This window comes from Morus notabilis, unplaced genomic scaffold, assembly GCF_000414095.1.
Source record: "Morus notabilis unplaced genomic scaffold, ASM41409v2 Scaffold258, whole genome shotgun sequence".
NCBI lineage: Eukaryota > Viridiplantae > Streptophyta > Magnoliopsida > Rosales > Moraceae > Morus > Morus notabilis.
In genome coordinates this window covers 17212-89300 of record NW_010358925.1, presented here as the reverse complement: position 1 = coordinate 89300, position 72089 = coordinate 17212, and the positions used below count along the sequence as shown (strand labels likewise).

General features: G+C 33.7%; 5 protein-coding genes across 5 annotated transcripts in view; 1 reads left to right on the top strand and 4 right to left on the bottom strand.

The window, feature by feature from the left end:
• The window catches only part of LOC21392810 (ruvB-like protein 1), an 11722-nt gene extending 11598 nt beyond the window's left edge, over positions 1 to 124 (bottom strand). Inside the window, exon 1 of the mRNA XM_024162677.1 lies at positions 1 to 124. This exon is cut by the window's left edge and continues 227 nt beyond it. The gene's annotated coding sequence lies outside the window, so the exon portion shown is untranslated.
• A 12971-nt stretch (positions 125 to 13095) lies between these two features.
• LOC21392809 (mitoferrin) lies at positions 13096 to 17092 on the top strand. The gene is made up of 2 exons (XM_010093565.2): positions 13096 to 13977; positions 16350 to 17092. Exons 1-2 carry the CDS (start codon positions 13096 to 13098, stop codon positions 16554 to 16556), a joined length of 1089 nt encoding a protein of 362 aa, XP_010091867.1. The 3' UTR covers positions 16557 to 17092.
• A 1513-nt stretch (positions 17093 to 18605) lies between these two features.
• Positions 18606 to 21696, bottom strand: LOC21392808 (uncharacterized protein At5g01610). The gene is made up of 3 exons (XM_024162688.1): positions 21450 to 21696; positions 20674 to 20728; positions 18606 to 19165 (listed from the first exon to the last, which is right to left on the bottom strand). Exons 1-3 carry the CDS (start codon positions 21534 to 21536, stop codon positions 18795 to 18797), a joined length of 513 nt encoding a protein of 170 aa, XP_024018456.1. The 5' UTR covers positions 21537 to 21696; the 3' UTR covers positions 18606 to 18794.
• A 20276-nt stretch (positions 21697 to 41972) lies between these two features.
• LOC21392807 (protein yippee-like At4g27745) lies at positions 41973 to 47125 on the bottom strand. Its single transcript, XM_010093563.2, has 5 exons — positions 46951 to 47125; positions 46817 to 46861; positions 43488 to 43551; positions 42977 to 43082; positions 41973 to 42509 (listed from the first exon to the last, which is right to left on the bottom strand). Exons 4-5 carry the CDS (start codon positions 43067 to 43069, stop codon positions 42282 to 42284), a joined length of 321 nt encoding a protein of 106 aa, XP_010091865.1. The 5' UTR covers positions 43070 to 43082; positions 43488 to 43551; positions 46817 to 46861; positions 46951 to 47125; the 3' UTR covers positions 41973 to 42281.
• A 3291-nt stretch (positions 47126 to 50416) lies between these two features.
• On the bottom strand, positions 50417 to 51127 carry LOC112090707. Its single transcript, XM_024162673.1, has one exon. The coding sequence runs from the start codon at positions 51125 to 51127 to the stop codon at positions 50417 to 50419; it is 711 nt and encodes a 236-aa protein (XP_024018441.1).
• Positions 51128 to 72089: the final 20962 nt, after the last annotated feature.

Sequence of the window (72089 nt, the reverse complement as noted above, 5' to 3'; positions counted from 1 at the left end):
TTTTTGGGAACCCTTCGATCCGTACCACTTCTTGCAACAATTCTTATACTTGAATCTTGAAAAACCACCAAAAACAAAAAGAAACGCTTGAGGGAGGCGAATATCCGGCCCGAATAGAGGGAGGGAGAGAGAATAGGAGCGGCGGAAGAGAGTAGAAAGAAAGTGGGGCTTAAGTTAGGGGTTAAGGTTACGACCCGTTTCGTTTCCAACACAAGTTGGCGAGAATGTGGCACTTTTTTTTTTCTTTTTTTTTTTCCTCTTGAAAAAATTCAAATTTGTACGGATTTTAAAATGGTTTGTTTTTAATATAAAAGTAAAAATGAGAGGTTTAAAAGATAAAAAAATATAAAATTATATTTAATTATATTTATAAAATTTTTGTTTGGAATACGTGTAATTAATCATTTTAAATTAATATATTAAATAATTAATAATCACTTAACAATTAAAAATTAAAATATTAATAATATAATCATGAATATTATTATTAATGAGTATATTAATAATTAAATTATATATATAATAAATTAGTATACTAAATAATTCAAATATAATAATTAATAGTTGATTAAAAATAATTATTATGTAGGTAACGTACTTATATTTAAAAGTTATAAGTAATGAATTAGTGTATTAATAAAAAATAATTAGTATATAAATAATTTATTAATATTCTATTTACTAATTAAATAATTAACTTTTAGTCACATAATTAAATAATTAATTAATTAATTACAAATTTTTATTTAACACTCTATTATATGATATATTAAATCATCCATGTTTAGTAGTAATTATTTAAATAATTATTTATTATTTATTATCAATTATTAATTAATATTGATTGGTATATTACATAATTAATAATTACAATTTAATATTAATTATTAATTGAGTAATTACTGTTTGTTTTTTATTTATCAACTATTTACTAATTAATAGATTATAATTGATATAATATATGATTGATTTATTAATAATTAGTTATTTATTTAATAACCTATTATTAATTATTCTATTATTAATATATTATCTAATCAATTTTTAGCAATTATCTTTAAACTAAATAATTAACTACTATTTATTATTTTTTATTTTTTTAATAAATTGTAAATTTAATAATAATAAACTAATATTTAATGAATAATTAAGTAATTACTTTTTATTTATTAGTTATTGATCGTATCCATTTATTAATTATTAATTAATATGTTATATAATTAGTAATTAATTATAATTATTTAAAATAACATTGTTAATAAGTACTAGAAAATAAAAACTGAAAAGTGAAAACAATTTTAAATCATTTTTTACTTTCTTCACAAAAATCATTCTCATTATTTTTTGTTTTCTTTTTCGTTTTCAAAATGTTTGCTAAACATACGTGATTTACCAACTATTTTCGTTTTCATGCCTTAAAGACGTGTGGAAACGTTTTTAAAAACAACCAAAAAAATTCCAAACGCAGCCATAATATTTTTCTCTCTCCCTTTCATTGTTTTATTTATTTAAAAAGGTTTTTAGCATAATTGCTTCCTGAACTTGTCGTGATTTAGCAAATTACCCCCAAACTTTTAATTTTGACAATCAACTCCTGAACTTGTAAATTTGCTGTAATATGCCCCATTGTACTAAATTTATTCAAATTTTTTATTAGATTTAAGGGATTAAAAATTAAGAAATTGAAAGATTTGAGTTATATTTGAATTGAGATGTTGAAAATTTTCGTTCAATGTGCTTTTCTAACACTAATTTAACACGACCATCATCAAAACGGGGCGTATTGCAACACGTTTAAATTATTTTACTAAACACAGTAACACGTTTGAATTAATTTTACTATTCTTGTTTCGTGTTATATTTGGATTAATGATCTGATTGTAGTGTTTGCATTGTTTTCATGATTTTTGAATGGCGAGGTATTACATTCATGCTCATAGACGACAATCTTATTTCAGATTAGTTCTTATGTTCTTACATTCTTTATAAGTATCTTCAGTGCTTTAAAATTATTTTGGATCGTCCTTTTCGCAGGTGATGTATGGATGTTAAAAGTTGACAACTGCGGTTTTTATTTTCTCAATTTCAGATTAGTTATTTTTCTCCATATTTTGTGTTCTGCATTTTCTTTACATTCTTTTCATGGATTGCATTGACAATGCACTTAAACTATTTTTATTGTTTTTACTTCACGATATATTTAGAATTAGAGTCTGATTGTTTTATTGCTTTGTTTTACTCATTTTTAAATGGCAAGGTATTATATTTAGGATCCTGAAACACAGTCTTATTTTAGATTATATCGTTTGTTGCGTTTCACAATTAGTGTCTTAGTGTTGTTATATTCTAAGGTGTTTGGATTTGTTTTCATGTGCTTATGTTATTGAAAAGTATATTCAGCACCTTACAATTGTTCTTAATCGTCTTTTTTGCATATTATGTATAGATGTTGAAAGGGGACAGTTATGATTTTGATTTTCTTGATTTCAGATTTGTTATTTTCTCTCCGTCTTTTATTTTTAGCGGTTTCTTTACATTCTTTCTCTTGGATTACATCGACAACACGCTTAAATTATTTTTATTGTTCCTATTGCAGGTTATGTTTGGATTCATTATCTGATTGAAGTGTAATTATTATTATTATTTTTTAAATAGCGAGGTATTACAATTAGGATCACACAAAACAATTTTTTTTCAATTTTTTTTATTTTCTTATATTCTCTTAAAGCATCTGTAGGACCTTGGAATTATTATAGATCGTGCTTTTCGCATGTGATGTTTGGATGTTGAAAGTGGACAACTATAGTTTTAATTTTCTTGATTTTGGATTTGTTGTTTTGTCTCAATCTTTTATTTTTAGCAGATAGTAAGCTCATTCCCTAGGATTTCATTGACAACGCATTTAAATTAGTTTTTGTGTTCTTTTTGCAATTTATATTTGAATTTAGCATATGATCATAGTGTTGCTTTGTCTTTCTAATTTTTGAATGGTGAGAACAATATCTTATTTTAAATTTGTTCTTATTTTCTTACTAACTTCAAAAGTATCCTCAACGCTTGAAGTTATTCTGCATTGTCCTTTCCACAGGTCATGTATGGATGCTGAAAGCAGACAATTATGGTTTTGATTTTCTTGATTTCAGATTTGTTATTTCCTCTCCATCTTTTATTTTCAACGGCATCTTTACCTCCTATCTCTTAGATTTCATCAATAACACATATGAATTATTTTTATTGTTCTTGTTGCAAGTTAATTCTTTATATTTTTTATTAAATTTCGTCATATTTTCTTTGTTTGATTCTTAGAATTTTAGAGTTTTTATTAATATTTTGTGTTTTGTAGGTGTTTAGATTCAAGAGAATGGAGGAAAATCATTGGCAAGGATTTAAACGCATTTTGGAGATTTTTTGGAATTAACATGGACGGTGAAAGAAATAAAATACGAGGAAAGCAATTTTCAAGAATTAAAAGAAAGAAAAGAAAAAGTAAACAAACAAAAACAAAAAACAAAAAACTTATCAACAGGCTAGCTGGTCGGGCCAGTTGTGCCCACTCACACAGGGCAACAAGTGCGGCCACGCGACCGATAGGGTGTCAATAGAAATCGTTTATGATCTTCCAATTTAATTATTTATGATTATTTTTTTGATTTTCTAATCATTATAGTGAGTTGTGACCAATAATTGCGGGAGATTTTTATTCAATTGCATAAAGAACATAATCTATATTGAATATTCTGAGGTTGTGTGTTTATTGGTTAGAGCAATCTATCTTTTTTATTTTAATGCTTTTGAATTTAGAGAGCTTGTTCTAGATTATTTGAGGAAAAATAATTAAATAAAGAGTTTGTTTATTTAACGAAGAATTAAGAAAGATTTGGATAACAGAATTTATTGTTATCTATGGTTGGTTGTTTCTATAAAAAATTAAAAACTTTATCATTCTTCGTAATTTCATTATCTAGAGGTGGAGTTGATCTTTTAATCGGGTTTTATCATTGATTGTTTCTCTTATTTATTTTTTAATAATTGTTCTCTTTAATTCTTCGTTTAATTTTATTTAATTTAGTTTAATCAATCCAACTCCGCTTTTATTTATTTCCTCTTTCACAAAATTAACAACTTCTTAATTAAAACAAATCCTTTCCAGGAATAACCCTTACTAGTCACTAAACTCAATAATGACCATCCAAGCAAGGATTTAAATTTGATTGACCGTAGAAACACATCATATTCACACTTATAAAACCTGTATATATACTCATCGTCATCAATGGAAAAGCATGCCATTATTTCCAGACGTTTGACGTCGAATATATTGATCTTTCTTTCTTTCTTGCTTTCTTTCTTCTTCTTCTTCTTTTTTTTTTTAGTTTTTTCGGTAGTACTTCATGAGTTCATAACTCGAGTCTCATTCATTTTACTGATTTGAGTTTAAAATTCACATTTTGTTATTGTTATTAATTAGAAAAGAAAATATCTTGAGAGAGACGTGTTTGACTAGCAAAGGATTGAATCAACTTTATTAATTGCAGAAACATTACAATTTATAATCTGATGAACAACAACTAACTAAAGTCATGACCCTTAACGTGTGCCATGGTTACAAACGTGCATAACAGAAAAATTAGCAACTTCCTAAAAACTAGGTAGACTACTTTGAATCATTCAAATGTAAAACAAACTTTGACAACGTGGCTGAACCACTTTTGCAACGTGGCAGCACTCTAAAACACATGTCTAATACTCTTCCTTGTTTAGATGATGCACATTCCGAGTGTCATTCTTAAGAACTTGAACTTGCTAGCTGGTAAGAGTTTAGTAAAAACATCAGCTATTTGCTCTTTTGTTTTGCAATAAACAAGAGTTACAGCACCATCCTTCTACACTTCCCTCAAGAAAAACAGCTTGATGTTGAAATGTTTAGTTTTCCCGTTAAAAACTGGATTATGAGAAATAGTTATTGCAGCTTGATTATCAACAAAGATCTTAGTGTCTTCTTTCTGCTCAAGATGAAGATCACTCAATATCTTCCTCAGCCACAAAGCTTGATTTACAGCAGCAGTTGCAGCAACAAACTCTGCTTCAGCAGTAGATTGAGCTACTGTTTCTTATTTTTTCGAACTCCATGAAAAAACTCCTGATCCAAAACTAAAGCAGTACCCTGAGGTACTTTTCATGTCATCAATAGATCCTGCCCAGTCACTATCAGAGAAACCAAACAACTTGAACTCCTTGCTTTTCTTGAACTTGATGCCAAAGTTGATTGTGCCTTTGATGTATCTAACCACCCTCTTAGCAGCCTTCAAGTGTATTTCACTTGCACAATGCATGAACTGAGATAAAATACTCACAGCAATCAAGATGTCAGGTCTTGTTGCTGTAAGATACATCAGACACCTAATTAAACTTCTAACGTGTGCCTCATCCACTTTTTCGGTTCCATCTTCCTTGCTCAACTTTTCCTTTTGATTCATAGGAGTGCTCATTGACTTGCAATCTTCCATATGAAACTTCTTGAGAATTTCCTTTGCATACTTCTTTTGACAAATGAAAACTTCATATTGACTTTGCTTGATCTCCATTCCGAGAAAATAAGTCATCAATCCAAGATCATTCATCTCAAATACTTTCATCATTTCCAGCTTAAATTCATCAAAAGAAGCTGCATTATTTCCAGTCACCAAAAGATCATCAACATAAAGAGAAATAACAAGAATATCAACCTCACAGTGCTTGATGTAAAGAGTGGACTCATATAGGCTTTTTAAAAAGCCTAAACTTAGCAGATGATCATCAATTCTACTGTACCAGGCTTTTGGAGCTTGCTTCAATCCATAGAGAGCCTTCTTGAGGAGATAAACTTTGTCTTCTTCCCCTTTCTTCACAAAGCCTTCGGGTTGCTCAACATAGATTACTTCTTGCAAGAAATCATTTAGAAATGCTGATTTAACATCCAACTGGTACACTTTCCAGCCCTTTTGTGCTACAACAGCAAGTAGTAGCCTAATGGTGTCTAGCCTGGCCACTGGTGCAAATGTGTCTGAGTAGTCCATTCCAAAAATCTGAGCGTAACCTTTAACCACAAGCCTCGCCTTGTGCTTGTTGATGGAGCCATCAGCATTGAGCTTGGTCCTGAACACCCATTTTACACCTATGATTTTCCTATCTTGTGGTCTGTCAACGAGCCTCCATGTCTGATTTTTTCGATCATGTACAACTCATCCTCCATTGCAGCTGTCCACTTCTGATCCGCCTTGGCTTCTTCATAATCTGCAGGTTCACATACAGCAATGTTGCATCTTTGATAAACTTCATAAAGTAGTCTTATGCCTCTGACAGGAATGTCATCCACCATGTCATTCTGCCAGTCTCTCATGCTATGTTTTGTTGTGTCCGAAACAGGAAGCTTGAGTATTGGATTCATCTTCTTTGCATCATCCCAGTTCCACTCTTCATCTTCCATAAAGTGCACATCCCTACTTATAACAATTTTTCCAGTTTGTGGCTGGAAAACTTTATAGGCTTTCGAAACCGAGCTATAACCAATGAAGATGCCTGGAAGTGCTCTTTTATCTAGTTTATCTCTCTTGATCTATGGAACATGAGTGAAGCACAAACATCCAAATATTTTAAGGAAATTCAGAGATGGTTTATAACCATACCATGCCTCAAAGGGTGTTTGATCCCTTACCACTCTTGTGAGAAGCCCGTTTTGTAAAAAAAACAGCAGTGTTTGCTGCTTTGGCCCAGAATGGCTTTGGTAGGTTCTTCTCATGTAGCACACATCGTGTCATCTCCAATATGAACCTGTTATGTCTCTCACGTACTTCATTTTGTTGCGGAGTGTATGGAGCGGTTAGTTGATGTTGGATGCCTTCCTCCTCACAAAATCGGTTGAAGGATTCAGAGTTGTACTCCTTGCCATTGTCTGATCTAAGAGTCTAAATTCTGCTGCCACTCTCATTCTCAACTCTGGTTTTAAAGTTCCAGAAGACTTGAGCCACCTCTGACTTGTGTTTTAAAAAGAAAATCCAACACATACCGATGAAATCATCAATGAATGCAACATAATAGAGACTACCTTTCAAGGAAGGTGTTCTTTGTGGGCCTGCAATGTCCGTGTGAATTAACTGCAACTTCTTTGATGCTTTCCATGCTATCTTGGGAAACGGTTTTCTGCTTTGCTTTCCAAACTGACATGCTTTGTAGTTTGGAATGCAATCATCAAGTTCTGGAAGATCATTTGCCATCATCTTGGTTTTCATCTGCAGCAGCCCCTGATGATGATAGTGCCCGAGCCTCTTGTGCCATATTTCTGTGATACTTTCTTTGACTGGGAAAGCAGTTTGCTCCTCCTCCAATGGATTTAGAACAAAACTTTTCCCTTTCATTTTCTCTTTGAAAATATCTTGGCCAACTGCATCTTTAATCAAGCAACTTTTGTCTTCGAACACAACTTTATAACCTTTTTTAATTAGTTTTCCAACACTTAACAAGTTTTGATCAATTTCAGGGACATACAACACATCAGAAATGAATTTAGTACCTGTGTAGCTCGAGATTACAACTGTTCCCTTTCCTTTCACAGTTATGTACTCACCATTTCCAATTCGAACCTTCGACGTGTTTGTGCTTGATAATTCCCTGAAAAGATCCTTGTCGTGTGTCATGTGGTTAATACAACCACTGTTAATGAGCCAGCTCTCACTTGATTCGATGCTTGAAAAATATGTAGCCACGAATAGTTGGTCCTCCTCCTCTTGATCAGCAATCTGTGCATCTTCACGTTGTTGCTGATTTTTGTTTTTGCAGATAACAGCTTCATGCCCCATCTGGTTGCATTTCGAACATTTTGCCTCAGGTCTCCTCCAACATTTGAATGGAGGATGACCTTTCTTCCCACAGTGATGACAAGGAAGGTATTTACCCTTGAAACTTCCAATTTTGCTGTCGTTGCTACTTGAAGCAGGAGAAAACAAATTTCCTTCTTGTCCCTTCTTCTTTTTCTTCTTGTTTTTGTCAACTCCATGATGTTTTGCAGGTAAGGCACCCTCAACATCACCTTCCTGCCTCATGGCTCTTCTTTGCTCCTGTGCTTGTAGAGCATTCAACAGCTCTGCCTGGGAGATTTTTGACATATCCTTAGTGTTTTCTAAGGATGTAATTGTTGCCTCAAATTTTTCAGGCATCGTTACAAGGATTTTTTCAATAATCCTTGATTCTGGCAGGGACGAGCTGAGTAGTCTGACTCGGCTTGCAATTTTAAGCAACTTGTCAGAATACTCTTTGATGGATTCAGTCTTCTTCATCTTCTGCAACTCAAAGTTACGTACCAAGTTCAGCACTTGCATCCCACGGATCCTTTCATCTCCTTCGTATTCAATCTTGAGATAATCCCATATCTCCTTTGCTGACTTCAGAGACATGATACGAGTGAAAATGGTGGATGCAACTGCAGCAAATAAGCAGGCCTTTGCCTTTGATTTCTTCATCTTCTTCTCCTTCTGCGCTTTGATCTGTGCCATGATGGGATTGTTTGGAAGTGCATGGATTTCATAGTCTTCTTCCACTGCTTCCCAAAGATCCAAAGCATCCAAGTATGTCTCCATACGTACTACCCAAATCTGGTAGTTGTCTCCATCAAACACCGGTGGAGCAATGGATGAGAAACTAGCTTCGGCTTCCATGACTCGTCAAACTCACACAGATCCCTTAAGAAGAGAGCTCTGATACCAATTGTTGTTAATTAGAAAAGAAAATATCTTGAGAGAGATGTGTTTGACTAGCAAAGGACTGAATCAACTTTATTAATTGCATAAACTTTACAATTTATAATCTGATGAACAACAACTAACTAAAGTCATGGCCCTTAACGTGTGCCATGGTTACAAACGTGCATAACAGAAAAATTAGCAACTTCCTAAAAACTAGGTAGACTACTTTGAATCATTCAAATGTAAAACAAACTTTGACAACGTGGCTGAACCACTTCTACAACGTGGCAGCACTCTAAAACGCATGTCTAACAGTTATAGTAAAAAGCTCTCAGAAACAGTCACATCTAACCTTTTTTGTTACACTAAAAAGCTCTCACATAAAGTCACATCTAAATTCGAATTAAAAACTTGAATCAGCAAACTAAACGGACCCTCAGTTTTTCTTTAGAATTTGGTCAATCATGAATTTTATGAACTTTTAATTACTATTTGAATTTATGGCTCGACTTCTTGTCTGGCCTTGGAGATTATGGAAAATCAACGGCCCTGTTTGTTACCATTTTCAATCTCATTTTTCACGTTTTTCGAAGCAAAAAATTGAAAACGCGTTTGGCGAAAGTTTAAAAAAAAAACAAAAACAAAACTGTTTTTGTCGTTTTATGAAATTCTAAAAACGCAAAAAAAACTGTTTTCATTTTCTCATTTTCATTTTTGTTTTGCTTTTCTTTCTTCAGCCTCCCGTTCTCTCTTCTTTCTTCAGATTTTTTCTGCCCTTCTTCGGCCCTTCTTCCCGGCCAAGCTCTTCCGTTCTTCTCGCCCGATTCGTTTTCTCCGGTTTCCTTCTCGCCTGACTTGCACCGTTTGCTTCTCACCGGAGCTCCTCCATTCTATTCTCGCATGAGCTCCTCCAGTGTCTTCTTGCCCGATCTGCCCTATTCTCGTCTCGCCCTTTTCTCACCGAGGTATGCCCCTAGACAAAAACGTTTGATGGTTTTCCGTTTGATTTGGTTGAGCATTTTTTCTGATTTGTTTTTTTTATGGCTTTTTTGATATATTTTTGATTTGATATACTCAACCAAATTGGCTGATATGTTTTCCACTTGATTTGGTTGAGTATTTTTTCTAATTTTTTGATATGTTTTTTTATCTGATTTGGTGATTTTTTTTCGTGTTTTTTTTCCCTGGGAGCCTCCCATTGGGGCTGATTCAGCCCTTTAGGGCCTCACATTGGGGCTGTATCAGCCCCTGGGAGCCTCCCATTAGGGCTGAGTCAGCCCCTGGAGACTGATATTGGGGCTATATCAGGCCCTGGGAGGCCTCCACTGGGGCTGAATCAGCCCCTGGGAGGCTGATATTGGGGCTGATTCAGCCCCTGCGTGTGTGTGTGTGTGTGTCTATATACTTTAAAATTGTGATTTATTTTAATGATGAAAGTGTTATTTTAGATGTGTGATAAGGACGATAATATGAAATGGCCAGCTGCAATTGAATGTGGGATCATCTAGCTAATCAAATGTGGGATTCGTATCAGCAACAATAATTTAAGCTAAGATTGTAATTTCCATATTTTATTAATTATTAGTGTTTTTATTTGGGATTCAATTATTATTTATTTAATATATTAAATACTATTACATGTTTTTAAAAATAAAACCACCAAACGCAGTTTCAATTTTTTTTAAAACTGAAATCAATCTCTGAATAAAACTACCAAACGCATTTTCAAAAATAATTCAAAAATAAAAATGAAAACGTTTTCATTTCCATTTTCGTACAGAAAACAAAAACGTTTTGGAAGAAATTCCAAACGCACCCAACATTTTTTTTTCCTACTCAGGATCTTTTCTATAGAAAAGAATGGGGGGAAGAGAAAAATATAGCATCTTCTTCTCATTGAATAATCTAGGTATTTATAGAGTTACAATTACAATGCAAATATTAAAAAGAAGAAACTAAATAATGGGTAACTTAACTAGATACAATAAGCAAATTAGATAATGGGTAACTTAACTAGATAACAAGGAGAGAAAGGAAATCTAAAAACTGAATATTTACAAAATTTAAATGAATAAATTAATTAGAATTAATATCTTCGTTTATGTTAAAGGTAAAATGTGCGAGTCCCACATCATCTAAATACAAATATAATCACATTCATATAAACATATTGGATCACCCCACTTAATCAGGTTAACCTTTTAAAATGGAAACTCAATATATACCTTATAAAGTGTTCTTCTCCCTCACTTCTCTCCTCAATCTCTAATATGGTATCATAGCTCGTTGCTCAAATAAGCTGGGTCCATCAAAAATACAATATTGGTGACTCTAGCGGAGCACCATCTTGTAGGGGCGTGTTAAGGGTAAAATGCCCGAGTCCCACATTGTCTAAATATAAATATAATCACAATCATATAAGTATATTGGGTTACCCCACTTAAACAGATTAATCTTTTAAGATAGAAGCCCAATACCTTATAAAGTGATATACTTCTCCTCTTCTCTCCTCAAACTATAATATTTTCTTCCCAACAAATAACTGATTTTTTGCCTATGCATCACACACTTTTTTCTCCTCTAGTGTATACAGATGATAAGATTCTGGGACATTTCAGATATTTGATATTGTGATTTCATATGTTTAAGGTCTAGAACTGTTATCTTGTGTTGCAACCAAATTTCTGCTCTTAATTAGTTCTCTCTTGCAACCTCAGTAGTACTGATGTCCCTTGGTGTTTCCAGCATGCAGGTTAAACATTAGTGGTTTCTCTAGCCATTTGCTAGATATTTTCCTTAGACAACAAGCTGAATCTAACCATATAAACTAGAGGAGTCTTTAAATATAATAAATAACTAGTGATTAATAAGAACTTACTAGTCCATAAAGCTGATAAAGAAACCTGATCTCTTTGCACCATCACAAAGTAATAAGCCAACACGAACCATCACTAGCAAGAGTAGCGCAAAGAATCCAAATTCATCCAAAGTAACTGTGCTTGATCGAGTTCAAATTAAGCTTGTCCGGTCCGGAATGATCGAGAGGTTGTGGGGGGACCTTTGGTTGAAGATCAGGACAAGACGAGTTCATTGTCTAGTCTGGTTACTACTTGCTGATGTAAAAGCCATAGGGCTTTTAGGAAGAAAAAGATGCTTTTGTTGGCCGTTAGCCTGTGGATTGTGGACACCACGCGTGCTTGACCATTTTGTTGATATTCTTTGCTCTGATGTATACATATTGAATTGGAAGTATTGGTGAGACAATAGTGATGGAAACCCCCATTGTGGTAAGGTTGCTAAGGATTAAAAAAATTAAGGAATATTCAAAATATAATTCCTTTTTTTAGTCTATATATATAAGAAAAAAAAAAACTCGACCTTTATAGTTATTACTGCTGAGTTTGCTTTTTACGACTCCTCTAAGTCACATAAAACTATGGTTATATTTAATAAATGTGATGTTACGTAACAATATGATCGTGTTGATAGGATTGTAACACGTATATACGAGCTTTGTCGATATTCCTCTAGAAGAAAGTAGACAAACTCTCTCTCTCTCTCTCTCTCTCTCTCTCTCTTTCTCTCTATATATATATATATGTATACACACATTTACTGTACTATAAAAGTTATTAACACCCGAGCATTCCAAAACTAGATAAGTTTTTAACCATCGAGCATTCAAAAACTATAAGCATATTGGTAGTTGCTACGATACGCTTTCAGCTTTTGGTGTGGCAAAGTTTATATACTCCCTCCCAGTAGATGGGAAAGAATAAGTAAATTACATTGCACAGAACATTAATTATCTTCCAATCAGAATCAATCTTTTCCTAAACCAAATATATGTGTGTGTCTAAACTCTTTCTAAGCCAGAAATCTTTACCTTATTCTTTCTCGCCTCTTTTCAGTTTTCTAGCCATAATTGTAGGAAAATCCAAAACAACCTGAGCGAAAACTAATAATGCAAACCGTCAATATCTACAATACTTATAGGCATGTTTAGTTCACTGATTCGAGTTTTTAATTCGAATTGAGATGTGATTTTATGTGAAAACTGTTTACTGTAATAAAAAAATTAAATGTGACTGTTTTTTAGAATACTGTAGTAAAATTTAAATTCTAAACTTGAATCAGTAAAATGAATGAGATTATAAGCATGTTTATTTTAGTGATTCGAGTTTAAAATTTGAGTTTTGTTACAGTTTCTGAAACAGTTACATCTAATTTTTTTACTACAATAAAAAGCTCTCACATAGAGTCACATCTTAACTTAAATTAAAAACTCGAATCAGCGAACTAAAGAAACTCTGTATCTTCCCCGAAAAAACGTCCTCAATTTGCCTAAAAATCATCCAAAACTTTCTTTACTTCTTGCATGGTGACGGCGACAACAACCCAAATCCCATTCAACCCGAAAGCGATCTTCGCACCCCAATTATTCACTCCCTCCTTTAAAAGCACCTTCATCTTCCTTCTTCACTACTACTTTCCACTAATCCACCAACATGGCAACGTTTCGGCTGAACCGAAACGCCCCGATTTCCGCCCCGATATATCGATCTCCCCGGCGACGGCGACCCACGACGGCCTCGAGTTCTGGAAGTTCATGATCGCCGGCTCAGTCGCCGGCATCATCGAGCACACCGCCATGTTCCCCGTCGACACCCTCAAGACCCGCATGCAAACCCTAGTTGGACTTCGGCCCATCGGCGTCCGGCAAGCCCTAAACTCCATTTGGAAGCTGGAAGGCCCGTCTGTCCTCTACAGAGGAATCGGAGCAATGGGCCTCGGCGCCGGTCCGGCCCATGCCGTCTACTTCTCCGTCTACGAGCACTGCAAACGCATCTTCTCAGGCGAGAATCCGAATAACACCTTGGCTCATGCAATTTCCGGGGTTTTCGCGACGGTGGCGAGCGACGCCGTGATAACGCCGATGGACGTGGTGAAACAGAGGCTGCAGCTGAAGAGCAGTCCGTACAGGGGCGTTGGGGACTGCGTTAGGAGGGTTTTGGTGGAGGAAGGTGTTGGGGCGTTCTACGCCTCGTACAGGACGACGGTGGTGATGAACGCGCCATACACGGCAGTTCATTTCGCGGCGTACGAGGCAGCCAAGAGGGCGTTAACGGAGGTCATCTCACCAGAGAGCGTCAGTGATGAGAAGTTGGTGGTTCACGCCACCGCCGGGGCGGTGGCCGGGGCATTGGCGGCCGCCGTGACCACGCCGCTCGATGTGGTCAAGACTCAACTGCAGTGTCAGGTGAGGAGGAAATATGCATTTGGTATCTTCACCTCGATGAGAAATATCTTGGGAAATATCCAATAGATAATTTGAATAATGATGTCAAAATAAAATGAAGGAAATTTTGCATGATAGGTATTTTAAGGCCATTCATTTAGGCCCCGTTCACTTCGCTGATTCGAGTTTAAAATTTGAATTTTTTTACGGTAAAAAGCTCTCATAAACAATCACATCTAACTTTTTTACTACAGTAAAAAGCTCTCATATAAAATCATATCTCAACTCGAATTTTAAAATAATTTGAGTTGAGATGTAACTTTTTTACTACACTAATTTGAGTTTATAATTCGAGTTTTGTTATAGTAAAAAAAATTTTAAAAATAATAACATTTAATTTTTTTTATTATAATAAAAAGTTTTTATATAAATTTACATTTCAACTCAAATCAGCAACTAAACAGATCCTAAATTATGGGTGTTCGTATTCTCCATTTTAAAATCTTGCTACATAGGTTCGTCTGTTAACCGTTTTGTTATTGTTTTTTTTTTTTGTTTTTTTGGATAAAAATCCTTTCTTAAAGGTCAAACTTTCCTTTTTTTTTTTGTACTGAAGTCCTTAATAATTTATTTTGGCATTGCTCTTTTTTTTCTGTAGAATTTATTGTTAATTTTTGGTAAAATTTTGGCATTGCTCTTAAAACATAGAACATTTGTTGATCATTTTAATTAATATTAGTATTTTATTTAAAAGAATTTTTTGTACTTTTTTTTTAATTTGGGAAAGTTATTGCATTTTTTTTGAAATAATAAGATATTTTCACCGATATTCATATTTTTGAAAATATTTTACACTCCAAATTACGTTGTGTTTCAATTTTGAATTTTTTTATGTTTAATGAAATACAATCATATATTACCTATTTTATTTCTAAAAATAAATTTACGTGTTCATATTTTAATTTATTTCAAAATAATACAACAAGCCCTTCAAAATAAAAAAAAATGATAAAATGCACACTAAATTCTTTCATTTCGTAGCAAATAATAAAAAGAAAACAAAATGTCATAATGTAAAATACAAAGTTGGAGATTTAAGTGTCAAGAAATTTGATACGAAAAAGAAAAAAAAAAAAAAAGAGTTTAGCGGAAAAGTTGAAGGAAGTTAATACGAACATGTTTTTTTATGTTATGGTAGCCATCCCATCGATGCTAGTGCCGACTAAGTGCGTACTTACCCATTTTTTGTATTAATACAAGTTTTTTAAATTATTTTGAATGGTCAAAATCCGATGAGATACTAGTATCTAAAGTTTTAAGCGTTTGATAGATGGATCCAAAATCATGATTCTAAATTTTGGTTCAGAATCAGTGCTTGTAATGATTCAGAATCAATTTTTTGTTTGGATGATTCTGAATCATGATTCGAAATCTAATGTGATGTTTTAAACCAGAATCACTCATGATTCTAAAATCACTCCTCTCTTGATTCAAGGCGATTCAAACCTCTGATTCTAAATCACGATTTTAAAATCATGATTTAAATTTAAAATCATGAATCATAATTCTGATTCTAAAATCATGATTAGAATCACTCTAATTTAAAATATCATAATAAACGAGTGATAATGACAGTCATACCACATATGTGTGCGTGTGTATATATTATATTTTATGGTAGTGCACAGTCATCCACTTATATATATAAATGATATTTTGTGGTAGTGCACGGTTTTTTTTCCCTATTGGTAGATAAAATTTTATTAGTCATTCAATTAAATTTTAACTATCTGTTTTTTCAATGTCCATGTTAAAATAGTGTACTTAGGCACAAAACTACTCTTGTTCATATTTTCGACCGTTAAACCGAACGGCTAAAAAACTAGCTCAATCGGTAGTACAAAGCATGCAGTGAAGATGGGATTTTTTTTTCTGTATGGGTTTTTGACAAAATTTTACATATTTGAGCTCCATACCTATTGTCGCGCGATATTTCGGCATTTCTAACAGTTTGGTTGAAAGTATTTCCTTGTAGAGTATAAGAAGTATTGTCGTTTGGATAGATTGGCTTAAATAAGTAAAGCTCGTGATCAAAAGGTGCTTCAATTTCTGAATTGGTTTTTTCCTATGTTACAACACGGGAATTTTAAAGGTAAGGCAAGAAAAAAATTAAAAAAAAAATAATAATAATAATAATAATACTGATTAGGAATTTGGCAGAACCGTCAAAATTTAGTAAAATCCTATAGCGTTTTGGAATCTATTTTAATGCTGATATAACAGGGGGTGCTAAATGTATTACATTGTCTCTCAAGGTTTGACTCTGGCCTTTGTAGCTCTTATGTGATATCAGTCTCTACATTGTTTCTAAAGGTTTAAATATGCTTTTGCAGGGTGTGTGTGGTTGTCATAGATTTTCAAGCAGTTCGATTGGAGATGTTACTCGGAGCATCGTGATAAAGGATGGATATCAGGGCCTCATGAGAGGTTGGATCCCCAGGATTCTTTTCCATGCGCCGGCTGCTGCAATTTGCTGGTCTACTTATGAAGCAACAAAAGCCTTCTTTCAACAACTTAATGAAAGCGACCACATCCAGTGAAGTGATTCAAATGTTGCATAACCATAACTCTTCAATCAAGGTGATGAAGTGGGATGAAGTTGATCCGCATAGCATCAATAATTTATTATGCTTCTCTGTTCTGGCCCTTTTGTGGCGATCACTCGCTCACCTAGGACGACGGGAAAAAGAAAATAATTCATGCTTCCATGGTCCAAAATGTTGTGACAGGAACTAAAAATATTTTGGCTGGTCATTAAAATCCGAGTTCAGATTAGCATTTGGTCGTTTGTAAATAGTTCTGAGGCAATGGCCCCCTGGTGATATCCATCCACATCTTCAGTACTTGTCTATAATGTTAACCATGTTGGAAACGTTTCTTTAATTTTGAATAAATTAATAAATGTTTTAATTTTAAATTTAAAAAAAATTAAAAAAAAAAACCATTTCAGTTATATTTTCCTAAAAGTGAAGGGTCACATCCTTTGGTGAAATAACGTCCCATCTGTTAGGTATTTGTCTTCTTTGATGGGAAGAAGACATCAGGAAAAAAAAAAAAAAAAAAACATAACGTTAAAAACTACAGAGGTTTAAAGGGGGTCACTAGTCTTCAAGAGAGTCTGTGAGTCTCCATCATTGCTTTGGGCATAAGGTCTTGAAGAGACTAGAAACGAATCCTTAATTTCTTGTGTTCTTAATTTGTTCGTGGAAATTGTGAATCTGATTGTTCCAAGCACTATGCGTAATCTTAATATAACATGAAATGTTTGGCACACCTTCAAGCTGAATTCAGCCTGTATTTGAGACCAACTATATGCATTTAGAAGTTCTCTCTCTCTCTCTCTCTCTCTCTCTCTCTCTATATATATATATATATATATATATCTTTTTTTTTTGGAATATGAGGCGACTTTTATCATTTATCCTAATCAGAGGTTTGATCCTCCCATGATGGAATTTTCCGTGCACTTTTCATCTGATCATCTTTTATTTTTAAAAGTTTACTCTTTCTAGACTATGGGGATACTAGACAACACCCATATCCAACCAATTGGTATCAATGCATTTTGAAGGGTATTAGTATTTAGGTTTTGAAAATTCCGTGCACCTTCACCGGCACTACCATAAACCACGGCCTTCCTCTCTCCTGTAAAACCATGATTGAAGCTTCAAACATGTCACCAACCCCATTTACACGATGCCCCTCCCACCGATGGCTTTTGGTGTTCTCCTTGAGAAAACACCAACTCATCATTTGTTACAAGGTCGTTGAGTGTTGTTTTGTGTTCGATTTGCTATTGAAATATTCAAATCTTAATCACGGTTAACACTTATTAGTTAAAATAAAATAAAGACATGTTATACTTGTAATTTCTAGAAATAAAGGGTTATATGCCAAAAAAATCTGAAAAATAAAAGAGAAGCTTTTGTAATTATAAGTTATCTATTAGTAACTGGGAGAAAGAGGAAAATAGGTCGAGATGAATTAAAATTAATAGGCCAATAGTTTACGTAAGTTAATAAATAGGCTAAATTACTGTTTTTGTCCATAACTTGTCTGGTTATGAACCATAACTTGACAAGTTATTGTCCATAATTCACGATTTTTGTCTATAACTTGTTTGGCTATGAACCATAACTTATCTGATTATGAACCATAACTTGAAAAATTATAACCTATTAATTTCTATAACTAAAAATTGACTTATGTACTTTCTTAAGCTTTTCATATCGGCCTTTTTATAGTAAATAGTTATGGATGTTCTAATGCAGAAACCATCCATTAAAGCATTATTGAAACATTTCAATCCAGATGACCAAGTTGACGAAGTTGTTCCGTATCCTTCGCCTACAAGGGCCAAAAATGGAAGCTTCGTGTCGTTCTAGCAAACAAATTTATGGCTAGCCACTTGTCTTCTTCCTTTTGGATAGGCATTTGACCATTTGGCAATAGAGATAGATAGATACCCAATGACCAACCAAATTCTCGAGATAATTAAGAACCTTTACAACCATTTTTCGACTTGAAAAGGAACATTATTCGCAGTTTCGTACCGTTTTTATCTACAATATTTAAACAAAAATAGGAAATGTCCACACCTAAAAACGGCAATTTTACTGAATTTGCAATTATTTGACACCCACAATAAACATTTTAGAACTCGATTCAACCAGGTTTTTGTACGTACAATAACAAATCATGGAGAACAAGCCACAGGATCCACATATTAGATTTAACTAAATTATAGTTTACAGATGAGATACAGGACAGTCATCCTTTCAAAACTTGTCCACACCAACACCATCTCGAAGAACTTCGTAAGCGTCTCTGCTCCTGCTTTTCTTCATCCCAGCCGTGAAATTGACCTTTGATCTATCAGATGATATCGAGGTAACTTTTACCCATATCATCACCTTAGTCTTCATTCCTTCTACGTCAGCCAGCTTTCCTTTCTCCATAAATCCAGTTACTGTGGTGGAAAAACGTAAGACAGATGAATCCTTGTAGCCGACTTCACACACTGCAGGGACAAAGACAACAAGCTTTCCTGTCTCCTCGTTGAACTCATAGTTTGTAGCATCACGAGGGAAGATTCCTACTGGAAGGTCATACTCCTTCAGCAGCTCGGGTAATGGCTTCTGCATTTTTCCTGTAAAAGTCGCACGGCATTGATCGATACAGTGATGGATAGGTCCATGGATCAAGTGAACAACTGGTTCATATTTTAGCTGCCAAATTCACATACTATGATACTACAGGAAATTGAAGTAAATAGCATATTTTTTAAGCTAAATTAAGTTAAATAACATATTTTACAACTATTTCAAGTCAATAGCAATTTACGTGGTAAATGAAACTGGTAAAAAATAAGGATTAATTACAAACATTCCCCCTGAATTATACCCTGTAACACTTTACCCCCTAATTTTTAAAACGTAACATCCGTTCTTCCTGAACAGTGAAATGTTAACAAAAAAAAGCCCTCTCCGTCATGTTTTTAACTGAAATTGACATTTAATTTGCTATTTTGGGTATTTTGATATTCAAAAAAAAAACTTCATAAATTTTTTTATTCCACCAAAAAAGATTCATAAAATTTTTAACTTGCATTCAGTCAATAATTGATGTATCATAATTCAAAATCTAAATTTAAATTAATTTTAAATTCAAACTAAATTTTAAACCATGGAGCTACTTAAATACCCCTAAATTAATATATTAAATGTCAATCTATGTTAAAAAAGCCTAATGGACGGGGTTTTTTTGTTGACATTTCATTGTTCAAGAGGAACAGATGTTACGTTTGAAAGATTGGATGGCAAAGTGTTATAAGGGGTATAGTTCAGGGGAAATTTTTTTGTAATTAATCCAAAAATAACTTACATGATAAAAAATCTTAAAAAATCTTTATTTACATGAAAAATTTCTTTTTACCAGTTGTAAAAAGAAACTGTGGAAAAAAAAAGTTTTTAGAAGCTGTAAATGAACCATTTACGTGGCAAATGATTCATTTACCACATAAACTGCTATTTTCAGATAGTTTTAAAATCTGTTATTTACGTAATTTAGTTTCAAAACCTGTTATTTACTACATTCTCCCTGATAATAAATCTTCTGCACTTTAAAGGTGTGCTATAAATATAATCAAGTAGAAAGTTACAGCAAAGCCACATCATAAGAGCTATAACGCCTGCTGTCTACAGCAAATTATATATATATATATATATATATATATATATATATTCTCGAGCAACTGACACAACCATTCTACCATATTGAGTTTCTGGATTTGAAATTACCCTTTTACAGCCTTCAGTTGATAATCAATCAGTACTCAATGTTGTAAGAGACACCCGAATTTTACCGTCTCATCATAGTCATACCACACTATGCTTTACTCCAAGTAAAGCAAACAGATTGTAATTTTCGAAGCTCACAGGAGTATACTATAAGCAAACATCATGCCGCAAAGGAAACAAATGCACAGGCATAATCATCATATTCATATGCCACAACCTTTAACATGCTATCACTGATTCTAATTCAAAAGGTAAACATGGTCGCGATAATTATTCATACAATTAGCATATAAGAATTTCCTTAACATGCAATTGCAACGTACTGAAAAGCAAAGAGTGAAACAAGGGAAAAACTAACCTTTAATTTTATTAACCAACCATTTGGTTCCTCCTTCAATGCTGGATGACAATGACTGATTATAGGAGAAAAGGGGTCACTATAAAAATACGTAAAGAACCAAAGCAACAACAAAATAAGAAATATCTTTCTATATATTAAAAATAAAAATAAAAAAATAAAAAATAATAGGAAATATTAACATTCATAGGATGCTCGCGAGATTAGATGGACATGAAAGTTGAAATTATAGAATACCATCGCACCTAAAATATTGCCTTAAAAGTGGGTAACTTTCAAATTTCAAATAATAAGCTGTCACATATCCCGACTGATCATTTCTAAAGCCCAAGAATTGCGAAAACGAGAATTAAAAAGTGGGTAACTTTCAAATTTCAAATAATAAGCTGTCACATATCCCGACTGATCATTTCTAAAGCCCAAGAATTGCGAAAACGAGAATTAAAAAAAAAAAAAAAAAAAAACCAAGGCAGTTGCAGATTATAATATTAATTCCCACACGAAAATCCCTAATTTGTTCAGCTAATTATGATTTAATCGCATTGAATTAAAAATGAAGCTATTTTAAATCAAAGTTCCTCCATTCAAAAAATCAAAGTTCCCAATCGTCAGAAACAGAAACCCTAATTCAATTAACGAACAACTCATACAGAAAAGTAACGACATTTATGGACAAGATCGAAATTAAAATGGAAGTCAGATCGAAATCAAATTTAACGCACATAAAAACAAGGTTTAATTCCAGAAAATGAGAAAGAGGAAAATATGAAGGTTACGCTTATGTCATCGCCGACGGAATTGAGCTCTTTGTTGGCTTTCTGGCTGAACCAGTACGAGCCCACCTTGTTGAGTATCTGATCCATAATCGCACTTTGAATTTACCTCTCTTTCTCTCTCTAAGAAGAAGAGATCGAAGAGATTTGGATCTCCTTGAAAGAGGAACGTACGAGAGGAGAGAAAAAAGCCCTCTCGTTCTTCTCCGTGAATTAGTTGGAAATGCTTTTTTTTTTTTCTTTCGAATTTTTATTGAAGTATTATTATTGTTTTTTTGTGACTTTTGCGCGTCATGGGTCCCCGATCTTGATGATGTTTGATATTTTAGGATTAGTTTATTTCACCGATTTAAATTTTGTTATAATAAATAATTTTAAAAAATAGTTACATTTAATTATTTTATTATAAAAAAAATTTTCATATAAAGTCACATCTCAACTCGAATCAATAAATTAAATGAGATATCCATCTTTAACTCTTAACTAACAAACTGTCCGTCCTTATTTTAAGGAAATTCTAAAAAAATAGGTCTAGTTTAAAATTTATATTAATAAATGAGATTATCTTTGGTAGGTCGTACTATTAGTAGAACCAATTTTTTGACCGTTAAATTTAATTAAAATTAAATATGATTAAAAAAGTATGTAAAAAAGATCATTTTTTGATACATATTTAACAGTTAAAAACAACTAAAAAATAAAACTACCGTAGTTCTATTTTTTTGGCCTTAGGAGAAACTCCCAAAATAAATAATCAATTTATCAATATGAAGGAATTAATAGGCCTTTTTATGTTCTGAATTGTTCATTTTTCAAATTTATCATTTTTCATTCTAACCTTTTTTTTCCTTTTTTTTTCTTTCCCCCTCAATCTCCTTTTTTCGCTTCTCTCTCTATCTATTGTTCGTGGGTATACTTTTCTCTTTCTCATCGACTCTCTCTCACATTACCGGCCATTCTTTCTGTCGATGCCCGTCACCGAATAACGTGAATTACAAATTGAAGGTATAAGTAATATAAGTATGATTATTATTATCATTTTCTTAAGATATGCAATGTGGCTAAATCTGTTGTCGAATTATATTGACTATACTAATATATGATAAATATTTTTTTAATTTTACTCTTAAATTTAGGATTTATTGTGAAATCCAGAATTTACTATTAGAATACATTTTGTCTTTAGTAGTAAATTTTGGATTTATAGTGTCAATCCAGAATTTACCATCAAAACAAAATTTCTATTGGTTCGCAAATCTTGAATTTTTCATCAAAACACAAATTGTATTTATTTGTAATTTATGAATTTACAATGTAAGAAACACTATATGTTATGTTGGTGAATTATCGATTTACAATGTTTGTGGCTGATACATTAGATTTATGCTTATCTTTTGATACATTTAATTGAATGTTTTGTTAGTTTTAGAGTAGTTTTAGTAGTTAATTTACATAATTTTGGTTGGTTTTGTAGATTAGAATCATTTGGAGTTCGTAGGCAAGTGTTGGAGTAATTTTTAGAGGTAAATTGAGATTGGAGAGCCTCGGCCTTGAAAAATGGTGCCTAGGCTCTGTAATGCTTCATTTACAGTATAAAAACCCGAGTGAAGAGAGCCTAGGCTTTGTGTAGTGGAACCATGGGCTATTTTACGCAATGAAGCAAGTTTCCGCCCAGAGCCGCGACGCTACTTCGAAGCACTGCACATGGAGAGTTGATTTTCTAACCAGCGCCGCGCTGCCCAAAACCAGGGCCGCGACGCTACTTCGAGGAGATTGGCCAATTTGGGCTTATTTGAGTTCCAAGAATTTACAAAAATGCTATTACGATTCTAAACACTATAAATATGATTTTTAGGGTTATTTTCTACATCTTTTGGGAGAAGAAAAGAAGGAGAGAAGACGGCTCTATGAAGGAGAGGAGGATTCGTTCAAGAACGGAGTTCAACTTCGAATTCGCCAAACAGTTTTATTCTTTCCTGAATTTCTTATGTTGAATTTTATTGTCATTATGTTTTCTTTCTCAATTATGTTCTAAATTTCTAGACTATGACTACAAGTGTAGCCAAGACATGAATATTTAATTTCCGTTATTTTCTTTCAATGAAGTTTATTCACTAAGAGTTTTCCATTCATGTATGTGTTTCTTTTATTGTTCTTAATGTTTTTAATAAACTGATCACTTATTAAATTCAATTGAAAACCTAAATTGAAACCCCAGAAGGAGATTTTTAGGAATACTTTTTGATGAAAGGAATCATATGGTGCGTAGGACATCGAGAGATAATATTACGACTTGCGAGAGCAATTTAATAAAAATCCAACGAACTTAATGAATTTCTAGGATGGCGGGATTCACATCTAGCGATAGTAAATTTACATGTTGGAAATATTTTTAATAGCATCCCAAAAGGACTATTAAATAAATTATGGTTTTTCGTTCTACTACATGAATGAGAGGCGATGTTAGCTAATAATTATAATTAAATAAGAATTATCTTGGTGAAACTTGTATGCTCTAGTGTTTTCTTTACATTGATCTATTTTCATAATTATTTTGCGTATAATTTGTGTTATTTTATTTTTCAGTTTTGATCTATGTCAGAGATTTTATTTGTCTAGATAAAGTTAAAAATATAAATTTCAATAATTATTAAGTTAGTCTCCGTAAGAACGATATCTTATTCACTCATTATATTACTTGTGCGACTCGTTGAAAAGTCACATCAGTGACCAATCTAATAGTTAGTTTTTTTAAAATACTGACTGATCCACAGCTAATAAAGCCAAATGATGAAGAAAAAAGAAAGAAATAATGTCTTTGTTTTTAAAGAAATAAGAAGATAAGGAATAAGGAGGAAAAGAAGGTGAGAGAATGGGAAAAGAAAGAGTAGGATTTCAGTTACGATTTTCGACGATTGAATAGAAACGTATAGGTACGACAAAGAAATCACAACAAGATGTTGCGAAGCCACCGTGAGATTTGCTTGGCAGCACAATATTTCTGGACACATGGAGAGAGAGCCCGAAGTAAATTTTAGGATTCATTTCCATTTTTAATCAAAAGCATTTTTGGAATGTTACTTTAGTGTAGATATGAATTTAAACATATTAGCCTTATTTACTAACTAATTATAAAACTTGGCCTATTTATTTTTATTGCCATTTTAATCAGGCCTATTTCTCTTAATCTCTCCTTATTTTAAGAACGTAGATACTCAACTCTCAAACTTAAGGCCTCTTGGGTATTGTTTTTAGAGAATGCTTTTATTTTTTTTAGTAGGCTACAATAGATTATATGGTGTTTTGTAAATTCTACTTTTGTCTATCAGCTATTAAAAACTATTGCCCTTCTGCTGTCATTTTCTACATTTACTAGATAACATTATTATTAAAACTTTTACCCATTTTATTTTTTCCATATGAATATATTGATCTTAGAATAGAAATAAAAATAATTGTAAATATGTGTGCTTGTGCCTATTTTAATCATTATACATCGCTATACCAATTTTATACATAGTTTATCAAACTTAAATTTCTACTTTTAAATAAAAGCACATAACAACAAAAAATTTCAACAACACAACAATCATCAAACTAACCTTACTCTGTTGGCATCCTTAGTCCCAATTTTTTTTTTTTTTTTTGGTTAAATGCCATAAGTGATTATCTTTTTAGGCTCTGTTCACTTCGCTGATTCGAGTTTAGAATTCAAGTTTTTCTACAGTAAAAAGCTCTCACAAACAATCACATCTAACTTTTTTGCTACAGTAAAAAGCTCTCACATAAAATCACATCTCAACTCGAATTCTAAACTCGAATCAGCGAAGTGAACGAGACCTTAGGCTCTTCTGTGTCCTAGATTACTCTGTTGGCATCCTTAGTCCCAAATTTTTTTTTTTTTTTGGTTAAATGCCATAAGTGATTATCTTTTTAGGTTCTTCTGTGTCCTAGATCCCGAAACCCCCCTTTTTTTAACATAAAGATCACCAATGGCTTCCTTTTTTTCTTTTTCAAGTAGAACACGTATTTTATCCACAAATAATGTTTAAATGCCCTAACATAAAATTAATAATTACAAGTAATGACAACAAAGTGATTTTATCGTAAATGAAAAAAAAACAAGAAATTCATAAACATCATTGAGAAATTGGTCATCCATTTCATTATATTTTGAGTAAGTTGGTTTCAAATTTCAGCAATGTAATTGTTGACGGCTAAATTTCGTCAACAAGAATACGTCACGTTATCTACTGGTATTCCGTTGGGTTACCGGCTGGAAATTAACTGTATATTTGAAGTTATGCTATGAAGTGTTTGTTATATTTTTGAAAGCATGAGAATCATGCTTGAATGAGAGGACACGCGAAATTTATAGTGGTTCACTCTGTTAATGAAAAGCTACATCCCCTTGTGTATTTTATTTCTTTATTGAACTCTTATAATTTACATGAATCGTTATTCTTCCTCTTCTTGAATCCTAAAGAAGCCAATCCTCCTTCCGTGTATGGGGCTTTGCCCCTTTTATAGTCAAGGTTCATTCGTAGGCGGTTCTCCTTTGTAGGTAGAAGTACTCGAGTGGCCTACCTTTCTAGGCCCAGATCGTAGCCCATTAATCACCTTTTGAACTGTTCACTCAGCAAATTGGTCTTCCATTACGGCTATGTGGATTCTCGTAATCCTTCACTGCCTACTGTAGGGCAATTTAAGGGATTACAATTAATGCCTCTACTGCAGACATCTCCCATCCTTAGACGTAACTTGTGATGTCAAGCCCCTTTCTGAAGAGTATTCCCCTCATCGTCTGCGCTGCGTAGATCTCATGTCCTTCCTGGTAGTCGACCCTTTCCAGACATAGGAATTTTGTTGCCATAAGATCGACGGCACGACTGGTCGATAGTATGCCGGGTCGATACCCTAAGTCAGGCTTTATTTGCAGCGTAGAGAGGAAGCGAGCTTTAAGCGTCGAGTGTTGTCACATTTTGAGGAAAAGTAAGGCCACGTGTCACGATGTTGCTATTCCACATGTCACCCATATTTTCCCACACAACAGTAATAAACAACAATAACAAACAATTAGTTGCCAATTACATATATTTTTCCTCTATAGATCTTTACTATCATTATGGATAATAACAAATACGTAATCGAACAGTATGTAATTGGACAGTATGCTAGGATATTTTAACAAAAAAAAAACGAGTTATACTTAAAAAAAGAAAGAGCAAGCTTTTGGGAACTTTTTGTAACACTAGGATAGAAGCACGTCCTTTTTGGACGTGCGCGGAAATTAGTTTGAGTAATTAACTGACTATAAATAAGTTTGTCAATTTTTTGCTTTAGTTAAAAAAAATAATTAAATGCAGATTTTTTTTTTTACGGGATAAGTAGAATTTAAATGATGATCATTTTTAGTTAATCATGTTACTTTTAAATTTATGTAATAACTTAATCAATTTAACTGCTTATTTTAAAACTATAATAACAGAAAAGGCTTGAAATATTTAATAATTACACAATTTTTATGAAACCTATTTTCTATACAGGCAATTATCTTTTATTAAGGAAAATGTTTCGCTTTACGGAAAACCTATTAAGGAAAACCTATTGTTCTTGCGATATGCTTGAACTCGTTCTCTAGGATCTACATGTGCCTAATAGTAAGAAAACCTATTGTTCTTGCGATTGCCTAATAGTAAGACTAATAATTATCCTCTTTTTTCCACAAGAAAACATCAAAAAAATAAATAAAAATTAGAAAACAAATATAAATAGTATATTTTTATCTTTTAAGTCGTATTAAAAAAATCCTTTTAAGTAGTTTTTGTTAAATCCTTAATTCAACATTGAGCTTATATGTGAATAATTATGTGTTGTAGACTGTCATATAAGGTTAAGTCCATTTAAAATGGTCTACTAAAGTTTGAGTAATTTGAGCTTTAATGTATCTAATAGGGTGTAGACCTTTAATATGTAGAGATTTAAGGGTAATTTCTATTTTTATAATGGGCTAAAATATAAAAGATAACAAAGAAGTTATCTATATACAGTGATTATGGTTATCAAATCACACGTATTGTCATTCTATTCTCATTCTATTCTTTTCTAACATGAGAACATCAAAGAGAGAACAAGAGAAAGTTAAAGGATTTTCTAAGAGAACGTGTTGATCTGGAAGACATACCACACGACTCTAGAGAGTAATTGATTGTCATGGATTCATGAACGCTCCCACATATTAATCTGTTGATTCTTGGTGATTTAACACGAATGTTTTCTAGATTTTGAGTGATGTTTTACATCTAAGAATATTTTCTAACAAGTGGTATCATAGCCTCTTCATGTTGAATCATTAAGAATAACTTTTTGGATGCAATTTTTTTATGGATGTATTCATATTTTTTTTATTATTTTTGGTTAAAAAAATATGAAAAAGGGGAGAGGATGTTATTGACTAGTGGCAACTTTTTACAGCATGCACAGTCAACTCTGGACATGGCTGTGAGGCTGCATTGGTAAGGGGTAGCCGCGGCCACAAGGCCACGACGTCATAAGAAGAGCGGCGGCCAAAGGCCGCCGCCAAAGAAGGAAAAAAATGAAGGATAGGTCAGCGGCAGCCTTTGCCGCAGCCGACGTTTGGACATACCAGTGCAATTGTTGGGCTGTGCCAGAGAAGACAAGCCGCAACCATCTGGCCACGGCTTCTACAACTAGCGGCCGTGTGGCCGCCAGTTCACCTAGGGGTCGAGCAAACCCCTTGGGTTTGAGATGCACGGTCCCAATTGGGCCCGTGACTTGGCCTACAGCCATATAAATTTTTTTTCAGGTCTTTGGGCCATTAAGGGAACTATGGGCCCAATTGGGCCCGTGGCTTAAGAAAGGTTGTGGGCTATAAAATAAAAAAAATAAAAAATTAGGATGACACGGGCCCAACTGGGCCATGACACAAAGGGAAGAAAGGTTGGTTCAGGTTCTGGGTTGGGTTGACCATACTCGGTGCAGCCATGACCCTAGTTGACCTTTGGTGTTGACTTTGACCGTTGACCTTGTGTTGACTTTTACTTTGACCATTTTTTCTTTTTTATTTTTAGGCCAATTTTGGTGCAATTTAAATTTGAATATTGGTATGTTTATATATATTTTGAGATGAATTAATTGAAGCAACATGTTGCCAAAGTGACCTCTCTTGTGGAAATTAATTTGTTTTGAAATATAAACGGTTGTGTGCATGTAAGTTATGTTAATATTGACCGGCCTAAAGGAAGGTCGATATTTTATATGTGAATAATTATGTGTTATAGACTATCTTATAAGGTTAAGCTCATTTAAAGTGGTCTTATAAAGTTTAGGTAATTTAAACTTTAATGTATCTAATAGAGTATGTGCCTTTAATGTGTAGAGACTTAATGATACTTTTTATTTTTATGATGGGCTAAAATAGAAATACTAAAAGATAACAGAGAAGTTATCTATATATAGTGGTTATGGTCTTCAGATCACACGTATTGTTATTCTATTCTTTTCTGATATCCCATCATCAGAGGGAGAGCAAAACAAAGTTAAAGGATTCCCTAAGATAACTTGTTGATACGAAAGACATACTGCACGGCTCTAGAGAGTAATTAATTGTCATGAATTCAGGTACGCTTTCGCATATTAATTTGTTGATTCTTGATGATTTAACGTGAATATTTTCTATATTTTGAGATATGTTTTACATGTAAGGATATTTTCTAACAGTTTTTGTACAAATTAGCATAGTATAATACAAGGGCACAATTTTAGGGAAGTGTAAAAAATATTAATTTTCAAAAATAATTTGAATTTGACGCTAATTAAATCTTGCTATATTTTTTTTTCCCTTTCTTGTTATTCTCTCCCATCGTCTACAATTTTTACCACAAAATATTAGATTTTCTTTTTTTTTTTTCTATGCATGTAATACTTTCTTTTTCTTTTTAAGATTTTTTTTGGATCTTTGAAGTAATTGTTTTAGTTTTTCTCTGCAATATATGTGTTTACTTCGATGCATGTTAGACACCTGTATGTAGCTTGTTTTCAATTGATGCAAAAACTTAATGCATTAATATAAAGTATGCATTAATATAAAATAAAAAAAAAAAAAAAAAAAAAAAAAACAGAGAGAGAGCAAGTCAAAGTAGGATACATAGCTAGATCTAGAGCAAGTGAAAGTAGGATACACGTTTCGAATTCAATCTGTGTCGCTCCGACGAAGCTCTGGCCATGGCGGACGCCGTTATTAGCTGCGATAAAACCCTCCACATCCTCGCCTTTAAACCCTCCCTCTCGGATAATCTGCCACTCCTCCCTCTCAAACAACCTTATTCCGCGACAATTTCCCAAATTTTTTCTGCTTCTTCTTTTCTTGGATTTTGATGTGTGATTTTCTCTGCAATTCGCGTTCCTGTTCTCTGCACTGTTACAAGGTGAGCCAGTTCTCTCACTCTTAATGAAAGTAAGCGCAAATTCTGCTGTTTTGCTTTATAGCATTTTCATCTTTTGGTATGGTTTTTGTTGCTTTTGGAGGCAAAGAATTCAAAGATGTTATTGGTAATGGAAAGTAAGAGAAAAGTACTAATGAGATGTAGATAACAACTAGATTTTCAACTTAAAATAGCAAAAATTGTTTGTCACTATTGTGTTACCGTATACAAAGGCTTGTAAAGAGTGAAGATTCGTGAAATGGAGAAAAGAAAAGGAACAAGAGAGAGAAGAAAAATAAATATAAAATAAAAGACTCAAAAAGTTAATTTATGTGTAAAAAATGATAAGAAATGAAAAAATAAAAAAGAATACCAAACGTCATTGAAAAAAGTGATGAAGCCCATTTTAAAGGGAAAAAAAATAAATAAAGACAAGAAGTAGTACGTAATAGGATAAAATGATGGGGTTGTACCAAATTAAAGCTACATTTAAAAGAGAAAAAAGAAAAGGAGATAAATACTTATAAAGTATATGAGTTAAGATTTTAAATTTTTTATTCTTGATTAATAATTTTTTACTTAAACAACTATCCTGATAAAAGGATATTAATTAAAAATGAAGAGTAAATATTTAAATTCATACACTCTTAACAGTAAAATTTGTAATTTTCTCAAAAAGAAAATAAAAGAATAAGTCCAATGCATCAAGGCAGTTTTTAAAAATACCCATTAAAATAGAGTCTCTTTTTATTTTTACCCTTTTATATTAGCCCATATATTTATACATTTTTTTATTAGAACTAGTCAAAAAATAAAGTTTTTTAAAATGAGTATTTTTAATAAGTTAAGTTTGAAGTCCAAAACTGAAAATAACCAGAAAATAAGAAAAGCCTGAATACTGCTAAATTTACTAGGAACACACTTAAAATATACATAAAAATCACCTATATATATATATATTTTTTAATTTTCTCAAGAGAGAGTGGGCTGGGTGCGAGAGGCAGAACTTCTTAATGTGCGAGGAAGGGCGACCTTGCTATCATTGGTTTTCGCAGGGAAGACGGCATCGGTGGGTGCAACCTGGGTTTGACGCCAGAATTTGTGAAGGTTGGTTGGGGTCATGATACGGGCAGTTGATCTTGGCGGTGAGTGGAAACTAGATCGAAGATCTAGGTGGGGTTTTTTTTTTTTTTTTTTTTTTTTTTTTTGGTGTGTGTCTTACGATCATTGGTCGTACAGTATGTGGATCACGTTTTAAAAGGGGGAAAAATCTCACTTGAAAGAGTTCAGAAAAAAAAAAAAATTTAGAGCACGCACAGAGAACAAATGAACATGAAATGATAAAAATGACAATTATGTTAGATTTAATTTCATCATTAAAATTTATAATAAAAGGAAACTAATGATAACTAGTTTTTTTTTTTTTTTTTTCCTTCTCAATATACTATGCATATCATATTCCTATACCTGTTACTATTGTAAAATTTATAACAAAAACCTAATTTTCATATAATTATTTCAAAAAATTCTATATAGATATGTTAAATTTTCTTTGATATTTGTTATTTGACAATTTTTTTTTATACTTTTTTTTCGTTTTTTATAGTGGGATTGGTTGCGTTTTTCCATTTCGTTTCTCTTTTTTTGGTTGCTTGTGCTGAATGCGGTTTTATGGATACCGGGTTTGCATTTTCCTCCCTTTGCCATTGTCTTCTCTAATCCTTTTTCAATTGACATAATTTTATGTAGCCGTTTAGTTTTTAGTTGATTTTGTTTTCTTCTTCTTTTTTCCCCGGACTCTTTATTTTGACTCTTTTTTTGGTTGAAGCTTTGGGTAAAAATAAATAAATGCAAAATTAAAATAACAATTAAAAATATTGTGGGTGTGAAAAGAAACATAAATTGATTAAGAATTAATTATTTTATAAAAAATAGTTAGGGGTAATCTTAGAATAATAAGAGTATGTAAAAAGTAAATTGAATTATTTGAAAATTATGTGAGGAGTGTAATTAGAAGAGGGGTGTGGAGTGTAAAAAGGAGATATAAATAGAACAACCCTATAATATATACAATTAATATTTAGATATTTTTATGCTAATTATTATGAAGATTTGGAGAATTTACATTTTTATTTTCTTATGTTTGCTTTATTTGACTATAAATCTTATTTAGCAGTCAATTTAGTAGTTTTGGATATAAAATAAAATTCTACCATTTTTTGTTCATAAAAAAATCCACCATTTTTGTTAGTTGGGTTATAAATGTGTTATATTCGTATCAATCTATCATGACCCGTTTAATAAACATGTTCGCATGTCGTGTCGTGTTACCCGTGCAATATACGTTTTGAGTTCGTGTTTAGGTTCTTAACATGTTTAATTGTACCGTGTTCATATTCACATTAATCATATCGTGTTAAAATCGTATCAGTCTAAACACGGCATGTCAACAAGAATTGTCAGTCTTATCTACTTCCAACCCCTTTTTTGGCCTTGGGTGCGTGCCACGTCCCTTGCATGAGAGGTGGTTGGTATATCATTGTCTGTCATTGCCACTTTGAATAGGCATAGTTCTGTTGCACCAAGAATTATTCTGCATCATTTTCATAAAATTTTTAAGCTAGCTAAGTAAATATAATTCAAACTACAATAAGAGTAGCTAAACTAATTAGCCAAATTAATTTAAACATTTAACTATTATACTTCGTTAGTATGATATTATACTAATAGTCTGAACCTGAACTCTTGAATGAAAGCTCAAAATTGCTTTTATCCATGATATGTATATATATGACAATTTCGTAAGATACTCATAATTGGCCAAAGGTGAAGTTTTTATTTTACCTTTTCGGTTGATCTTAAAATTGACGTTATATCTTGAAGAACTCTATTTATAAGAACTTATAAACAGAAAATCATTTAATTAGTAGCTTAACTAAATGATTAGATCTCCAATAATGTATCCAAGTCACGAATAAAGTTTTATGAAAATATCATTTATGTTGTTTTATGTATTTATTTACGAAAAACGACGTCATCATTTATGACTCATACCTATATGCCGAGTTGATTATATATTATTGGAGTCTCCGTATTTTGAATATCAAAGAAGACAACTCATAAATATGCAGTCACTTAAGTGAATAATATTAGGATTATTTTCATAAATGTTCTTTAAATATATGTCTTGTTTTAAATTGTCTCTTAATTTTTTAAAATAATTCAAAACATTTCGATATATGAATCATTTAGAATACTTCATCTGTCTACTTCTGTATATGATTTAACAAAATTGATAACATGACGTGCTATTAAAAATTGGATTTTTGGCACATTTATCCTATGAATTTGTCGTTTAATAAATTGATTCATAAACTTTAATTTTAATAATGAATCCCTGAACTTGCTTATTTATTGCAATTAGGTGATTTTGGTTAACGGCTGTTAAATTCTGGACGGAATATACCGATGCAACTCACGTGTGCAGTTCTAAAGGGCATATTTGAGTTTTTCCCACTCTCCAAGTTGGCTTTAGAAAAAAAGAAAAAAAAAAAAAAAAGAAGCCGCAGTTTCTTCTAGTGCTGGAACTTTGGACGGGCCGCCCGCGACCGCCCGAAAAGCCCGAGGATTTGCCCGAGCCCGAACCCGAATTTCAAAAAACTAGCCGTTTTCGGGCAAATCGGGCAGTTCGGGCAACTCGGGTTTTCGGGCCGAATTCGGGTAAAAATTCAAAAACCTAGCCGTTTTCGGGCAAATCGGGCAGTTCGGGCAACTCGGGTTTTCGGGCCGAATTCGGGTAAAAATTCAAAAACCTAGCCGTTTTCGGGCAAATCGGGCAGTTCGGGCAACTCGGGTTTTCGGGCCGAATTCGGGTAAAAATTCAAAAACCTAGCCGTTTTCGGGCAAATCGGGCAGTTCGGGCAACTCGGGTTTTCGGGCCGAATTCGGGTAAAAATTCAAAAACCTAGCCGTTTTCGGGCAAATCGGGCAGTTCGGGCAACTCGGGTTTTCGGGCCGAATTCGGGTAAAAATTCAAAAACCTAGCCGTTTTCGGGCAAATCGGGCAGTTCGGGCAACTCGGGTTTTCGGGCCGAATTCGGGTAAAAATTCAAAAACCTAGCCGTTTTCGGGCAAATCGGGCAGTTCGGGCAACTCGGGTTTTCGGGCCGAATTCGGGTAAAAATTCAAAAACCTAGCCGTTTTCGGGCAAATCGGGCAGTTCGGGCAACTCGGGTTTTCGGGCCGAATTCGGGTAAAAATTCAAAAACCTAGCCGTTTTCGGGCAAATCGGGCAGTTCGGGCAACTCGGGTTTTCGGGCCGAATTCGGGTAAAAATTCAAAAACCTAGCCGTTTTCGGGCAAATCGGGCAGTTCGGGCAACTCGGGTTTTCGGGCCGAATTCGGGTAAAAATTCAAAAACCTAGCCGTTTTCGGGCAAATCGGGCAGTTCGGGCAACTCGGGTTTTCGGGCCGAATTCGGGTAAAAATTCAAAAACCTAGCCGTTTTCGGGCAAATCGGGCAGTTCGGGCAACTCGGGTTTTCGGGCCGAATTCGGGTAAAAATTCAAAAACCTAGCCGTTTTCGGGCAAATCGGGCAGTTCGGGCAACTCGGGTTTTCGGGCCGAATTCGGGTAAAAATTCAAAAACCTAGCCGTTTTCGGGCAAATCGGGCAGTTCGGGCAACTCGGGTTTTCGGGCCGAATTCGGGTAAAAATTCAAAAACCTAGCCGTTTTCGGGCAAATCGGGCAGTTCGGGCAACTCGGGTTTTCGGGCCGAATTCGGGTAAAAATTCAAAAACCTAGCCGTTTTCGGGCAAATCGGGCAGTTCGGGCAACTCGGGTTTTCGGGCCGAATTCGGGTAAAAATTCAAAAACCTAGCCGTTTTCGGGCAAATCGGGCAGTTCGGGCAACTCGGGTTTTCGGGCCGAATTCGGGTAAAAATTCAAAAACCTAGCCGTTTTCGGGCAAATCGGGCAGTTCGGGCAACTCGGGTTTTCGGGCCGAATTCGGGTAAAAATTCAAAAACCTAGCCGTTTTCGGGCAAATCGGGCAGTTCGGGCAACTCGGGTTTTCGGGCCGAATTCGGGTAAAAATTCAAAAACCTAGCCGTTTTCGGGCAAATCGGGCAGTTCGGGCAACTCGGGTTTTCGGGCCGAATTCGGGTAAAAATTCAAAAACCTAGCCGTTTTCGGGCAAATCGGGCAGTTCGGGCAACTCGGGTTTTCGGGCCGAATTCGGGTAAAAATTCAAAAACCTAGCCGTTTTCGGGCAAATCGGGCAGTTCGGGCAACTCGGGTTTTCGGGCCGAATTCGGGTAAAAATTCAAAAACCTAGCCGTTTTCGGGCAAATCGGGCAGTTCGGGCAACTCGGGTTTTCGGGCCGAATTCGGGTAAAAATTCAAAAACCTAGCCGTTTTCGGGCAAATCGGGCAGTTCGGGCAACTCGGGTTTTCGGGCCGAATTCGGGTAAAAATTCAAAAACCTAGCCGTTTTCGGGCAAATCGGGCAGTTCGGGCAACTCGGGTTTTCGGGCCGAATTCGGGTAAAAATTCAAAAACCTAGCCGTTTTCGGGCAAATCGGGCAGTTCGGGCAACTCGGGTTTTCGGGCCGAATTCGGGTAAAAATTCAAAAACCTAGCCGTTTTCGGGCAAATCGGGCAGTTCGGGCAACTCGGGTTTTCGGGCCGAATTCGGGTAAAAATTCAAAAACCTAGCCGTTTTCGGGCAAATCGGGCAGTTCGGGCAACTCGGGTTTTCGGGCCGAATTCGGGTAAAAATTCAAAAACCTAGCCGTTTTCGGGCAAATCGGGCAGTTCGGGCAACTCGGGTTTTCGGGCCGAATTCGGGTAAAAATTCAAAAACCTAGCCGTTTTCGGGCAAATCGGGCAGTTCGGGCAACTCGGGTTTTCGGGCCGAATTCGGGTAAAAATTCAAAAACCTAGCCGTTTTCGGGCAAATCGGGCAGTTCGGGCAACTCGGGTTTTCGGGCCGAATTCGGGTAAAAATTCAAAAACCTAGCCGTTTTCGGGCAAATCGGGCAGTTCGGGCAACTCGGGTTTTCGGGCCGAATTCGGGTAAAAATTCAAAAACCTAGCCGTTTTCGGGCAAATCGGGCAGTTCGGGCAACTCGGGTTTTCGGGCCGAATTCGGGTAAAAATTCAAAAACCTAGCCGTTTTCGGGCAAATCGGGCAGTTCGGGCAACTCGGGTTTTCGGGCCGAATTCGGGTAAAAATTCAAAAACCTAGCCGTTTTCGGGCAAATCGGGCAGTTCGGGCAACTCGGGTTTTCGGGCCGAATTCGGGTAAAAATTCAAAAACCTAGCCGTTTTCGGGCAAATCGGGCAGTTCGGGCAACTCGGGTTTTCGGGCCGAATTCGGGTAAAAATTCAAAAACCTAGCCGTTTTCGGGCAAATCGGGCAGTTCGGGCAACTCGGGTTTTCGGGCCGAATTCGGGTAAAAATTCAAAAACCTAGCCGTTTTCGGGCAAATCGGGCAGTTCGGGCAACTCGGGTTTTCGGGCCGAATTCGGGTAAAAATTCAAAAACCTAGCCGTTTTCGGGCAAATCGGGCAGTTCGGGCAACTCGGGTTTTCGGGCCGAATTCGGGTAAAAATTCAAAAACCTAGCCGTTTTCGGGCAAATCGGGCAGTTCGGGCAACTCGGGTTTTCGGGCCGAATTCGGGTAAAAATTCAAAAACCTAGCCGTTTTCGGGCAAATCGGGCAGTTCGGGCAACTCGGGTTTTCGGGCCGAATTCGGGTAAAAATTCAAAAACCTAGCCGTTTTCGGGCAAATCGGGCAGTTCGGGCAACTCGGGTTTTCGGGCCGAATTCGGGTAAAAATTCAAAAACCTAGCCGTTTTCGGGCAAATCGGGCAGTTCGGGCAACTCGGGTTTTCGGGCCGAATTCGGGTAAAAATTCAAAAACCTAGCCGTTTTCGGGTATTCGGGCGGGTCGGGCAAGTCGGGCAGGCGGGAAAAATTCGGGCAAAATTCAAAAATTCGGGCTTCGGGCGGCCCGCCGACCCGAAGTTCCAGCACTAGTTTCTTCTTCTTTTAAGGACAAATCTTCAAAAAAAACCCTTAAAAATTAACTAAGGAGACGTTTGATTCGTGAATTAGAATCATGTAATTAGAACTATTCTTAATTTACGTGTATTTTTTGTGAGAGAAAATATTATAGCGAACTATGAACCATGATTCAAATCATGGTTTGAATTCTCCAACCGAACATCCCCTAAAACATTAAATTTTAATTAAGTGTATAAAAATATATTAAATACACAAAACAATCTCAGCAATAGATTTAGGAGACATTTGGTTCATGGATTCAGAATTATGATAAGAACTATTCTCATTTTACGTGTATTTTTTATGAGAGAGAATACTATAACGAATCACGAACCATAATTCGAATCATGGCACGAATCCCCTTCCAAACGTCCCTTAAATTTCTTTTGATCTTAACCTTTCATTTAAATCCTTAACCACACAAAACAACTCTCATAAAACAAACACCTGGCCGCCGGTCATCTTGCCAGCCACAGTGCCACCACCGTTCGTCGGCAGCCTTGCTTTGTCCATCCCGCAAGCCGCTTCCTAGACGACGACCATCCCCACTCACCCATCTGTTCAGCCAGTGCCATCCCAATCCCCACTCGCACTCAAAAATTCACCCTCGCGGACTGAAGCCAGAACTTTTCAGATAAGAAAACGGGGAAAAAAGTCGTCGAAAACCACAATCAGTACATGAGTACGGAAAAACAAAGAACAGAGGAACCATAGGATGGGAGAGATACGGAAAAACAAAGAACAGAGGAACCATAGGATGGGAGAGAGAGAGAAAGTTCTAGAACAGTAGAAAGCGTTTGTCAATTTTGGTGTTTGGAAGGCTGCTGATTGGGGAATACTTAGAAGCTTTTTTTTTTTTTTAGCTCTTTAGATTATGTATTTTTAATAATTGTTTTTAATTGTCAATTCATTTTTTTAAGTTTAATTATGTTTTAATATTTTAAATTACGTGCTAGGTTAGCTACGCTGTTAAAATGTTAAAATGATAGACGGAAGCAGATAGATGAGACATTTTGAATGATTTTTTATATATCAAGTGATGTTTTGAATCATATTATTAAGAAAATTAAGAGATAATTTGAAACGTGATATATATTTTAAGAGACATTATAAAAATAATGCATAATATTAAGAAAATCAAATAGATGGTAGGAAAATTGGGTTGGGTGGCCGATATTCCACCCAACACAATATATTTGGCCATAATTTTTTCATTTCAGATAAATAACATGCTCTTTTATTTTATTTTTGCGAGCATATTCTTCTTCTTCTTTTTTTTTTTTTTTTTTCTCTTACCGTTTTCTTTGAGGTCTCTCCCCTTCCCCTGATCTGTTTCTTTCTCTTTCGCTCTCTAGACCTTTTTCTTTTCCTTCCTAATTTGTTTCTTTCTTCTTTATATCTCGTGCTAGAGCTTGGGCCAACAAAAATCGTGAGCAAATCTCTGCGAAGGAGACAGGGCCAATGTTGGAGCTGGGGTGGCGTCGGCAAGCGACTACTAGCGCTGTTGTCGAGATCGACGATGAATCGGCGAGTGTGCAATGAGAAAAGAATGAGAGAGAAGAGAGTGAAAACAAAATGACATTGGTTAGGAGTTTTTTTTTTTGTTTTTAGTTTTTTCGTAATCTATTTCTGATTGACATAACCTATCACTAATGAGGATTATTTTGTTTTTCAAATCTTTAAATTCGTACTATTGATTAATTTTAGAAAGGATCAACCATCTACTTAAGAGATAATTACACTACAAAAATTAAATACCTTGAGTTGAAATTTAATAAAAATTGAAAAATACTACAAAAATGACATAATAATTAGTATCATGATATTCTTATAATATTTTAAAAATTATACTTTATTTACATTTTACTATTTAAATTTTAGTTTTTGTGTGAAGAGCTCCAAATAATTTTAAAATGAAAAAAAGATCTCTAAATAAAGGCTAATTTAGCTAAAGTTCTCCATATTTCAAAATTATATACACATATAGGAAGAAATTGTATAATTATTAACACCATTTGTTTCAATTGTTTAACTTAGTTTAATTCAAGCCGAACAGTTTAAGTTCTTTTTAATAAGCACGCAGTCTGAAAATTAAATTAAAATCCTTGTTTAATTTGTTAGTTTGAATCTTGTTGATTTAATTTTTTTTTATTTAAATAGAAAAATTCGAACTGTGTGGTCTGTAGTTCGAATTAGCATTTAAAAGTCTAGTTAAAATTTTAATTTGAATAGGAAATAAAATTCAAATTTATATTTAATATGTGTTAAAAGCAAAGAGAGTGAACTCCTTTTTACTGTTTAAAAATAGTTTAAACGATTGAATTTAAGAATAGTTAAACTTTAAATTAGACTGTTTAACTAAACTCAAACATAAATGTACTTACTAAATAGGAGTTCAAACTGTACTCACTATTTAAATTGAGTTAAGCTAAACTAATGAAATAAATGAGACAAATATGATTCCTATACCTACTCTCTCTCCCTCTGAAAAACCCGAATCTATATATATTATGTTATATGCTATATAGGATATAGAATATGGAAACTACAAATTCAAGCAAATGAAAAATTTTTTATATTTTTTTTCCTCTTTCTTTCTGACACCAAAACTAAAAATTGCACTTGAAACTCAAAAACATACTCAATGACTATCCACGTTTCTTACTTCAAAGTATTCGATCAACCCATTCTTTTTTAAAATAAAACACATAAGATAATCATTTTCGCATTGAACTTTTCTGGTAATAACAATGTGATTGGTGAATTACAAATCTGAACCAGTTCAGTTAAATAATATAAAGTAAAATAATTTATTCGCTCATAGCTATTACAATCTATTTCCACTATTCACGCTTCTGAAGGAGAAAAATGGAGGATAACACTTGCTGTTTCTGCAACGATCTTAATCAAAATTCACATCCGAACTCATAAATGAAGATTAAAAAAGGGGAAAAAAGTAATTTTCTTAACATATCGAATACATAACCAAACCCCATCCCCATGAATTAAAAAAGAAAGAGAAGCCAAAATTAGAGACTTACACTATGAATAGATTTTCATCTGAGTGATATTTTTACAGGAAAAGGAATGACGAGCATATGTCTTAGATGACCAAAAATCCTGCGTTTACTTCATTTATATGTGAGAAGCTGTTCCTTTTCCCCGGTAAACAAACACAGGCCGACTTTCTCAAGAGCTAGGCAAACACAAATATAATTAATGCCTTAAGAGAAAGGAACTTACCATTAATTTCCAAACTCCAACAGAATATGAACAACCACAAAACCAATCTTACAGAAACAGTACTTTTCATACAGCAGTTTAAAATTCTTTCTGCTCAACAATAGAACAAAAAAAAAAAAAAACCATAATACCAACTCAAAATTTAAGCGGGGGGAGCAAAAGAGAATTTTAAACCACAAAAAAAAAAAAAAAAAAAACGAAATAGGAAAAGTCTGGATTCTATTATTGAATATATGACAGATTATTTCTCAAGCTTCAACATTCTATCCCAAGTAATTTACACAACGAACTCCATCCCCTCCACCACATAGCAAAACCCCCCCCCCCCCCCCACAAAAAAAAAAAAAAAAAAAAAAAAAGAAAGAAAAATCATAAACGATTGTTCGGTTTTGATTCTTATTTAATCACTTTTATTGATTAAATCAGAATTTAATGTCTAATTAATTTCTAATGAAATGCCACACAGCAGTAAAATTATTATTTTATTATATTTTTCACAAATTATGGACATTTTGACGTGTTTTGATAGATTAGAGGCCTTTTTGAAATATGATACATACTTTAAGAGTATTTATATAAATTTTTCATTAAATTACCCCTCTAATAATTGACACATCATCAAATTTGTTAGTCAAATAAACATAAGAGGTAAAGTGACTAAAGTTCAAGGGATGTCCAAACCAATTTTTAAAATTCAGAGGTAAAGTGACAAAAAGATTTAAGGTTTAGGAGGCAAAAATAAAATTTATGCTAGTAATTATGCTCAATATTGTCTAACAACAACTATTATTAATGCAACATGTGTAAAAATCGATAGATTTCTTAATGGAGGGGCAATTTTATTAACGTTTCACTATTTAGGAGGAACATATGTTATGTTTTAAAGATCAAGGATGTAAAGTTTTACAAGTAGTATAATTTAGGGAAAATTTTTGTATTAATCCTTAATTTAGACGGGTTATTAGGGTTAAAACAATTAACATGATCAATAAATGAGTTGTGTTTGAATTGACATTTTTAGCATGTTCAATAAACATGTCGTGCTTGGACTGATGTTTTTTGACACAATTAATAAACATGTGAGAAAATTGCTGAACTCACTCTTAAAGTGTATGAGTCTGAATTTTTACCCATCATTCTTGATTAATACTCTTTTCACTAATATAATTATTTAACTAAAAATGATATTAATTAATAGTAAGGGATACAAATCCAGACCAAACACTCTAAGGGGTGTTTGTCTCTATTTACCTTAATAGGTTGACATAAATACAACCAATTAATACGAATTGCCGCCCCTACCTCACTAGTGTTGTTAAAGCCTCATTCATTTCACTAATTTGAGTTTTTAATTCTAATTTTGTTACAGTTAAAAGCTCTCACAAAAAGTCACATATAACTTTTTATACTACAGTTAAAAACTCTCATAAAATCACATCCTAACTCAAATTAAAAAATTGAAGTCACATATAACTTTTTATGTTACAGTTGAAAACTCTCATAATATTACATCTCAATTCAAATTAAAAAATTAAATCAGCCAATTAAACGAGGTCTAAAAATCGCTCGTCCAGTTTAGAGCTTTTTTGGGTAATGAATAACCTCGAGTAATACGGGAAGTGCTTTAAAAAAAGGAAATATGTAAACAAATAGATAAACGCTGCTATAAGCGGCGCTTGAAACTTGAAAACATGAAAAGAAATTCGAATTTTATCGATTGCCCCATGGGCATGATTTTCTTACCCAAAATTCCATGGATATGGCGGTTCAAGTTGGCCAAAACCTTTGAAGCTATTGAAAGAGCTAGTCTAAGTACGTTGGGTCAAACAATACGGACAATGAATTATGAATACAAGAAGCTGAACTGAGAGTTATTCACATTTTATTGACAAAACAAATCATCCCAAATACAACATGCACACAATATACGTAAGAACAATGCACATGAGGAACAATAGCTTTTCAATATTTCCAATTGACGTGGATTTTCCGCGGACAGTATGAACACGTAGAAGCAACCTTTACACTTGCACCGATAACTCGAAGGATGAACCAGAAACCTCCCTCGTTACTAGTGCTACCAGTTTTCCTTGACAATTTTGGATTTCTCGAGTATGAACTTCCCTTCCTTGTACTTCTGAGTTTCTTCGTAGGCTCTTTCATACTTCCAACCGAGCACTACACAGCAGTCGCAGCAGTAGACATCAGCAACTGTGTGGAGACCAGTCATGAGCTGCCTGTCCTCTTTTGGCCCCACCGTGATGTTCATTGCGTGAGAGAAGAGAAATGCTCGACCGTTCCTTCCCTGCAGATCATTGAATCAAGCAGCTCTTAATGCTTTCAGCATTAGTCGCAGCCAAAACAAGATCATCCCACAAAGACATGATCAATTAACACTCCCAACTCTAGCTCGGTTTCAATCGCAACACAAGATAAAGGAAAGATCAACTAACACTCCCAACTCTAGCTCAGTTTCAACCGCAACACAAGATATTGGAAAGGTCATAAATAGTGCCTAACATCCAAACTAAACATAATAACAACTACTGTGCTTAATGCTCTAGATAGACGATTTAATTGGTTCTTCATCTAACATGTTCCAGAAAAAGAGAACCTCACAACAGAAGTTCAAGGTTTCTTCATTTTTCAAAGAACATATTGATATCCAGTATTTGGAACTTCTAGCCCAATAAAGAGTTCCTCATTATCAAAACATTCAGACTGTAAAGCACTATAAGCTTTACAGGATGTAAAGGAAGTTATCGTATTTACCTGAAAAGCTTTAGAAATGACATCATCGTGAAGGGCAACATGGTTTCTGCAATTGCAACAACTGTACAACCTCGGCCCAACCAAGTCCGCCATCAGTGTTAAAACACTATAACAAACACAGACCAGAGCTTAGAACCACCCAAAATCAAGACCCCTTTTGCAGTTACATACAACGCACAATTTCAATATAACCAAACAGAATAAGAAAAGAACATAAACCCATAATTCAAGACTACGAAACTAAAGATGGGTCGGCACCCATACTTCACACATCAATCAAATTTTTACAACTTCACCGTTCAAAAATCGCAAGTATGTTATTTAAATGCATGACTAATTATATTCCCTTTAAAATTCACAAATCTATTGTAACTTATACAAGTACTATGTTTGACGTTCACAAGTTCCGAAGCAAAATACACATGTTAAGTCATCTCATTCCCGGCACAATGCCGGGAATTCTCCTACAGACACAATAAGAGTTCCCCAGAACCCAGAAGGAATTTCTCACCTTTTTCCAGCATCAAAAGACTGCAATAAGATATTGACAATCAGCTAATTTTGGGCCCAATAATCTGCAGAGAAGGATCAGACCACTTAGCAAGATTTTGGTTAGAACAATAATGTCAATAAATAAAAGCATATAAACTACACGAAAGGAGACGTATATGGCTATCTGAGAAGAACAGGATCGCTGTCAAAATGAGCAAACATAACCAACCCAATTTAACAACCAGACGAGATCATATAATTCAGGAACAATAAACAAGGAAAAACCCAGAAGATGAAAATGGTTTTCGAAGTGAAAATTTTATCATCTGGGTATCCAATTTATACTACACGTATAATTAAATAAACCCATATTCAGTTTCGCAGAAAAAATTGAAAAACGAAACTCTTCTTCATGATCACGAGATAGATCAGTGAATCAAAGAAATGACAAATATATGCTGAATCATATTTACATATAAACGAGAATTTAAGATCAATCTGTACCTCGCCAATCTGCCATGGAGACTTCGAGCAGATGGCTCAAGAGCAGAGGAAAGAGAGAAGGGGAGAGAGAGTTTAGGGTTCTAAGTCCTCTCAACCGGTTGATTTGTGTCGGAATTTTGTGGGTTTTGGATGGAACAAGACGACAAAGTTGCCTCAAGGTTCTTTGAGGAAAAAAATGACACTGCATTGCCTTTAAATTACAAAGTTTATCCATTCTGTTCTTGTCTTTGGTAATCTAAGTTTAAACGGTGCAAAGCTGACAAAATAGCGGAAATTAGTAATCCAGTAATTTCATCTTTTAAGATCTACGTGGTGTCACGACCCAAAAAGGAGGGGCGTGATAATTGAAATTTAATTGCAAATTTAAATTTAATTAATCTAGAATAATTAACAAAAACTAATAAAAATAAATATATCAAAATAAGTAGTAAAATATATTGCTTCAGAGTCTTTTTTTTAAAATAATTACAAAACAATTTAAAAATACATACAACTTATTAAAATGATATAACTCTGAGACTGAGACTGTGCTGACTAACACTGTTTACACGCACTAAATAAAGTACAACTTAGAATTAAAACCATGAAATCATGGTAAAACAAACCATCTCGAATTTCGAGCTTTCAATCTGCTGCCGTAAACATATTGTGCTGTAAATCAAGTTGCTAACTCTGGAGGGAAAAAAACATTTAAAGCAGGAGTGAACCAAATGCCTAGTAAAGGGGAAAACAAGGATAGCGACAATAAAACAAGGAAAGTAAAATAATTATGGAGACTCAAAACACAATAAATTATAAAATGCATAACTCAATGCAAAAAATGGTAATATGTGAAAAATAACCAATCACAACTGATGTAGTTAAATGCAGAGTCAAGCAGTTAATCAAGTATTTGAAAACTCTTTCCAAATACTACATTATTTTTAAATCCGTTTTAAAAGTTATGGAATCCAATATCTAAATAGTCTACAAAATACTAGGTATTTTGTAATTCTATTAGACACTTAGATGTTTAAATCAACAGGCAAATAAGAAAAGAATTAATCATACGCCGGTAGTTTAAATACTCATTTTAAGGTACCGAGACGTAGTTTAGTGCAAAACCTCACATACTCATTTTAAGGTACCGAGACGTAGTTTAGTGCAAAACCTCACCACTCACGCTGTGGAGTAGCCCGTATGGGTTAGTGTGATTCAAAAAAAATTTTATTTTGCCTATTTTTCTTGTTTAGCCCCCTTTATGTTAAATTTTAAAAAAAAATTATTTATATCTTTAAGTTTGTATCCCCCTAAAATTTTCCATTTTTAAGTTTTATGTTAAATTTTTTTAAAAATTTATTTATATCTTTAACTTTTATACAAAATTTATATTATTCTGCCCCTTTAAAGATTTTTAATTCTATATTGTCCAGAACATTTAAAAAATTTTCATTTACACTTAATTTTTACTTATAATAGTTTTTTGTTACAAATTAATTTAATTTAAAATTTTGTAGTTTAATTCAAGCCCCCTGAAAATTTTTTCTGATTTCGTCACTTCACATGCCTTAGTCCGATTATCTATAAGCCTCTCAAAAACAGTTCTCAAGAAATCAAAATCTTGTTTTTTTGACTTCAAAGCTTTTAAAAAGTTTCTACATGAAAATTTCAATGCGTCCAAGTTGACTACAAAACTCCAAATGGGGCGATTCTAACTCCCACACAACACTAATAACATCTTCTAAGTGTTGATAAGGACAGTTTATATGCAGCAACCATATATGAAAAAGTAGGGGTGTCGGTTCTTGTTTTACCGATTCTTAAAAAATGCAGCCTTTACGAGAAAATTCATAAAATATTCTACATAGACTCTAAAATTACAAAATTAGTTCATAATCGAAGAAAACATCTAGGGCTTTCCAAAGAGCTATCATAAGCTTGATTTTGGATCCATTAAGGTCTCCAAAACACATTACACCGGATCATAAATTGCTGATTTTTCTGCAGAATTTCAGCAACAATGTCCAACTTCAAAATTTTGTATCTTAAGCTACGGTTATCCGTTTGCGGCTATATGAAGCTTAGGATATCTATTATAAGGTTTTAATAAATATAACATCAAAGACTCATTTAGAAAATACATATTTATGCTTCTCCAAGGGCTGCTGCTAGGATTCTCACCAACACCATTAATCGAACACCTAAAGTGCATAATTCTTTCCTCCAACCCTCCATATATTCAATCCAAAACCTAACTTCAAAGTATTATCATCACGTAGGTACATTTCATTGAGATTCTTAATTTCCACTATAGATACAAGAGAGTTATCAAAGCATACGATTAACAACAACAACGAAACCCAAAACTCTATTTTCTTCAAAACCCATACATGTTATAAACCTATGACTTCCATCATCACAACACTTTAGCAATAAGACAAGTAGAGCCGAACACCATCAATATGAGTAAGTATAGTTTTAGCCACAAACATAGTCTAACATTTCAACAACCTCTACAAGGGACAATTTCCTCAAGCTCTCAAAATTAAACACCAAGCTTTCATGACCTAAACTCCTTTTTATTTAATATAAAATCTTAAAAATAAAAAAAATCAACATAGGCAATTCAATTCACATATCAAAGGAACAACATGCTTGGAAATTTGAATTACTACCATGCAAGAAGAAACCTTTGAGAGAAAATCCAAGTTTTACAAACTCCAACTCTAATAATTTTTCTTTTACAAACTCCAAGTTTTCTTGAGGGTGTTGTCAAAATATCAAAACATATTCAACCTTAATTTAAAGAAAAATCATCCAGAAAAAGGAATTTTCTGATTTAAAGAGAAGGAAGAGAATCCCTACCTCTAGCTTTCTTGAATTCCACATGAAATCCTTCCAATCCAAGAGCTAACAAGAAGAAAACACTAACTAAGATTTTGGAACTCAGAGTTGAAGGCATGCAACTAATTTAAAGAGATTGAAGCATAGAACCCTACCTCAACCTACTTGAAATCTCATGAAATCCATCTCAAATCTTAAAATCAACTTCAAGTTTGATTTACCCATAAAAATAGAGTAAAAGACCTCTGTTTGGAACCTCGGACAGTACCTCCCATGGAGGAAGAGAGAGAGAACCGAGAGAGAAAGAGTGGGGGAGAGAGAGAACGTGAAAGAGGGAGTGGGAGAGAGAGATAAGGTGAAAAAGGAAAGGGAAAATAAGAAGGAGATTAAAGGAAGGGGAAATAAAAGAAAAAAAGAAATAAAGTGGTTTTATGCAAATTTTCGTTCACTTTGCGGATTTGAGTTTTCAATTCAAATTAAAATGTGATATTTTTTGAGAATTTTTCACTGTAGTAAAAAAAATTAGATGTGACATTTTTTGAGAGCTTTTTACTATAGAAACTTAAAATTAAAAATTCGAATCAGTGAAATGAACGAGACCGTAATAATTAGAATTTAAAGCCTAATTTAAATAAGAATATAAAATAGCATAATAATTTTTTGTTCTGAAAAATTAGTTATCGACAAACATCAATTTAAAAATAATTATTTTAAATGTGAAAAATTCTTATTGAAATAATCATAAGTGCAAATTAATCACATATTTTTAATTAATTAATACTAACAGCCGACTTAAATGAATTAATTTTAATTAATTTAATCAGATGTTACAAACTAAAAAGGAAGAGTTTCTAAATACAAAAATTTCAGGGAAAGTGTTTTGACTTCAATAAAGTGGGACATAAGTCGGTGAATTGTAAGCTTCCAAAAAGAACAAGACTAAAAAGGCAAACACAATGGACACCATCGCAAAGGAGGTCTTTGACATTAGTCTTTTGACTGTGGTCTCGGAGGTCAACTTGGTGGATTTCAATCCGAAGGGGTGGGGGCTTGACACTGGGGCCACATGCCACGTCTGTTTTGACAAAGCTACATTCTCTAACCTTGTACGTTTAGAAACTGGGGAGAAGCTCTATATGGGCAATTCACAACTTATGAGATCAAGAATCAAGAAACAATGTATTTGAAGATGACATCGGAAAAAGAGGTGAAGCTGCACAATGTGTGTTGTATGTGCCTAATATTCGTAAAAGCCTCATTTCTAGGACGCTGTTGAGCCTACATTGCTTCAAAATGGTTTTCGAGTTTGAGAAAATTATTTTATCTAAACAGGGAATGTATGTGGAGAAAGGATATGTGAAAGGTGACATGTGAAAAATGAATGTAATGGCTGTTAAGCAAAAACCATCAAAATGAATAAAGCCAGTACTTCTTCTGCTTACTTGCTCGAGTCCTTCAAATTGTGATATAGTAGACTAGGACATGTTAATGATGATATTATGCCTAGATTAACTAACCTGGATCACATACCTGTGTTTCATATTGATTCCAAACATAAGTGTGAAACTTGTGTAGAGAAAAAACTAACAAGGTCATCATTCCAAACAATTGAAAGAAATGTCACGCCCCGGGGCAGGGGTCTGTGACGTGGAGGCTCGATTAGGAGTTAAACATTTAATAATTAAAACCAACTGTGAAATATTAAAGAAATCCCCAAACGAGCCCCACTATTTTACCAGAAATTAAATTATACATTCCAAGGGAGAGACTAAAACTCAAGCCTCTATGTTCAGGGCAATACCCATAGGATCTATCCACAGGATCTTCAGTATTGTACATACATGACACGTGTAAATAACATTACAGACACCAACCACAGTTTAGAAATCCAAATATTCAGGGTTTACAGAAGTTACAATTCTTACATTCGTACACAGGCAGGATGATCACAATCCTCACTAAATCCGGGTGGTAGCAACTCAGCTACTCCGCGCTGCTCCTAGAGTCGCATGCTAGTCTGAGGAAACTTCGAATCTCTGCCACATTTTTTGACCTTTCCCACTGTAGCATAGTCTCGATCTTGGAAGGGTCCACATAAATTCCTTATCCTGATATCACATGCCCAAGAAACTTCACTTCCGTCAACCAGAAGTCACACTTCTCCTTTTTCACATACAGCTGGTGTTCACAAAGAGTCTGAAGAACAATTCTCAAATGTTGTTCATGTTCTTCCCAAGTCTTCGAATAAACTAAGATGTCATCGATGAAAACAATCACGAACTAATCTAAGTCCATACCGAGTTCTAAAAGTAGTTTTCGGCATGTCTTCCTCCTTTATTTTAAGTTGATGGTACCCATACCTCAAGTCAATCTTAGAGTAATACTGTGATCCACCCAACTGATCGAATAACTCATCGATCCTCGGCAATGGGTATTTATTCTTCACAGTTACCCTATTCAATTGACGATAGTCAATGCATAATCAGAGTGATCCATCGTGCTTCTTCACAAACAACACCAGTGCACCTTAAGGGGAAGTACTGTTCCTTATGTACCCCTTTTCCACTAGCTCTCCGAGTTGTTTCCTTAATTCTCTTATTTCTGCAGGTGCCATTCAGTAAGGAGGAATAGAGATAAGAGCCGTTTTCGGACTCAAGTCAATATCGAATTCAATCTCCCGATCTGGCGGTAACCCGGGTAGCTCTTTAGGAAACACATATGCGAATTCATCCACCATAGAAATTCCCGCATTAACTCCAATTACCTCGAGTTCACCTTCTAGAGCAAGAAGGAAAGAAAAATAAGCTAGATTCCTACATCCTCTAACGCTGTATTTCAATAGTCGTTCTTCCAGGACTGGATTCATGTATGCTTGATAGGTAATTACCGCTCCAGACTTAGTCGTCAAAGCCACTCTCCTACGGTATCAATCAATAATCGCACCGTATCTTGCTAACCAATCCATTCTGAGTACCACGTCAAATAGACTCATCAGAAGGATTATCAGGTCAGCTCTTAATCGCTCACCTCCAATCATGATTTCACACGGTCTACACACGTTAAATACCTCCACACATCCTAGTGGGGAGTTCAACATCATCGGGGTTTCCAAGCTCTCAGATTTCAGTTTTAAAGTTTGAACAAAAGAGTTTGATATGAAAGAATGGGTAGCACCAGTATCAAACAATACATGTGCTAGAGAGTGAGAGATTAGAATCATACCCTCAACCACCGTGTTGCTGGCATGTCCTCCAGAACTGCCTCCTGTCAGGGTATAAGCTTGACCCTGTGCTTTCCCCTTCCCTTTATCCCTGGCCTATATTGTTGTGGTAGAGGTATTTGCACTGGCCTCGACGCTTGAAGTCGAAATTATGGATATTGAGGCGAACGGTAGGTTGGAACATGAGGGTTTGGCACCGGCAGTTGTGGCTGATAAGGCGGCACAAACTGTGGTGGTCTTGCTTGACCGTAAGAAGCCTCACTCTGAGATTGCTGAGTCGGCGGCTGGTTCCGATCAGGATAGTTCCTCCTGATGTGACCCATCTGCCCACAATGATGGCACTTGGGTCTATAGGGACCACTCCTGTCACTCCCAGAGGAACTACTACCACCACTGATCATCTATCCACCAATCTGTCCCTGATTGCGATTTCTTCTACCACTCCGCTGTGGCCCGCTTGAAGCAGAAGGTCCACCAGAAGCAGAAACTCGACCAGCTGCTTTCTTACTCTGCTGATAGGCTAAGTTATCATGTTCCACGCTTGTAGCAACAGCCACCAGGTCTCGGAAATTTTGAATTCTTAAAGCCACCAATGGTCTCCTTACAGAATTCTTAAGACCTTTCTCAAATTTCAGGCATTTCAAATTCTCAGACTCCACCAGAGATGGCGCAAAGCGGGACAGGTCATTGAATTTTGTCTCATACTCCCTCACCGACATATCACCTTGAAGCAAGGACATAAAATCCATTACCTTTTCATCCATATAGCTTTGAGGGAAGTATTGTTCATTGAAGAGAACCTCAAACTGTTCCCAAGTCATTCCCGCAACATCAAGCCTTCTTCTCACTTGCTTCCACCAAGTACTTGCTCGACCTTCCATCTTATACACCGTGAATTCCTCCCAATACTCTTCTGGTATTCCTATGGTGTTCAGGTGCTTCACGATGGAATCAAACCAATACTCCGCTTCTTGGGGTCCTCCTTCACTATTGAATGCGGGGATAGGTGCGCGTCTAAACTCACGAAAGTAACTATGCTTCCTATCCTCGACTAGTCGCTCATTCTGAGCTCGAGTGGCCATGCCTTGGAAAGTAGCATACATGGCATCCATGAACTCTTAGTTCTGTGGTGCCGGTTGGTTAATATATCTACGATGCGACAACATCTTCTTTAACTGAAAAGAAACTAGACTGTTTAGTGGATTCCTGATGTCACACATGTATCTACAATCCTGTGGTTTCTTAACCTAGGGCTTTGATACCACTCTGTCACACTTTGGGGCAGGGGTCTGTGATGTGGAGGCTCGATTAGGAGTTAAATATTTAATAATTAAAACCAACCGTGAAATATTAAAGAAATCCCCAAACGAGCCTCACAATTTTATCAAAAATTAAATTATACATTCCAAGGGAGAGACTAAAACTCAAGCCTCTAACACCATTTAGGGCTACACTCACAGGATCTATCCACAGGATCTTCAGTATTGTACATACATGACACGTGTAAATAACATTACAGACATCAACCACAGTCTAGAAATATAAATATTCAGGGTTTATAGAAGTTACAATTCTTACATTCGTACACAAGGAAGATGATCACAATCCTCACCAAATCCGGGTAGTAGCAACTCAGCTACTCCGCACTACTCCTAGAGTCGCCTAGGAGGGGTTTAACATTTATAAAACAATAAAACGTGAGCGAAAGACCCAGTAGGATATATTTTGAAATAACGTTAAAAATAAATAAATAAATAAATGGTAAGCAAGTAAATAAATAAATAAATGAATAAATAAGACATTCAGTTCCAACACAACAGCCGGAACCTCACATCCTTTTTCTAAAAGGAAATATAACTGAAAATCTCCATATTACAGGCATCAGCAAGTAATTTATACTATGATAAAGCCTAATTACTCCCGGGCCGGGTTTCGGGTTCTGCCCCCTAAGGATGCACTCTCCGCATCTTATCTAGACTATCAGCCGGTTTACCGATTCACAAGATCTCTTGTCTTAAGAAATCATTCATTAAACTTTATAAAATAGTTTATTATACTTCCAATAGCTAAAATCAAGCTATCGTTTTTAAACATGCTTTTCTTTCGCAAACAAGCCCTTTCTTTAAAATATTTGCAAGGCCAAAACTCTTTGAAAACAAGCTCACAAAGAAAGGGATAGGGAATCCTACCTCGTAAATATCAAACCTATGGCTAGCGTTACTCTATTCCAGCTTTCGCTTCCTCAATCCCCTCAATCCGAGTCCTCAACTAGCACTGATACAAAACCACACTTTACGATCCAATTCTCATTCCTAAAGCAATTCAATCTCAATTATATCCTTTGATTTCCTATTAGTGTGCCATAATTCAATTACCAATTTCACAAACCATTTCATGTTTCAAATCATCATTCCAAGGGTTTTCAATCTCAAAACATGGATTAAAGAAGCTAATCCATTCACTCTAGGTCCCCAAATGAAGCTAATTTGGGTCATCCTTGAAACCGAGGTCAAAACATGATTTTTTTGACAAAACAAGATCAAACCCAGTGTACACCGGTCAACCGGTGACAAAGCAATGCAACACCACCGGTCGACCGATGGTGTGCAATTCAGTCGACTGCATAGGTCGACCAGTGGACTTAATGCAATCCAGTCGACCGCACAGGTCAACCTGTGAAGAACAGCAGGGCGAGGAAAACCTACGGAATCAGCCCAAAAACCTGCAAATCTGAGTCCAAATCGAGATACCTTAAAGGGAAACCACTAGATCCGGGTTCTAGGCACTGAATCAAGTCCAAAGAACCCAAGATCTCCAATTCCTACCATGGTTTTACTCAAAATCCATCAAAATCCGGTTTGAACCAAAATAGGTTTTCTAATATACAAAATCTGAGATTCAAGAGAGGATTTTTCAGAAATCTTACCTCAAATCCTTCTCTTGACGTTGAAAACTTCTTTAAATCCTTTCTTGGTTCAAGATCCGGTTGATTTGAGATAAAATGGAAGAGATGGAGTGAGAGTGAGAGAACGAGAGAGTGAAAGTGAGAGAGAGAGAGAGAGTATGCACGGGAAGGAAAGAAAGGAAAGAAAAAGGAAAAGGAAAATGAAAAGACAAGACAAGTGTCCAATATTTAAAATGACAGTCCGGAAATGTGCCCATACACACTTCTGGATAAAAATGTAAATATTAAGAATATTTAAATACCTTAGAATTATTCAACTTTACACATCAGAAATATTTATTAATCAATAATTAATTAATTAAACAAGATTAGGCACACTAATAAATCTCAATTACCTTAATTAATCTCATTTAATTCTTCGGGGTGTTACAAAAAGTTATGAACCCCTTGAATTAATTCACAACGATGTTTGTGATTTAAAGTTTGTTTAAACTAGAAGAGGCAATAAGTATTTTTGTTATTCTCATCGATGATAGCACCAATTACTACTATGTGTATTTGCTAAAAAGTAAAGATGAAACTGTAGAGAAATTTACTCTCTATAAGCAAGAAGTTGAAAATCAACTTTACAAAAGGATTAAGATCATAAGAAGTGACCGTGGTGGTGAATATGTAGAACCATTTGGTAATCTTTATGCACAAAATGGGACTATTCACGAGGTCACACCACTTTATTCTCCTCAGTCAAATGGTGTGGCAAAATGGGGGAAGCTAATTACCTTTTACATATGGTTCCCCGAAAGAAACAACAGAACACGCTATATGAGTTGTGGAAAGGAAGGAAGCTTTCCTACAAATACTTGAAAGTGTAGGGGTGTTTTGCCATGGTAGGGGTACCTTTGTCAAAGAAGATGAAAATAGTTTCTAAAACGGTTGATTGCATTTTCATTGGCTATGGACACCTAGACATTCATAAGAACACAATAATGAAGTCTAGAAATGCATCATTCTTTATTAATGTATCTCCTTGTAAATCCAAAAGGGTTGAACAAAATTCGTCAAAATGAACATTTTAGACCATGGAAGAGAATAGTGAGGAGCAAGAACAAGACAATGAAATTGAAGTGGTGGAAGAAGAGCCTAGACGAAGCAAAAGAGCAAGGACAGAAAAGTCATTTGGACCATATTTTCTAACTTATATGAACCTCAAACTTATAAAGAAGTTGTAACTCTAGTGAGGGTCTTTCATGGAAAGAAGCCATAAGGAGTGAAATTGATATTGTCATGCAGAATCATACTTGGGTATTGGTGTACCTCCCTCTAAGATGTAAACTACTAGGTTCTAAATGAATTTTTAAATGGAAAATGAAAACAGATGGAACAATTGACAAGTATAAAGGTCAGGCTTGATAAAATATTACAAACAGGGGAAGGCCTTGATTACTTTAACACTTGTTCTCCTATGACGAGAATAAATTCTATAAGAATAATATTGGCAATTGCCGCACTACAAAATTTAGAGGTTCACCAGATGGACGTGAGGGCTATTAGGAATAGTGTCCTAAAAGCATGAGATGTAAAAAAGATATTTATTATTTAATTGATAAAATAGTGTTTTATTGTTTTATGTGCATGTATTATTGAATACTTTATGAATATCATTGAAAATTCCGTGATTTTTTATGTGATCTTAAATATTGTATATAAATGTTATATATGAGAGGATAACATTTAAGGATACTAATCGAAATATGCTCGTAATGAATTTAATTAAAGTTTCAGAATCTTTAAATTACTAATAGATGTCATTCCCATTAAGAGTGTATTATGCATAATGAGATTATGAAGAACTGATACTACAACAAAAACCATCATTAATGACGACACCTATTGTCATCGCTAAAAATGTCTGTTGTTGTCTATGAAAAACACGCAATTGATCACACTTTCAGCGACGACAATAATTGTGTGATAATTAGCGACGACAATAGTCGTCGCAAAAAGTGTGGATAATATTTTGGGTGGCAAAAGTTGTAGCGACGACAGTCATCGTCACTAAAAAGTCTCAGCATCGCCAAAATTATTACGGTTTTTCATTTTTTAAGTTGGGTAGAAACGGCGTCGTTTTGTAATTATTAGCGACGACAAATAATTTGTAGCAACAATATATGTCATCGTTAAAATTTTTTTGAACCTGTTTAGTTTGTTAATTTGAATTTTTAATTTGAATTAAGATGTGACTTTATGTGAAAGATTTTTACTATAATAAAAAAATTAAATGGGACTGTTTTTAAAAATTTTTTACTAAAGAAAAATTTAAATTTTAGATTCGAATCTGTGAAATAAATAGGACCTTTATAACCTCCCACCCGATCTTCTTCCCCATTTTCCCAGTGTTCTCTCTCTCTCAAATTTCCGCCGGCTCCGCCTCTGAACGACCTCCGGCCGCCGTCCCGCCCTCTCTTTGACCTCCCGCCAGTCTTCCCGCCCCTCCAGCGACCACCTCCGACATCCCCTCCCCTCCCCTCCAGACGCCCCTCCCTCTTTCTTTCTCTCTCTCCCTCTCACCCTTTGTTTCTCTATCTAATCCGCCAGAATCCGCCCCCACCACCGCCTTTTTGCTGTCCCGCCGTCCCCCATGCCGGCAAACTCCAGAAATCCCACTTTTTCCCTCCGATTGGAAATCACCCCATTTTGTGGTGATTTAAATGTGAGTGATTTTGGGGTTTTCTTTGTTTTTTTTTTGTTTAATTGAGGATATATTAGAAAATGTTATATTAGAAGAGGTGATTTAAATGTGAGTATGTTGGTTTGTGTTAGTAATTGGTTGGAATGTTGGTTTTTGTATGTTTTGTATTTAGATTGATATATGGATTTTGGTATATGTTAATATGTGAGTAGGTTGGTTTTGTTAAATGTGACTCTGTGATTATGTTGGTTTTGTATTTGGATTGATATAGGTTTTGTATTTATGAATTTTGTTTTGTATCTAATTTATGTGAATATGTGATTATGTGAGTTGGCTGTCACAGATGTACACCAACTACTTGGAGCTAGCTGCTGGTTTGAGAGAATTGAACCCACAACGTGTTGTCAACGTGCCTCCCCCCCGCCGGGTGTCATGCCTCCATCAAATGAGGAATAAGATGAAGAAGAAGAGAATAATAATGTAAATCTAGGGGATTAGAATTTTATTATGCATATGTATGTGTTTTATTAGACTTATGTATATGTTTTGTTAGACTTATGTATTATGCTTATGTTTGTGTTTTTCTGGACTTATGTATGTCTTTTATTAGACTTGTGTATTATGCCTATGTATGTGTTTTGTGAGATCACAGGAGGTCACACGCCCAAGCACATGTTGGTGTACGGGGTGTGTGGCAGAGGGAGGAATCCCTCTAGGAGGAATCCCTCTAGGATTCAGTCGCTTTCTTTTCAAGTTATTTAATTTACTTATTTAACAAGATATCCAATTAAATTCAACAGAAAATTAAAGTTTGACTTTATTTGAATTTAAGTAAAAATTAGAAACGGGATAAATGAGAAAATTATCTCCTCCTTTTGGCAATGTTGGACGCCAACCACAGGGAGATTATCCCTGTGGTGGCCGGCCATATATAGAGAGAGAATTTTATTTCTAAATTTAAATGGGAAATTATATTTTAAATAGGATTTAAAATATAAATAATATCTAATCTTCTATTGCTTTAGCTTGAAGATAAAGTTAAAGAGCTCTCTTAAGACTTTATAAATAGGAGACAATAGAAAATTATATAACACAATTTTTGCTCTTCTATTTTGGTATGTGTGCACCATATAGAGAGAAAAGAGAAGAAAAGTTCTTCCATTCTCAGTTCCACCTCATACATGCACTGATATTGGTCGAAGACAAATTAGTGAGACATCGATTCTTTAGTTCTTCTATTAGAGCACACACTTTAGGTCTTGCATGTTTTAAGAACTACACGAAGAAAATTCAAATTTTCTTGTATAGCTTGGAGTGAGGATTATTAGTGGTCAAAGAACTCAAGTTATCGACCTAATCGTTCGCTGGATAAATAAATAAATTAGATTAATTTATTCGTGTATAAATTAATATAATCTAAAGAGTATTTGCAAAAATTTTATGAAAATTTTTGTTATACACAATCCGTATCTATTTGCTTCACATCTGAAATCATTTCGAAAACCAACAAAGACTGTCTTTTTTAATGGAGATCTTGAGGGAGAAATTTACATGGAACAACTCGAGAGTTGTGTAGCTCTAGGAAAGGAAAAGAAAGTCTACTAATTGGTGAAATCCTTGTACGGACTAAAGCAAGCAGCAAAACAGTGGCACGAGAAATTCAATAGTGTCATGATGACGAATGGTTTTAGAATCAGTGATTGTGACAAGTATGTTTATGTCAAAAATGCAGAAGATGAATATGTTATTCTCTGTCTTTACGTAGATGACATACTAATTGTGGGTAGCAATGATCCGATGATTAAGTCTACCAAAAATCTGTTGAACTAAAGATTCGACATGAAAGATATGAGACTGACTAACGTAATATTGGGAATAAATATCACAAAGGTCAGCTTATGGTTTTATATTGAGTCAATCGCACTATGTGGATAAGATATTTAGAAAATTTAATAAAGATGATTTTGCATAGCCAGAACTCCAATCGACACAAATCAATATCTGTCTAAAAATAAAGAAGAAAGTGTCTCACAGAATGTATAATGTTACCGCAAAAAGCATATGTGTAATCTCACCTGGGTTTCGTGTCTTACCAAATCAAATACTCAACCTCTTCTTACACCTTTATCAAGAAATAAATGGATGTACCAAAATTTTGACCTTTTTAACTACCCTTCACTTCCTATTTATAGAGCTTGCTAAAGGAAAACTGCTTGTCATGGTTAGAACCACGCCCTTCATATTAGGCATCACTTACTCTGTCCTTCCCGTCTTTAGATTGTCTATTGGGGACCTGCATGATGGTAGTGTTGGAAAACATGGTTTTTGAACCATGTTAAATGGCTATTTGAGGCTTAATATTGAGTGGGTCTCACTTGTTCGTTATGGAAGATCAAAATGGTATCGAGTTCTCCTCCCTGAGATATTTAAAATAGTATATTATATGCTCAAAATGTTACTAAGGTGAATGAGAAATTGATGCCCAAAGTATGACCATTAATAATGGAAAAGTTGAAAAAAATTAAAACTTGAATTTGTTGTTCCACATGGTCTAGGAACTAAAACTTGATAGAGTACATAAGGGTTTGCTCTAAATGGCTTGGGTAAGAACTTGCACCTAAGAGGCTCTCTCACGCGCATGGGGATGCAAATCATCGGCCTGATAGGTTAGGTGCCCAATGTGTACGCCTGCACGAGTGAGCGACGCCAATGTCTGCCCGTTAAGCTTGCCCTCGTGCGGGCTTCCTTTTGCAAATTTTTTATTTGCATTTCCAAAAAATCCGAAATTATTTCATTCATTAAACTCAAAGTATCAACAGCCTTGTAACTCATGAGCTTTAGTGTATTAGTATATTAAATTGCTGCATCAGCGCATGTTAAATGGCGAATGTGGACATACTTTGAAGCATATTCATCTGAAGATGAACAATTGTAACTTAAGAATTGAATCCTCATTATTCTAGGAATAATGCGGATTGATTCTTCATTATTTTTGGCTTGTAACTTCTCCTGTAGCAGTCTATAAAAAGATTATTTTCAGTTTTCTTTAGCCATTTGAGGATACAACAAATTCAGAAGCTCTTATGTTCCTATCTTCTTTGTCTAGTTTATGTTCTTAGAGTGTTTAGGCACTTTGGTGATAGAGTGAAGGCATAGTTTTAAGTTCGCTGGAGTAGTTCTTCAAGTACTTAAAGTTTTGTCTGCTGTTATTATATCTTGGGAGATAGACGCTCGAGATATTTTCAAGCACTTGTGGAGAAGGTGAATTTGTTTTAAGAAAACTGTGAGTTTCATAGGCCTTGACGTCCCTCTAGTTCCAGATTCTGTTTCGATTTAAGGTTGAATTTCTAATTGTAACATTCATTTTCTCATTGTAATTTTCTACTATTTCTAATAAACATGTTTATTTCTTTTTCTTGCAATATATTTTTTTTCTAACAGGTAGTTTGGTGAACAGTTCTTTCAGACAAGACAACTCAAACATCATGTGATGGTTGCTAAAATGAGATGGATCTGCTTGCTATTTATGTTAGGAAAAATTGAATAAACGGTTGAAATTATTGTTATGAAATTGAGGCCTATTGAGAAAGAGGCACGCCTTGGGCAGGGTCGTCGTCCTCTATTTTTTATGATTTTTTTTTTATTTTTCGTCTTTAAAAAATAAAATAAAATAAAAATTACGTCAAAAAATTATGAAATTTTATAGACACGATCATTATATTTTTCTAGACATGCCTGTAAAAAATGGCCTAAAAAAGACAAAAAAAAGTAACAACTGTCAAAAAGCCCCCGGCCCGCGTAGTGGGGCACCCAGGCGCCGCGATGGGTCAAAATTTTATATTTTTATTTATATTTTTTATTCTAAAATTAATATATGATTTTTAGGAATTAATGCAACAAGCGGCACCATTTTTTTGATGAATATTCTATTTTTTATGATTTTCTTTCTTTTTTGCCTTTGAAAAATAAAATAAAAGAAAAACGCCGTCAAAAAATTATGAAATTTTGCAGACACGATCCTTACATTTTTCTGGGCATACTTACAAAAAATGGCCTCAAAACATGACAAAAAAGTAAAACGCTGTCAGAAAGCCCCTAGCTCGCGTTGTGGTGCGCCTAGGGGCCGGGATGAGTCAAAAATTTACATTTTCATTTATGTTTTGCATTCTAAAATTAATATATGATTTTTAGGAATTAATGCAACAAGCGGCACAATTTTTTGATGAATATTCTATTTTTTATGATTTTTTTTATTTTTCATCTTTGAAAAATAAAATAAAGTAAAAACAACGTCAAAAAATTGTGAACTTTTACGGACACGATCCTTACATTTTTCTGGGCACGCTTTCAAAAAATGGTCTTAAACCATGAAAAAAAAGTAAAACGCTATCAGAAGGTCCCCAGCCCATGTAGTGGGGTGCCCAGGGACTGGGATGGGTAAAAACTTTATATTTTTATTTATGTTTTACATTATAAAATTAACATACGATTTTTTAGAATTAATGCAACAAGCGACACCATTTTTTTGATGAATATTCTATTTTTTATGATTTTCTTTATTTTTCATCTTTGAAAAATAAAATAAAATAAAAATGATGTTAAAAAATTAAGAAATTTTACAGACATGATCCTTACATTTTTCTGTGCATGCCAAAAACAATGGCCCCAAAAACTGACAAAAAAAAGTAAAACGCTGTTAAAAAGCTCCCGGTCTGCGTAGTGGGCCGCCTCAGGGCCAGGATGGGCTAAAAATTTACATTTTTATTCATGTTTGGTATTCTAAAATATGAATTTTAGGAATTAATACAATAAGCGGCACTATTTTTTGATGAATATTCTATTTTTTATGATTTTCTTTATTTGTTACATTTAAAAAATAAAATAAAATAAAAACAACGTAAAAAAATTATGAACTTTTGTGGACATGATCCTTAACTTTTTCTGGGAATGCCTGCAAAAAATGAACTAAAAACATGACAAAAAAAGTAAAACGCTGTCAGAAAGCCCCTAGCAAGCGTAGTGGGGCACGCAGGGGTCGAGATGGATCAAAAATTTATTTTTTTATTTATATTTTGCATTCTAAAATTAGTATACAATTTTTAGCAATTAATGTAACAAGCAGCACCATTTTTTGATGAATATTCAATTTTTTTTATTTTTTACATTTGAAAAATAAAATGAAGTCAAAAAATTATGAAATTTTGCGAACTCGATTGTTGCATTTTTCTGGGCATGCCTGCAAGAAATGGCCTCAAAAAATGAACAAAAAAAAGTAAAACGCTGTCAAAAAACCCTCGGCCCGCGTAGTGGGCGCCGAGGGGCTGGGATGGGTCAAAAATTTATATTTCTACTTATATTTTGCATTCTAAAATTAATATATAATTTTTAGGAATTAATGCAACAAGTAGCACCATTTCTTGACGAATCTTCTATTTTTTTCATGATTTTCTTTATTTTTTGTCATTGAAAAATAAAATAAAATAAAGATGACATCAAAAATTTATGAAAGTTTGCGGACACGTTCCTTACATTTTTCTGGGCATGAATACAAAAAATGGCCTCAAAAAATAAGAAAGAAAAGTAAAATGCTGTCAAAAAGTGCCCGTCCCACGTAGTGAGGTGCCCAGTGGCCGGAATGGGTTAAAAATTTATATTTTTATCTATCTTTTGCATTCTAAAATTAATATACAGGTTTTAGGAATTAATGTAATAAGCGGTACCAGTTTTTGATGACAATTATTTTTTTATGATTTTCTTTATTTTTTGTCTTTGAAAAATTAAATTAAATTAAAACGATGTCAAAAACTTATGAAATTTTACAGATACCATCCTTCTATCTTTCATGGCATATTTGTAAAAAATGGCCACAAAAAATGACCAAAAAGTAAAATGTTGTCAACAAGCCCCCGGCCCGCGTAGTGGGACGCCCAGGGGCCGGGATGGGTAAAAAATTTAAGTTTTTATTTATGTTTTGTATTCTAAAATCAATATATGATTTTTAAGAATTAATGCAACAGGCGGTACAATTTTTTGATGAATATTCTATTTTTTTATGATTTTCCTTATTTTTTTCTTTGAAAAGAAAAAAAAAATAAGAATGAAGTAAAAAACTTATGAAATTTTGCAGCCACGATCCTTACATTTTTCTGGGCATTTCTGAAAAAACAATTGCCTCAAAACATGATAAAAAAGTACAACACTGTCAAGAGGACCCCCGCCCCGCGTAGGGGGGCACCCAGGGGCCGGGATGGGTAAAAAATTTACATTGTTATTTATGTTTTGCATTCTGAAATTAATATATGATTTTTAGTAATTAAGGCAATAAGCGGTGCCATTTTTTTATGAATGTTCTGTTTTGTAAGATTTTATTTATTTTTCATCTTTGAAAAATAATATAAAATACGAACGAGGTAAAAAACTTATAAAATTTTGCATACACAGTCCTTACATTTTTCTCGGCATGTCTGCAAAAAATAGTAAAAAAAAAATGACAAAAAAGTAAAACGCTGTCAAAAGGGCCCCAGCTCGCGTAGTGTGGCGCCGAGGGGCGGGGATCAGTAAAAAATGTATGTTTTTATTTATGTTTTGTATTATAAAATTAATATACAATTTTTTGGAATTCATGCAACAAGCGGTACCATTTTTTGATGAATATTCTATTTTTTAAGATTTTCTTTATTTTTTATTTTTGAAAAATAAAATAAAATAAAAATTACGTCAAAAACTTATGAAATTTCACAGACACGATCCCTATATTTTTCTGGGCGTGTTTGCAAAAAATGGCCTCAAAAAATGACAAAAAGAGTAAAACATTGTCAAAAAGCCCCCGGCCCGCGTAGTGGGGCGCCCAGGGGCCAGGATGGGTAAAAAATTTACTTTTTTATTTATGTTTTGTATTTTAAAATTAATACATGATTTTTAGGAATTAATGCAACAAGCGGTACCATTTTCCGATGAATATTCTATTTTTTATGATTTTGTTTATTTTTCATCTTTAAAAAAATATAAAATATAAACGACGTCAAAAACTAATGAAATTTTACAGACATGATCCGTGCATTTTTCTGGGCGTGTCTTCAAAAAATGGCCCCCAAAAAATAACAAAAAAAGTAAAAGTGTCAAAAAACCTCAGCCGGTGTAGGGGGCGCCCAAGGGCCGGGATGGGTCAAAAATTAATATTTTTATTAATGTTTTGCATTCTAAAATTAATATATGATTTTTAGGAATTAATGCAACAAGCGGTACTTGTTTTTAATGAATATTCTATTTTTTATGATTTTCTATATTTTTTGTCTTGAAAAAATAAAATAAAATAAAAACGACGTCAAAAACTTATGAAATTTTGCAGACACGATCCATACATTTTTTTCTGGGCATGTCAGCAAAAAGTGACAAAAAAATGATAAAAAAAGTAAAACGTTGTCAAAAAGCCCCCGACCCGCGTAGTAGGGCGTGCAGGGGCCGGGATGGGTTAAAAATTTACATTTCTATTTATGTTTTGAATTCTAAAATTAATATAGGATTTTTAAGAATTAATACAACAAGCGGTACCAATTTTTTATGAATATTCTATTTTTTTATGATTTTCTTTATTTTTTGTCTTTGAAAAATAATACAAAATAGACACGACGTCAAAAACTTATGAAATTTTGCACACACAATGCTTATATTTTTCTAGGCAGGCCTGCAAAAAATAGCCTCAAAAAATTACAAAAAAAGTAAAATGCAGTTAAAAAACCCCCGGCCCGCGTAATGGGGCGCCGAAGGGCCGAGATAGGTCAAAAATTTATATTTTTATTTATGTTTTGCATTCTAAAATTAATATATGATTTTTAGCATTTAATGCAACAAGCGGTACCAGTTTTTGATGAATATTCTATTTTTTATGATTTTCTTATTTTTTTGCCTTTGAAAAATAAAATAAAATAAAAACGACGACAAAAACTTATGAAATTTTGTAGACTCGATCCCTACATTTTTCAGGGCAAGTCTGTAAAAATTGGCCTAAAAAACTGATGATAAAAGTAAAACACTATCAAAAGGGCTCCCTACCCACACAGTGAGGCGCCCAGGGGCCGACAATGGTAAAAAATTTACATTTTTATTCATGTTTTGCATTAAAAAATTATTATATGATTTTTAGGAATTAATACAACAAGCAGTATTATGTTTTGAAGAATATTACATTTTTATGATTTTTTTTTATTTTTCGTCTTTAAAAAATAATATAAAATAGAAACGACGTCAAAAACTAATGAAATTTTGTAGACAAGATTCTTACATTTTTGTGAGCATGTCTACAAAAAATGACCTCAAAAAGTTACAAAGATAAAGGTAAAACGTTGCAAAAAAGAGCCCGGCCCGCGTAGTGGGGCGCCTAGGGACCGAGATTGGTGAAAATTTTACATTTTTATTTATGTTTTGCATTCTAAAATTAATATACGATTTTTAGGAATTAATGCAACAAGCGGTACTAGTTTTTTTATGGCTATTCTATTTTTTATGATTTTATTTATTTTTTGTCTTTGATAAATAAAATAAAATAAAATAAAATAAAAACAAAGTAAAAAACTTTTAAAATTTGGCAGACACGATCCTTACATTTTCTGGACATGTATGCAAAAAATGGCCTAAAAAATTTATAAAAAAATAAAACATTGTAAAATTTTGCAAACATGATCCTTACATTTTTTTATGATTTTATTTATGTTTGACATTCTAATATTAATATATGATTTTTAGGAATTAATGCAACTAGCGGTACCATTTTTTGATGAATATTCTATTTTTTATGAGTTTCTTTATTTTTCATCTTTAAAAAATAATATAAAATAGAAACGACGTAAAAAAGTTATGAAATTTTGCAGACACGATCCGTGCATTTTTCTGGGCATGTCTTTAAAAAATTGCCCTAAAAAATGACAAAAAGTAAAATAGTGTCAAAAAGCCACGGGCCCGCGTAGTAGGGCGCCCATGGGCCGTGTTGGGTGAAAAATTAACATTTTTATTTATGTTTTGCGTTCTAAAATTAATATACAATTTTTATGAATTAATGCAACAATCGGTACTAGTTTTTGATGGCTATTCTATTGTATATGATTTTCTTTATTTTTCATCTTCAAAAAATAAAATAAAATAAAAATGACGTCATAAACTTATGTAATTTTGCAGACACGATCCTTACATTTTTCAGGGCATCTCTTCAAAAAATGGTCACAAAAAATGACAAAAAAAGTAAAACACTGTCAAAAGGGCCCTTAGCCTTCGTAGTGTGGTGTCCAAGGACCCGCATGGGACAAAAATTTATATTTTTAATTATGTTCTGCATTCCAAAATTAATATACGATTTTTAGGAATTAATGCAATAAACGGTACCAGTTTTTGATGAATATTCTATTTTTTATGATTTTTTTTATTTTTCATATTAATAAAATAAAATAAAATAAAAGTGACGTAAAAAACTTATGAAATTTTGCATACACGATCGTTGCATTTTTTTGGGCATGTCTACAAAAAATGGCCTCAAAAAATGACAAAAAAAGTAAAACGCTGTCAAAAAGCCACCGACCCACGTAGTGGGGCTCTCGGGGGCCGAGATGAGTAAAAAATTTACATATTTATTCATGTTTTGTATTTTAAAATTAATATATAATTTTTAAGAATTAGTGCAACAAGCGGTACCATATTTTGATGAATATTCTATTTTTATGATTTTCTTTATTTTCTGTCTTTAAAAAATAATATAAAATAGAAACTTATGAAATTTTGTAAACACGATACGTGCATTTTTCTAGGCATGTCTTTCAAAAATAGCCCTAAAAATGATAAACAAAGTAAAATAGTGTCAAAAAGCCCCCGGCCCGCGTAGTGGGGCGCCTAGGGGCCGGGATGGGTCACAAATTAACATTTTTATTTATGTTTTTCATTCTAAAATTAATATATAATTTTTAGGAATTAATGCAATAAGCGGTACTAATCTTTTATATCTATTCTATTTTATATGATTTTCTTTATTTTTCGTCTTCAAAAAATAAAATAAAATAAAAATGACGTCATAAACTTATGTAATTTTGCAGAGAGGATCCTTACATTTTTCAGGGCATGTCTTCAAAAAATGGTCACAAAAAATGATAAAAAAAAGTAAAACGCTGTGAAAAGGGCCCCTGGCTCACGTAGTGAGGTGTCCAGGGGTCGCGATGTGACAAAAATTTATATTTTTAATTATGCTTTACATGCCAAAATTAATATACGATTTTTAGGAATTAATGCAATAAGCGGTACCAGTTTTTGATGAATGTTCTATTTTTTATGATTTTCTTTATTTTTTGTATTAATAAAATAAAATAAAATAAAATAAAAGCGACGTAAAAAAATTATGAAATTTCGCATACACGATCGTAACATTTTTTTGGGCATTTCTGCAAAAAAATGGGCTGAAAATATGACAAAAAAGTAAAACGTTGTCAAAAAGACCCCAACGGACGTAGTGGGGCTCCCGGGGACTGGGATGAGTAAAAAATTTACATTTTTATGCATATTTTGTATTTTAAAATTAATATATGATTTTTAAGAATTAATGCAGCAAGCGGTACCTTTTTTTGATGAATATTATATTTTTTTTGATTTTTTTTATTTTTCGTCTTTAAAAAATAATATAAAAGAGAAAGGACGTCAAAAACTTATGAAATTTTACAAACACGATCCGTGCATTTTTCTAGGCATGTCTTTAATGGCCTAAAAAATTACAAAAAAAAAAAGTAAAACAAAGTCGAATAGCCCCCGACCCGCATAGCGGGGCACCCTGGGGCCGTGATGGGTTAAAAATTAACATTTTTATTTATGTTTTTCATTCTAAAATTAATATATAATTTTTAGGAATTAATGCAATAAGCGGTACTAATCTTTTATATCTATTCTATTTTATATGATTTTCTTTATTTTTCGTCTTCAAAAAATAAAATAAAATAAAAATGACGTCATAAACTTATGTAATTTTGCAGAGAGGATCCTTACATTTTTCAGGACATGTCTTCAAAAAATGGTCACAAAAAATGATAAAAAAAATAAAACGCTGTGAAAAGGGCCCCTGGCTCGCGTAGTGAGGTGCCCAGGGGTCGCGATGTGATAAAAATTTATATTTTTAATTATGCTTTACATGCCAAAATTAATATACGATTTTTAGGAATTAATGTAACAAGCGGTACTAGTATTTGATGAATATTCTATTTTTTATGATTTTTTTTATTTTTTGCCTTTGCAAAATAAAATAAAATAAAAATGACGTCAAAAACTTATGAAATTTTGCATACACGATCCTTATGTTTTTCTAGACATGGCTCCAGAAAATGTCCTAAAAAAATGACAAAAAAGTAAAACGCTGTCAAAAGTACCTGGGCCTGCGTAGTAGGGCCCAGGGGCCGGGATGGGTAAAAAATTTATATTTTTATTTATGTTTTGCATTCTAAATTGAATATTGATTTTTAGGAATTAATTGAACAAGCGGTACCATTTTTGATGAATATTCTATTTTTTATGATTTTCTTTACTTTTCATCTTTGAAAAATCATATAAAATAGAAACGACGTCAAAAACTTATGAAATTTTACAGACACGATCCTGACATTTTTTCTGGGCATGTCTACAAAAAATAGCCTAAAAATGACAAAAAAAGTATTACGCTGCAAAAATGCCCCCGGCCCGCGTAGTGGGGTGCCCAGGGGCCGGGATGGGTCAAAAATTTACATTTCTATTTATGTTTTGCATTACAAAATTAATATATGATGTTTAGGAATTAATGCAACAAGCGGTACCATTATTTGATTAATATTATATTTTTTATGATTTTCTTTTTTTTTCATCTTTTAAATATAAAATAAAATAAAAATGACGTCATAAACTTATGAAATTTGGCAGACACGATCCTTACATTTTTCTGGACATGTCTCTAAAAAATGTCCTAAGAATGACAAAAAAGTAAAACGCTGTAAAAAAGGCCCCGGCCCGCGTAGTAGGGCACTGGGGCCGAGATGGGTCAAAAATTTACATTTTTATTTATGTTTTACATTCTAAAATTAGTATATGATTTTTTGGAATTAATGCAACAAGCGGTACCATTTTTTTTATGAATATTCTATTTTCTTGTCATTTTCTTTATTTTTTTATTTTAAAAAATAATATAAAATAGAAACGACGTCCAAAACTTATGAAATTTTACACACACGATCCTTAAATTTTTCTGGCCATGTCTGCAAAAAGTGGCCTAAAAAATGACAAAAAAAAGTAAAACACTGTCAAAAGGGCCCACGGCCCGCGTAGTGCGGCGCCCAGGGGCCAAGATGGGACAAAAATTTAGATTTTTATTTATTTTTGCATTCCAAAATTAATATATGATTTGTAGGAATTAGTGCAACAAGCGGTACTATTTTTTTGATGAATATTCTATTTTTTATGATATTCTATTTTTTCATTTTTTAAAATTAAAATAAAATAAAAACGAGGTTAAAAACTTATGAGATTTTGCATACACAATCCTTACATTTTTCTGGGCATGTCTGCATAAAGCTTCGTCAAAAACTGACAAAAAGAAATAAGACGCTGTCAAAAAGGCCTCCAGCCATCGTAGTGGGGCACCCAGGGGCCGAGATGGGTCAAAGATTTACATTTTCATTTATGTTTTGCATTCTAAAATTAATATATGATTTTTAGGAATTAATGCAACAAGCGGTACCATTCTTTGATGAATAATCTATTTTTTATGATTTTCATTTTTTCATTTTTTAAAATAAAATAAAATAAAAATGACGTCATAAACTTCTGAATTTTTGGAGACACGATCCTTATATTTTTCAGGGCATGTCATCAAAAAATGGCCTAAAAATATGACAAAAAAATGTAAAACGCTGTCAAAGGAGCCCCTAGCCCGCGTAGTGCGGAGTCCAAGGGCCGGGATGGGACAAAAATTTACATTTTTATTTATGTTTTGCATTCCAAAATTAATATAAGAGTCTTAGGAATTAAAGCAACAAGCGGTATAATTTTTTGATGAATATTCTAGTTTTTAAAATTTTTTTTTATTTTTTAATTTTAAAAAATAATATAAAATAAAAATGATGTCAAAAACTTATGAAATTTTGCACACACGATCCTTATATTTTTCAGGGCATGTTTACAAAAAATGGCCTCAAAAGATGACAAAAAAAGTAAAACACTGTGAAAAAACCCCTGACCCACGTAATGGGCGCCCATGGGCCGGGATGGGTAAAAAATTTACATTTCTATTTATGTTTTGCATTCTAAAATTAATATACAATTTTTAGGAATTAATGCAACAAGCGGTGCCAATTTTTGATTAATATTCTATTTTTTTATGATTTTCTTTATTTTTTATCTTTGAAAAATAAAATAAAATAAAAATGACGTCAAAAACTTATGAAATTTTGCAGACATGACCTTTACGTTTTTGTGGGCATGTCAGCAAAAAGGGCCTCAAAAAAGACAAAAAAAGTAAAATGCTGTCAAAAACCCCCTGACACGTGTAATGGGGCGCCTAGGGACTGGACTGGGTCAAAAATTTACATTTTTATTTATGTATTGCATTCTCAAATTAATATATCATTTTTAGGAATTAATGCAACAAACGGTACCATTTTTTATGAATATTTTATTTTTTATGATTTTCTTTACTTTTCATCTTTGAAAAATAATATAAAATAGAAAAGACGTCAAAAACTTATGAAATTTTGCAAAGACGATCTTTATATTTTTCTAGGCATGTCTGGAAAAAATGACAGAAAAAGTAATACGTTGTCACAAAGCCCCCGGCCAACGTAATGGGCCCGCCCAGGGGCCAGAATGGGAAAAAAATATACATTTTTATTTATGTTTTGCATTCTAAAATTAATATACGATTTTTTTGAATTAATACCAAAAGTGGTATCATTTTTTCATGAATATTCTCTTTTTTATATTTTCTTTATTTTTCGACTTTGAAGTATAAAATAAAATAAAAATGACGTCATAAACTAAAGAAATTTTGCAGACATGATCCTTACATTTTGGTCGGCATGTTCGTAAAAAATGGCCTATAACAATGACAACAAAAGTAATATGCAGTCAAAAAGCTCCCAGCCCACGTAGTGGGTCGCCCAGGGGCCGGGATGGGTCAAAAACATACATTTCTATTTGTGGTTTGCATGATAAAATTAATACACAATTTTTAGGAATTAATGCAACAAGCGGTACGAGTCTGTGATGAATATTCTATTTTTTATGACTTTCTTTATTTTTTGACTTTAAAAAATAAAATAAAATAAAAATGACTTTAAAAACTTATGAAATTTTGTAGACACGATCCTTACATTTTTCTGGGCATGTCTGCAAAAAATGTCCCCAAAAAATGACAAAAAGAGTAAAACGCTGTTAAAAAGGCCCCCGACCCACGTAGTAGGGCCCCCAGGGGCCGGGATGGGTCAAAAATTTACATTTTTATATATGTTTTACAATCTAAAATTAATATATGATTTTTAGGAATTAACGCAACGAGCGGTACTATTTTTTGATGAATATTCTATTTTTTTTATCATTTTCTTTATTTTTTTACTTTAAAAAATATTATAAAATAGAAACGACGTCAAAAACTTATGAAATTTTGCAGACATGATCCTTACATGTTTCAGGGCATGTCTTCAAAAAATGGCCTCAAAAAATGACAACAAACAGTGAAACGCTGTCAAAAGGGCCCGTAGCCCGCGTAGTACGACGCCCAAGGGTCGGGATGGGTCGAAAATTTACATTTTTATTTATGTTTTGCATTGCAAAATTAATATATGATTTTTAGGAATTAATGCAATAAGTGGTACCAATTTTTTATGAATATTCTATTTTTTATGATTTTTTATTTTTTGACTTTAAAATATAAAATAAAATAAAAACGTCGTAAAAAACATATGAAATTTTGTAGACACGATTCTTACATTTTTCTGGGCATGTTTCCAAAAAATGGCCTCAAAATGACAAAAAAGTAAAACGCTGTCAAAAGGGCACCTGGCCCGCGTAGTACGACGCCCAGGGGCCGGGATGGGATAAAAATTTACATTTTTATTTATCTTTTTCATTCTAAAATTAATATTTAGGAATTAATGCAACATGCGGTACCATTTTTTGACGAATATTCTATTTATTATCATTTTCTTTATTTTTTGACTTTAAGAAATAATATAAAATAAAAATGACGTCAAAAACTTATGAAATTATGCAGACACGAACCTTACATTTTTCTGGGCATGTTTGTAAAAAATGGCCTCAAAAAATGACAAAAAAAATAAAACGCTGTGAAAAGGACCCCGACCCACATAGTGGGTCGCCCACGAGCCGGGATGTGTCAAAAATTTACATTTGGCATGTCTTTAAAAAATTGCCTAAAAAAGTGACAAAAAAGTAACGCAGTCAAAAAGCCTCCGACCCGCGTAGTGGGGTGCCCAGGAGTTGGGATGGGTCAAAAATTTACATTTTTATTTATGTTTTGCATTCTAAAACTAATATACGATTTTTTAGGAATTAATGCAACAAGCGGTACCAGTTTTTGATTAATATTCTATTTTTATGATTTTCTTTATTTTTTGTCTTTGAAAAATAAAATAAAATAAAAATGACGTAAAAAACTTATGAAATTTTGCAGACACGATCCTTACGTTTTTGTGGGTATGTCTGCAAAAATAGATTCCAAAAAGAAAAAAAAGTAAAATGTTGTGAAAAAGCCCCCGACCCACGTACCCAGGGGCCGTGATGGGTCAAAAAGTATATTTTTATTTATCTTTTACATTCTAAAGTTAATATATGATTTTTTGAAATGAATGACACAAGCGGTACCATTTTCGATGAATATTCTATTTTTTTATTTTCTTTACTTTTTGTCTTTGAAAAATTATATAAAATAGAACTAGCGTCAAAATGACAAAAAAGGTAATACGCTCTCAGAAAGCCCTCGGCCTGCGTAGTGGGGCCGCCAGGAGCCGAGATGGGTAAAAAATTTACATTTTTAATTATATTTTACATTCCAAAATTAATATACGATTTTTAGGTATTAATGCAACAAGCGGTTCCAGTTTTTGATGAGTATTCTATTTTTTATGATTTTTTTTAAAATTTTTTTCTTTAAAAAATAAAATAAAATAAAAATGACGTCAACAACTTATGAAATTTTATAGACACAATCCTTACATTTTTCAGGGCATGTCTGCAAAAAGATGACAAAAAAAGTAAAACGCTGTCAAAAGGGCCCCCGCCCCGCGTAGTGGGGCGCCCACGGGCTAGGATGGGTCAAAAATTTTCATTTTTATTTATGTTTTGCATTCTAAAGTTAATATATGATTTTTAGGAATTAATGCAAACAGCGGTACAATTTTTTCATGAATATTTTATTTTTTTATGATTTTCTTTATTTTTCGTGTTTGAAAACTAGAATAAAATAAAAATGACGTCA

What these genes read in the sequence shown, in the direction of transcription:
- LOC21392809 (XM_010093565.2), top strand. Translation starts at nt 13,096, where the DNA reads ATGGTGACGGCGACAACAACCCAAATCCCATTCAACCCGAAAGCGATC. An exon ending in AGACTCAACTGCAGTGTCAG is followed by an intron (nt 13,978 to 16,349) that starts GTGAGGAGGAAA and finishes ATGCTTTTGCAG; the next exon opens with GGTGTGTGTGGTTGTCATAG.
- LOC21392808 (XM_024162688.1), bottom strand. Translation starts at nt 21,536, where the DNA reads ATGGATCAGATACTCAACAAGGTGGGCTCGTACTGGTTCAGCCAGAAA. An exon ending in CCGTCGGCGATGACATAAGC is followed by an intron (nt 20,729 to 21,449) that starts GTAACCTTCATA and finishes TCCTATAATCAG; the next exon opens with TCATTGTCATCCAGCATTGA. An exon ending in GTTGGTTAATAAAATTAAAG is followed by an intron (nt 19,166 to 20,673) that starts GTTAGTTTTTCC and finishes CGACTTTTACAG; the next exon opens with GAAAAATGCAGAAGCCATTA.
- LOC21392807 (XM_010093563.2), bottom strand. Translation starts at nt 43,069, where the DNA reads ATGGCGGACTTGGTTGGGCCGAGGTTGTACAGTTGTTGCAATTGCAGA. An exon ending in TCATTTCTAAAGCTTTTCAG is followed by an intron (nt 42,510 to 42,976) that starts GTAAATACGATA and finishes AATGATCTGCAG; the next exon opens with GGAAGGAACGGTCGAGCATT.
- LOC112090707 (XM_024162673.1), bottom strand. Translation starts at nt 51,127, where the DNA reads ATGGATGCCATGTATGCTACTTTCCAAGGCATGGCCACTCGAGCTCAG.